Below are 72,089 nucleotides of genomic sequence, written 5' to 3' on the forward strand. Positions count from 1 at the left end.
GGGCAGAGCAGCTGCTCTCATGGGCACCAATAATGCCCTGGCTTAGGGTGTCAAGAGACTTGCACCGAGCAACAACATGTGTCAAATTCTTCTGTCCTGATCTCACCTCTTACTCTTGTCTGACACTTTGAAGGGTCAACCAACGAGTGTGTAAGCAGAACCTGGAAGAAACAGAGCACGAGACAGCCGTTGCTTCCTTTACGGCTTGACCTCTCTGCTGTCGCCCTTCTCAGCCCACTTCCGCAGGTCCAGACCTATCTATGTGGTTCTCGGCTTCAGCAAGATGAAAGAGGCAGAGAGATGTAAACAGCATCTGTCCATCTCTTGAACCCTGCTAGGGCCTAGGCCCAGGTGGCTGCTGTCAAAAGGTTCTCAGAGTCCACTCTTCCCCCCCAACCCTTTTGCAACTTGCTGCTGCCTACACCTGAGGGCAACATGGGTTAAGCGTGAACACACCAGCAGGTTAAGTGAGGAGAGGTAGCAGAGGGGGATGGGGTGTGTGTGTGTGACTCCCTAATTTTCAAAGGATCCCTACCTCAGTGAACATGCCAAACACATATGTCCACTGAGGATCTCCCTGTTGACATGGACTGAGACCCTATAGGTTAGCTCTGAGGTCGAGGGGGGCATGTATAGTGCACCCATGTTTCACAGACATTAGCTACTGCCCTCTCTACCAAGGCAGTGGTAGACTGACAGTGGTGGCAGCAATAAATTTATAGTCAGGGATACATGCACCTTGTACCCTTGTTGGGGGCTACTAGCCACCCTCCTGATCAAGTCTGTGCAGTCTTCTTTGCCTGTGGTCCTGTTGCCTTTGTCTACCTGGGATGTGTGTTTGAGAGCCAGCAGGTTCCCTGGGGGAAAATGGTGAGGTGAGCCAGTGCTTAATTTGTGCTTGTTGTTTCCAGTGCGGAGAACCAGCACTTATTTTTGAGGGCCGGTGCTTATTTTTCTGCCTCAAGCATTTCCTGCAAGCAAAAGACGCATATGGGAAAAAAGGAGGAAGAATAAAACGAAAAAGCGTCACAAAGTGAGAAAGCAGAAAGCTGCAGAGTGAGCTGAAGGGGCAGGGAGTGATTGTAAATGGATTAAAGAGGCCCGAGATGGCTTTAGGATTAGCTGCCTCAGTAGTCAGTGCTCGCACATGTAATTGCAGCAGCCGAGTGTTTAAGAGGAGAGCTTTGGGCACCGGCACCTTTTTATTAACAAATTAAGCACTGAGGTGAGCCATTATGTTTAATGTAAGCTGAGCTGTTCTGCTTGGCCTTCCGGCTCCCCCGTGCTCCTCCCTATTCCTTGGAGAAGCTTGGTGGGCTGGGGTAGACACTTGCTGTTATCTGTGTTTAGCTGCACTAAATCTGATAGGAGGGATGATGGTCAGTGCCTCCTGGTCGGGAGTTATTTAAAATTCCGCTCTGGAGAATAGTTCAGGCTGATACCAAGAGCCTGTCTTGAAGCTCAGTAACTCATTCTACACATGTCTTTAACACGCAGTGAGCATGACACAGATAGGCCTCATGATTGGAGGGGCACCCAGGATTCAAAAGTAGCGACCCTCTGATTGGATCATCCTATCAATCAGTGGTGATAAAAGTCTGGCCTCAGTGGTTGTTCAAGACTGGTCTTTGGTTCTAACAAGCATCTACAGTAACCAGCTGTGGGCCAGCAGTGTAAAGCCAAGGAAGCTTGCTCACCGCATCTGAACTTGAGAGTTTTCTCTGTTATGGGTGGATTCTGCTGTGAAGGAATTTGCCAGCTGTGAAAGAGCAAATGGATCAATCGGCAACCTCAATGCAAATGCAGAGGACCAGCTGTTTGTGGGGCTTCTCGAGCCAAGCAACATCGGCTTGGAAGACAAGGAAATTGCAAACACCTGCTCAAGATAAGGAAGCTTGGAGCACATCAAAAGAGTGAGACGGGGAAGCTTGATTCTACCAAGCCTTTGAAGTTAAGGTCACTACTGCCCAGACCCCTCCCCTGTACTGTTGGAGCCTAGGATACTTACAGTCAGAATCTGGAGCTGGGGAAGACTGTCCTGTGGTACAGGCCAGATACCTTTCTCTTTGTGATACATAGGAGTACCAGGGTGTACTGGCACTCTGGCCAGCTAATACCCTCCTACAGCTAGCCAGTGGCTACTGATCTACTGGGACTCCAGTAAACTGTGCTCAGATATCAGGCACCTGTGATCAGATCCCTTACGCCACCAGAGCGGTATCCGTGCTAAGCGCGAGAGGGCACTTCTGTTTTGGAACATTTGACTACACATCATATGCTGAAACTACAACATTGCCATACAAGGATTGGTATCACGGCTCTAGCGAATGAGATCAACTCTGTGCAACATAGTCTGTAGTATGCAATTTTGATTGTGTGTCTACATGCTAAATGTGTTTGCATAGTGCTGTTTTGGGTCTGAACTCCGGCCCAGGGGGTTGTAGAGATGTCTAGTTTTCACTTTGTATCCTAGTTTTATGTGTAGTATATTTCTCTTATGTGTATTAAAGTTTTCTTTAAAAAAAAAGTAAAGCACTCACTGGACATTGATCTTATTAGCTTGTAGTACGGTGTACCCTGTATTCTGAATGTCTAAACCCACCTCACCTCCTTGAGTAAGCCTTGGACGGCTCTGTCTCACTAACCTGAGAGAGGCAAGTGCTGGAGAGGAGTACTTGGTTATCCAGTTTCAGGTCCACTAGTACTGAGACCCCAGGACACCAGTGGGGGACATTCCAGTTGATGCGATTAGAGCAGGGTAGCCCCTGAGTGCCCTGGTGGCAGAAAACTGGGTTTAACACATGGTCTTCTGAATATTGATTTTCATGACTTCTAAAAAGTCACGGCCAAAATATCTAAACTTGGCCTACTCCACCACTCTACCATCTTCCACAATCTACATTCCTGTCTCTTGCAAAGCCATATGGCATCAAAATTTTATAAATTACTTACATCCACAAAAACACCCCAACATCCTCAGTTGAAAGAGAAATGGGCCTTGTATTTCGCTGCTAAAAACCTCACCCTGCCTAATGAGACCGCCTGGTCACAAATAGGCTCAAACCTCTTGAAACACAAGTTGATCCCTTCCCTAACTCAAACCAAGTTCTTTGCTGCACACCCCCTATATTGGACCCCTTCAAAACTATTCCACCTCAGACTGGCGGGCTCAAACTCCAGCTGGTCATGCGACTCCTCCCCAGGCGACGAAGACCACATGTTCTTCTCCTGTCCTCATCTACACTCTTACCGGAGGGACATTGCCTAACAACTACAGAAAATCTTTAATACCCCCATACCAATGTCCTTCCCACTGATCATACGGGATCGCATTACGCTAACCCACCACTAAAGTGTTCCGTATCGGACACCCACCGATTAGATCTGCTGCTCACCATTGCTATTAAAGTGATCCTACTCGACTGGAAATCTACTAACAATGTCTCATTTCATACTTGGTGGGCATGGATAACCTACTTAAGAAGCACAATTTTAAACCAGTCGAACTACAAAAGGCTCCCTACAATTTCCTGTCATATATGGGATTCGCTCAATCACTTCTGATCTGGGTCCCCTGGTTAGCGGGAAAACCCCAGACTAGGACTTTTTTCATCATCTCTTTATCTTCCCCTCTGTATTTTGTCTTCACTTATCTGCAACCAAACTGTTGTGTGTCTTTACTCTCAATTATTGAACCACATGACTCACCTCCCACACTCCCTTCCCCTGCACCCCCAAAGATATTAGCTCAATTGACCTGCGACATATAAGCCATTCAACCTGCAATGTAGTCACCAACAGTCATATAATAATAGTGCTTAAGACAGATGATTTTGAGGAAGCACAGGCCTCCAGCGCTCTTGTCAGTGCTGAGAGAGCCCGCTTCCACCAATCCTGGTGCTGCTTTCATGCTGATTACCAGCATGAGAGCAGCGTAGGGATTGGTTAGTAGCATTTCCTGGTCTCGCGTGTTGGAGCTTCCAGGAGCACGTGGAACGCACCTGAAGGTAAGCGCCTTTTTAAAAAAAAAAAACATTTTTAATTTTGTGTCCCCCTCGCCCTCTGCCGTAAACATAAGCCAGCCAACACTGGGGGCCACTATTGAGACCTCTGGCACTGAGGCTGAAGACAGTGCAGATTTCTAACACTGCCTGTCAGTGGTTTGGCCTCTCTGCACAGAGCAATGGTCATGTATTCCAGTTGTAACTGACATTTTGCATAAATATGTGTGAAAGGGGTACAAAGTTGTCAAAATATTTGCAAGGAAAAAGTAAAAGAAAAGAAAATGCTTGCTTGAGTGCAGCATATGTTTTGGGGTGGTGAAGTGAGTGAGGTGTGGGGAAGTGCATTTGGGGGAGAGCGAAAAGAGGGTGTTGAAGAGGAAAGAGATGAGGTTGAAGATATAAAGATGGACAAGTTGCGGACAGAAATGAGCATGCATGTCTAACCTTCCACAGGCCTCAATAATATTTCATTTACAGTTTCAAAATTGAAATATTTTCAATATTAATTATTTACAACAAATCATTGTTGCTACTCATTTATGTTAAGCAACTAACACCCATTGACAAAGCCAATAGTGGCAGATTTTAGGTGTATGTCAGTCGTTGTGGTATATATCTGGAAGCAATAACTGTTCAGAGAGACACCAAAATACTGGTCGGGTGGCACACTCTGGGAATCATAGAAATAAATGTTACATGTTCAGTTTTTGAGACCCACAAATACAATATCTTGGTAGCCTTGGTTGGTTAATCGCACAACCAAAATTCTCAAACTGCAGATCAAGTGTCAGTAATAAACTGTAGTCAATGATAATGGTGCTCTCATGATATCGCAAACCAGCTACCACTGGGATGTGTCTTGATCATGACCCAAAAGGTTTACAATCCTGCAATAAAGAACAAATGATACTGAAGCACATGTGTCATATAGTCCAAAATATAGAAAGTCGTGGAGATTCAATTCATGGTCTCCAGACCTTTTATTCCATAAAAGCGTTTCAATTTTTTTTTCACATGGACTTTGATTGTATCTTTGTGTGCAACAACTGGCAGCCGATATGTGTTTTGCCACAAGGTGACGTTTTTCAAGGCTGCAAGAATCAAAATGCAAACATTCTTCCTAGAACCCTTTTGTTGGTCATCAAAAGTAAAAACAGAAGGAAAGAAGCCGACCGAAAAAAGTAGTAAGAAGGGGAAACCAAAAAATGCACCTAGTTATAGCAGAAAAGTTCCAGTACACCATTAGAAGAAGTTGTGAAGAAATTATAAACCACAAATGTGGTTGTCTAGTATACATGCACACAAAATCCAAAAACAAATGTCAGGGTGCTCGTGAATCGCAAATACAGTTGTCCCAGTGTCCTTGTTTTGGTGTCTTGTTTCACAATCCTTAAGCATAAGACCGACCAGAATAATCACAAATGTTGTCAATTTATTCTTGGAATATGATGTCCATTACAGCAGCAGCCAACAGCAAACACGTGTTTCATCCTGTGAGAAGATTTGCTCTCATGGACTTCATCAGGGCTTTCACAAAATAACCAAGAAGAACAGTTTAATATTAGTGTTTTCTTTTTCCTTCTCTTGAAATTTCAAGCATAGATTAATTCACAGGAAAGTAATCCGATAAATCTCATTTGTGTCCCTAACGGTGATTGAACACAATATCTTTGTGTAAAGTAACAGAGAGGACAAGAGTCCCAGTGTCTCGTGGCGTCAGTATGTATAAATATTAAAGAGGTGCACACAAAATCCACTTAGCCCCTAAGACTCATATATTTTCAAAGATCCATAGTGGACTAACACTGCATAACCCGTGAAAATGTAAGACCAAAATTGAATCAAAAATGTATATGTTTATGATATTAATACTTCATCACAAGTCAAAATTGATAAAGTTGGAAGAATGCATGCAATATTTCAAATAACACAAAGAACTGGATGTCCAATGACGAGTGGTATAGATAGCCTATTGAGTAAAGGAGACAAAAGTAAGCAAAATAAGTTATAGTGCAAAATAAGTGATGAGGAAAAGTGAAAAGGCTTACTAGTAAGTAGTGCTAGAGGCTATAGTCCAGTGTCCCCAAAGGGTATGAGAATGATGGTGGTCCGCAACAAACCCAAATAGCCAATTGGGGCCAATCATGTGTGGGCCAAGCAGTAAACCAAAATTTGGGGTTGTGATAAGTCTTCAACTAAAATACAAAAACAGTATACTCAGAACAAAGAAAAACACAAACATTCTGGGTGTACATGAAAGGCGTAAATGTATTGGTCCGTAATCCCTCAATTACTTCAACCAAACCCAGCGTAGTACTGACCTGTGTCATGGTCTCCGACTGAGTATTTAAAACTCACATGCAGTGTTTTTGGGTCGCTAAAGAAGCGTGAAGAGCAAAAATATCAGATGGAATAAGAATATGTTGTATATTCCCAAGATTGATTATACACAAAAAAAGTTTACAAATCAGATGAAAAAGGAATGATGGAAAAAAAGGGCAGGATATATGTAAGCACAAAAATGGGGGCATCAAATAAAGGATGGAAGTAACAAATTAAAATTATGAAAATTGCCGCTATCTTGCAAGTAGAAAAGATGATGTTTAAAGGGAAAAGACTTATATATGAATCAAGTGCTGAGGAGTCCATACATCATGCTGATCCTAGTACTGTACTGAAATTAGTACAACTAGCACAGTGATGTAGTTTGTCTTCTGATGGAAAAGAAACAAACAAATACACATTTGTGCCAAGGTGTCAGAAATGTCTTGACATAAATTGTATACATTTCCAAAGAGACGCTAGTAGTGATAAGTGAAATAACAGTTACAAATAAATTGTTCTTGTACTTCACATCATACAGGAGTACCAAATACAAAATCTAGTAATAAGTATTATTACAAAGTAAAAACATTGTAACAATCTATTTGTACGGCCAGCAAATCACACAGTTACTATCCATAATGTAATATATACACTGAAACAAAATACAATGATAATGCATAGTCCAGAGTGTAAGAAAAACGTGTAATACCCTGTCCTGGTTAAGACCTTTGTCTTCGGTGCTGAGCCTAATAATCCAATGTGTTTCTAATCGGTTTAGAGCTAAGATTCCATTGATAACTCTTAGGTTAGGTTTCAGAGATCCAACAGCATGAAATTTCAGATTCAACGTTTCCGTCATAGCATGCAAGGTAATTATCATTTTTGTACTTCCTACTGATGTTGTACTGGAAATTGGTTGTTTAATCCTGTGCATACTGGCACATATTAGAGTGTTCATATTAACAGAAGCCTTTGGATGGCTCAGGCAACATATGACCAGTAGAGCTCAACTGGGGGTCAGAAAGCTGTGTCACTAAAGGTGACGTAGAGGTTTGACTCCACTGTGTCTCACCACTGGTTTCTGAGGTACACTACGTGAGAGAATACTGTCCACCTTCAGTAAATGGCAAGATTTATGTAAAAGTTCAACAAAAAAAATGACTGAGACAGCTAAATGGTGTGGTAAATGAAATTCTATTTGAATTGGTGGACCTTCTTTTTTAATAAGAAGGATGTGTTGTTCTGCCCTCATAATCTTTTGTCTGGCATTGGCTATTATTTCATTTGGGTAGCCGCGTGCTAGAAATACTCACATCCAGTGTCATCAATTCTGTGAAGAACAATTGATCATCACTACAGTTATGTCTAAGATGTGTCATTTCTCCAAAGGGTATCACTTTATCTGGGATGTGTACTAGTGGCATGTAGACTATAATTACATGCCATAGGTTTTCTAAATAGTTTGGATGCAACAGGGTTTCCCCTCCACATATAAAACCACATCAAGAACCTCTATGTGTGATTTACTGTACTGATGAGTGAAGGAAATATTATGAGTTTTTCAGTTAAGATAATATATACATTTCAGTAAAGCATCTGTGCCACCTGTCCAGATCAGAAATATTTCATCAATTAATCTGCCTCAGTAATGTATATATTTAGTCATTTCTGGAAGGCAGAATATCCAGATGTGAAATCTCTAAACCAACACATGAATAAATTGGCAAAAGATAGAGAAAATGTTAAACCTATTGCGACTCCCTGTTGCATGTTGGTGTGGTCCATCAATGTTGCATCACTAGAGGATAAAAAATGTTTCATGCTAGTGGTCCCTTTTCCTTAGGAATATATATAGTGGACATACATCAAATGTGACCAAAGAATATTCCTCCAAACAATTAATGTCCACCAATGTATTCAAGGAGGGGATGATGGTAAATTCCGTACATGTAGTTGTAAATAAATGTTTATATATTCCGAAAAATGCTCTGTTAGAGAACTGATGCCCAAGATAATACATTTCCACTGTGGAAATCACTCTTGTTTATGGATTTTTGGAAGAATACGGAACGCCATCAGTCAGTATTCAGCTCCGGGGCAAAAAGGGGGCATTTCCCTCATAAGGAGGTAAAGTGTAAAATGGGAAATCTAAGGACGAGGATGGTTCTAAACAAACCAATAAGACACCAAACAGAGTGACAAAGTTTCTGGATAAAATCAATAGTATACCCTAACCCACCTAATTGGTTCTCTGTGTCATGGGTTTTTATCCCTTTTTCGTTGTACATTCCCCTAAAATTCTATTGGACATCTGTTATACCCCACTATCTTTATCCAATGGGAAAACAAATTATGTCATTAATCTTTCACCCCATATTATTTTACAGACATTTCATTGGTCCTCATGATTGACGTCTTCAGAGGTGGCACGTCCGGTATGATTTCATCCTTCTGTAATTCTTTGCACATCTTTTGGTCAGTAACTCCATTGTCTTCACCGGTTTGAACGACCTTGCACATTACATTAATCTACACTGTTGCATTTTGTCTAATATTTTTCTACAAGCGATATGCATTTTCATGAGAACGGATCTACTATGGTTACATTCAGCTTCTAGTTTGAAGAAAAACAAGAGGTCATGTCCTTTTGCGAGTCAGCACACTGCACGTTAGGAAAAATACATTCAATATGAGAGCCAAGCAGCTAAGCTTCGGCTCATGCTAACTTAAGGCCTACAGAATTACTTTAACATAACTTTAATAGCATAATCATTAATAAGTAGCGCAAATAATTCATTAATTTGAATACTCATAAGCATTAGTCATTTTTAATAATCCACGTATACATTGGTGGCCACTCCCCGTGGTCACATTTCAAGTGCACTTTTAAACAACATACATCAATACAATTATTTGAGCGGCATTATCACATTAATTCATAAACATTTAATGTTAATATAGATTATATAAGCTACGCTCTCTCAGGGGCAATAGGAGAGGAAGTAAACATGTACCTGAATTCTAAATCAGAGATTAAATTTAGATACCATCAGTAAGCTAGTTTCTGCTCTATTTTAATTAGTATAGGCTATCTCATCTAAGACCTGGCGATCAATTTCCTCAATATAGTCACTCTTATTCATGATAACTATATTACCGCCTTTGTTTGCTTCCTTGATGACAATAGTAGAGTCTAGTGTTAGTAGTTTAAGTGCCTTTCTCTCCTGCACAATAAGGGCCCAATTACAACCCTAGTGAATGTGACGGATATCCCGTCCGCCATATTACAAGTTCCATTATATCCTATGGAACCTGTAAGGTGGCGGGCGGGATATCCGTCACGTTTGGGACGGAGTAATCCCCTCCACCAAGGTCGTAATCAGGCCGTAAGATTCTGCTGTGTTGATTTTTTTCCCCAGGCAAGTCATGCCTTCTAACTCATACAATCCCTTTGTTACCAATTTGTAAAACACATGAATCGTATATGTCAGACGGAAGAGTAGGTGCAAATATTGATTGTGGTTTCAGACCACTGTCCAAGTTAAGATTGTAAACAATGTTTAAATCTTACAAAATGTGAATTAAAGATGGTGTTGGTGACTGAGTTTCATCAAGAGACAGTAAGAGTTGTAAATCTTGTTTGTCCTTAATGGTTCCATTACAAACTGATGACCCTACTGCTGTAAATGAGTGGTCTGTAACTGATTTTTCATTGAAACGTTTCTCATTTTGAGATTACAAAGAAATTTCTACAGATTAATGTTAGTTGTGGACGGAACTTGCGGAGTTACACTCCATGGAATTCAGCAGTGTTATAGAAAAACTCTTTGAGATTCTACGGAATTCCTCCAATGGGTGGAAATATGAAGGTCACACTGCAATCTAGCACTGGTAGCACGAGCAGCACTGAAAATCAGCACGAATGCTACTATGCGTTGCGTAAGAGCGCTTTCTGACGTTGAACGCCGGTGACTGCCTGCCTTATGAATTTGTTCTAGGGAATGCCAAATCTCGCTTGCATGCTTGCATATTCTGGAGCCTCACAGGAGACAAATTCCACCATGTGGCGATTGGTGGAATTTGGCCAGAACTCTGCATTGAAGAGTGACGCTGAGCGGCCAAAATTCTGCCAATTCCGGGTGCAGAATGAAATCTTTCGCCCACCCCTAGCCCATATGTAACCAAGTAAAATCTGGCATTATAGTAAGACAAAAACCAAGACCAACCAAGTACATTTATTTGTTGTTGGCTTAGAACATGATCAGGTAGGGCCACAATTAAAATATCATTAGTTGTGTGGTTTGCTGAGTCAGATACAGCTGAGGTTGTGGAGACTGGATTTAATTCTTCTGGTTTCTGTAGAATACTCTACCTTTTTTTAATCACACTTTAATTCTTGATTGCAATCAGCAGCTGTGGGTCCTTCTCGAAGCTTGGTTATAGCCAGTGCTTAGTTTGTAAATAAAAACGTGCCGGTGCCCAAAGCCCTCCTCTTAAACACGCGGCTGCTGCAATTAAATGTGCGAACACTGAATACTGAGGCAGCGTAATCATGAAGGCATCTTGGGCCTCTTCAATCCATTTACAGCCACTTCGGCTCACTCTTGCAACTTTCTGCTTTCTCCCATTGTGATGATTTTTTGTTATTCTCTTCCTCGGTCTTTTCCATATGTGTCTTTTGCTTGCAGTAAATGCTTGAGGCAGAAAAATAAGTGCCAACCCACAAAAATAATTACCAGTACCTCGCACCCAAAAACAACAAGAACATATTAAGCACTGGGTATAGCATTTTCTTCCAAAGTTGATGCCACATGCAGTGCAAGACACTGGTCAAGCACACACTTTAAAGGGCCTGAAGCTGTTGTTACAATTTGACAGTACAGTAGCTGTTGAACTTATTAATAGAGTAAAATAAGGGGCAGTTTTTTTAATGTGTTTAAAAAATTTGAGATTTCACGCTCACAACTGCTTTATAAACCTTCCTGCTTTCTCACTACATTTCTTTATTAAATTTCGCCACAAAATGCACTACTTGCCAATCTTTTTTTAATTTTTTCTTGAAGGGATAGACCCCCCCACCCCAAATCCTACATTTGTCCATTGAGCTTGTTCACTTTGCTCACCTACATAAAAGCCAAACCCAACTTTTACGCCTCAACACTTTCAGATGTCACCAGCCGCCACTGGTCTACCCTTCAACCACCTGGATCTGTTGTTTTTCTTCCGTCCATAGCTGCCAGAACTCCAGAGTGATCTCTGTTGAGGTTTTATATTCGGCAATGATGAGGCTCATCAACCTATAACTCGTCAGATTGCACATCTTCTTTTATACTGTCAGACCAGTACCTCATTGTGTCATGAATCCCATATTTCCAGGGAGCCTGCATGTGTTTGGAAAACTACTTTTAGAATGGGCAGCCACCACTACGGACAGGCCTTTTATATTGCTTCAGGTAACACGTAAAGTACTCTGCTACTCTGGGTCTGGTTCTCTCTATATGAAACAGAAAATAAATAATTATTCTTCCTCCTGAGGCCTTGTGTTGCTGACCTGTTTACATTTACTGAGACCCGGGCAGCGATTTGCTGTCCAACCTCCTTTTCACCTCCTTTCCTCAGAGCTCTTCAACTCCTGAGTGGTGCTCTCTCTCTTCCTCGACTCACTCTCTATGTGCACTCTCATTTTTCAAGGAGGTTGATTCTTGTTCTTTATTTCATCACTGAAGTTTGTAAGAAATGATTGGCCCATGGCACACTGGCAAATTTGGCTTCAATGCTTGTTCCAAGGATCATGATTCCATATGTGACCAGGATGTAGTATTCCTCTCTTCTCCTGTTTCCTTGAGTTGTATCCAGACTTGATTTAGGGTTTCCCCTTTCTGTATCTAATTTTGAGCATGAAAACCATTTCTGTTAATTGAAGGATTGATTTTGCATGTGGTGGAACTGTTCTTTCCTTGTCACTCTTTGTTAATCTGCATTTCAGCTTCGGTCTTCCCTCTTTGCCCTCGATTTTAGGGCCCTTCTCTTGATGTCCATGAGGTGACTTCTGCCACTGTATTTTCATGTTTTTTTCACTCAGGGGAACCTCACTGAAAATTGTGCCCCATCTGGAGTGTACCAGTAACTTAGGGCCTGAAGTCAAAAGGTTTTCTGGAGGTTGCACATCCTACAATTTGTTACATTCAGAGGTTGTATGTCTGCAAAACAAAGCATGAAATGCACAAATCATAATTTGCGAGTTGGAAATACACCTTTGTGACTCCTTGTGAACTGGAAGATAAAGAGGGTGTGAAAGGAGCATTACTCTCCTTCCTGGCCCAGTGGACTGTATAAATGGTTTGCTATCACAAATGCAGTCCCAAACCTTTAGTAAAATGCAATATTTCAAAGCTGGTATAGTCACAAAGTGGAAATGCCCACTATGCGAATGCCAGGTGCGGGCACAAGGTGGGTGATGTCCCCCCGCAGCATGCCATTTTGATGCACCCTCTGATCCAATAAGGGATAGGGCCTGGATTCAGATCACATTGGTATACTGAGGTCTTGAACGCAGGGACAGAGAGCTACTATCCCTCGGATTCAAAACCACAATCTTATTAATATTTAATGAGGCAGGATTCTACAAATCCTACCAAATTCTCCTTTTGGGGCACACCTATTTTACATCAGTCATAATGCAAAATGAAGGTGGGATCTCATAACAGTCAGCGCCCGTTCTGGCCATTTGTACATTGTCAGAAGTTCTCCTCGATTGCATCATTTTGGAGACCAGTCGCTGGACGCTCTTCAGTTCGCTCGGATCCTTTTTGACATGTAGCACGTAGGGCCGGACATAAAGCTTGAGGTCTGAAAGCTGAAAGTGAACATGACACTAACTGTGAGTTCCAGAACTGGACGTCATGTCAAACATTTATCAGCTTCAGAAGTGGAGGCACAAGATCTTGACACAATACTCTAAATCAGAGGTTCTTAACCTCTGGTCCGGGACCCCAGGAGTCTGTGAAGTCTACTCAGCGGGTCTGCGACTGCATGAAAAATTAAATAATTCACAGAATGATAAAGTGCATATAAAGAAGAAAAATTGAAAATGTTTAAACAATCTGTGAGAGTGAAGAAATGTGAAATTGGAGACTAAAAATCTATTTGATATCCTCTGATCTCTGAGGCTGTGTAAGTGCATCAAACAGAATATAGAACATAATCATAGAGAAAACACAAAAGGGTAGTAAGGGTGAAAGGCGCCGCACATCTGAGCAGTAAAACAATAGTATTAAGACAGGTATCAAAGTAAAAGCAGGGTCTGGTGCAACCTGGCCCAGTGCCTTACTACCCGGTAGGCACAAAGACGGGTATCAAAGTACCCAAAGACAAACTTAAACAAGATGGCCACAGCACACAGAATATATAGTCCAATAGTGTGACAGGGATAAATATCCCTGATAGTATATTGTTGAAGTGAAAAGTAGACTGGAGTCCCAGGTCTTGTTTTGCAGATGTTGTCTTTATTTGTGGATGCTAGAGATCATTGTGTCATCAACGAGATACAGCCAACACGTGTTTCGTCACACAAGTGACTTCATCAAGGCTGCAAAACAGTAATGAGATAAAAAAAAGAAAAAAAGGGAAAATTCTATTGTTTTTGGCAAACATAAGTGTATGAAATTGAGCGTGGGCTCATAGGTGAACATACGGAAGAGACTCCAACCAGTTGGATACAAAACCCAGTGATCTGTATGTGATCTCAGTGGACCTTAAAGGTGAGTAGGTGAATGTTGGAAAAACACAGCAAATAAAGGTTCGTGATAGGGACCCTAAGTGCAGAGCATGAGAAAGAAAGTAAATCACTGTAGCTGAGTGTTATGTAAACTAGAACAAAAGTTACGGGAGGTATACCCCCAGAGTCTAGGGTGGACAAGTGCAGCAGTATCCTGGAGTGGTATCTACGTGCCTACAAGGTGGAAAGTAACAGGTAGACAGGAGGAGATGGGCTGAGAGAGAGATCCGACAGACGGATGAGTAAGGGCACAAGAGTAAATCAAGTGAGTGGACCGAAAAAAGGGGTAGCAGGAACTAAGTACGAAGATCATACCTGGGCCGTCCGGCCAGAATGGTACGTGACAAAGGTAGGTAACGAGGGAGCCCCGTGAACAGTTAGCTGGGCTCCAGAAGGTCAATTGGACCTAGTAGGAGAGACAACAAAGACTGTGAAAAAATAAAGAAACAGTACACAGTGAAGAATGAAGGTAGAAACATAGAGTGAAAAAAGGGGGAGGAAGGAAGAAGTCTAGATGAACGGTGTGTAGATAGAGAAGGAGGAAATCTATAAGAAGAATATGTCATACAATACATACCTTCTAGAAGTGGACCTGTTGGTAGTGTGCCTGGGTAAGGTAATGAACACGTAAGAAAGGGCAGTAGTGGTAGGCCCTGATAAGCCTGTGGTCAAAAACCTATGATAATGTTGGAGAAAAGGGGAAAGGGAACGAAAAATGAGCCAATATGTCCTGAAAGAGGAAAACAGGAACACTTATGTTTGCCAAAAACAATAGAATTTTCCCTTTTTTTATCTCATTACTGTTTTGCAGCCTTGATGAAGTCCCTTGTGTGACGAAACACGTGTTGGCTGTATCTCGTTGATGACACAATGATCTCTAGCATCCACAAATAAAGACAACATCTGCAAAACAAGACCTGGGACTCCAGTCTACTTTTCACTTCAACAATATACTATCAGGGATATTTATCCCTGTCACACTATTGGACTATATATTCTGTGTGCTGTGGCCATCTTGTTTAAGTCAAACAGAATATAGTTTGGACGATGAGTCAACTGAATTGAATTTAGAAAAGCACCTGTATCCCCATTAAAAACATAATTGTGATTTTTTTACAATTGTTTGTAAATTAAATCAAATATTTCATAATGTGTATATTGTTTTGTGGTTCAAAACATCAAATTTGTTTTGGTTGGGGTCCTCGGCTTCCAGTATTAACTCAGTGGGGGTCCACTGATTGGAATATTTATTCAATGTAGGTCCCCAAATTCCAGTAATGGTTAAGTGGGGGTCCGCAGACTTTTAAGAACCATTGATCTTAATATTGGAATATTGTCTGACAAAGTAAAGTGCATGGAACATGTACATTCTACGTTTTTTAACACACCTCACAAATGAAGGCTCTTTGCCCTATGACTTAAAATCCTTTTCAACTGTTTTAAGTCTTTTGGGGGATATGATAGAAGAATATTTGCACAGGCTGATAGGCTAATGGTCATTTTTACATCGGCTGGTCGGTGCTGATTTCATTTTTGGCTAATTCCGGTGCACAATTCGAGAGCAGCGGTGCAAAGCTATGTAATCTAACTCCAAGTCAGAGCAAGACCTAGGCTTCTTCTGCAAGCGACCTGAAACACTCAAGAAAGAGAACTAATGGCGACCAATCGGGGCCACTGACATACGTGAGAATGCCAAATGCCATGTCGTTTAAAAAGTCGATGGCTTTGTCTCTCCTCCACTCTCATGAATATAAATGCGTAAAGGCGCGCGAGATCCCGGGTGCCTGGCGCGTGGCAGCTGAGCCCCTAAGTGCGCGCGCAGACTGACAAGCGCTGCCCTGGCGCCGCCGCGCGCTTCGATCAACCCTGCGTGACTCCGCGGGGCGATGCCTTCCAGGCCACTTACCAGCTCCAAAAAAAGTGAGCCCGCATTTTCTCTAAAAGCCTCTTTTTTTTCGCCCCGGCGCGGAAGAGATCATTTACATGCCAACAGCACTTTTTAATGTGACATATTTAGCGCATGTATTATTTAGCGCGCAGGCTGGGAGAATTTTAAAATCTATAAAACGGCACCCCCGCTGAGCAAAAAGGTAGCTGTTCTGTGAATTTCCCCGGCTGCGCCATTATTTGAATAATAGACTTCCGCGCGGAGTCTTTTTTGTGTGCAAAATTAAAGGTATGACATTTGCTTCGGTGGAGCCCCGTAAATTGCACTTCAGATCTTGAAAGGCCACGCTGGTGCAGGCCTCGGCTCCCCCTAAGCAATCTGCCTGATTCCTAAAGAGCGGTTTTATGTTTCATTTATTGAGTGAGACATCAAACAGTTATCTGGGGAGCTTTAATGAGCGCGCGTGAGCCCCACGCGCTGCACTTACAAATGGCACGCGCACGAGGGATGGCTCGGAACTGACTCCCGGGCGGTGGAGAGGCACCGGGCTAACCGAGTTAAAGGGGTGCATCTGTGCACACGTGGAGGGTGGGGAGGGAGTATGCCACTGCTTCCATTATGTCCTGCATGTGGCTGCTAAGTGGCCCTTTGCTAGGCGCGACTCCTTCAGCCGTTCACGGATTTTTAGCCCCCCCTTCGTTGCATTCTGGGAATTGTAGTTTTTACTTTTTTTTTTAATTGTAGCTAAGGCATCAAAGATCCCAGCATGCAAAGCGCTGCGGGCTACGAGGCAAGGAGTGGAGGAAGGTGTTTCACTTAAGAATGGCCAATGAATACGTGTTTACTTCAGTGCTTTAAATGAGCAGGTCCTGTCCGGTATTCAGTACCGCACTTCTTTAATTTGAAAAGGAGAGTACATGCACTTATAATATTCCTGCAGTACATTTAATGTGAGTGTACCGGCACTTCTCAGGAGCAAACAGGCACTCTAAATAGTGAGTGCCTGCACTTCTATATTTCCATTTAAAGCACTGAATTTCTTTGAGTAAACACATGGCTTTCCTTGTAAACTGTTCTCATTTATTCATTAGTTGTATGCGTAAATGAGGTCCTGCAGGGCAGTATTTTAGTCCTTACTAAGTTGGAGTAACTCCAGTAGCAAGTTCTGGTTTTTGAGTCTCTCATGCACAACTCCACCTCTCCCTGGAAGGTGCGTCATCAGTCAAGTTACAGGTAAATCCTTTCACACATAACAGAATCCCCTTCCCTCTAAAGGCTGTGACGTCAGCAGCTTGGAACACAGGACAGGAACATGAACCTACACCCGGCAGCTTCCGGGCACTAACCATGGCCACACGAAGAAAACAAGATTTGTCAAAAATAATGAATAATCTGTATTTTCCTTAATTGTTTCACAACAAGATTAAATCTGGGATGTGAGACAATCACAAATACTGCAGCTAGCAGTGGGCCTGATTTACAAAGGTTAATTTACACTTTTGTGTGAGTTTACGTCTTTTGATGTTCAGAAACTACAAGTTAATAGTAAGTTTACAATGGCGGAGCCTCCACTGTTGAGGCGTAGACATCTGCACATAAAACAACAGACCTGTCCTAGATATGCAATATATGAGGTCATAAGCAGGTAATGGCAGGGCAAGTTATAGTTGGCTCAGTAAGCTATAACTGGTCATTTTTTAAAAAAAAATTTAAACATTCGTTTTTATATTTTTGCAACACCTAACTATAACGTCTCTTTAACCTTTCTTTTTTTAAATGAAATTCTATATCTTTTTTAACATAATCTAAAATGTTACTACCTTACCTAACTTTAACATTACTTAAACCGCTGATTTTTTCAGGGAATTTCTACAGTTCTTTTTAACATAAAGTATGATCTTATTACCATAATTAAATACAACGTCAGTTTAACTTTTGTATTTTTCAATGAATTTCTGAGGTTTTCTGATCATATTCATCCAACTCTCCTACTGAGCACATCTTTTGGGCGTTTGGTGCTGGGGGTTGGCCACAGTGCACCTAAGACATGCGGGTTGGCAACCCTGCACTGAGCACAGCCTTAAACTGTATGTGCTGGGGTGCTGGGTGCACAGCGGTACACGCCCTGCCACCCACAGCCTTGAGCCGTGCACTTTGGGGTATTTGGCACAGACCAGGCACTGATCCCAACCCTCTGCAAGCATCCAAGTCCATACGTAGAACAGAGTGGATGCTTCTTTGTCCGTTTTTTTTGGGGGGGGGGGGGTTCCACTCTTTTTTTTTTTTTTTTTTGCAGTTTTCAACTGCTGCTTTTGTTTTTTTATATCATTTAAGAAATTTTTAGTATTTTCTTGAAGTTTTTAACTACTGTTTTTGAAACTAGTTTTGATATGCCTTTTATGTTTATACCTTTTTTTGTCCTCTTTTATTTTTTTACACAAGTCTTTGTGCTCCGTTTGCAGGTGCTATACCATAGCTCTTGAATATATACTTCTGTTTACTTCACCACTGTCCACAACTTTACGGCAGGGTCCTCAATACATCCTGAAATACTGCATGTTGTCATAATTTTCCTACTGGTCTTTTTGCAGCACTTCCTCTAGAGTAGTTGGATGTCTTTCTACCTCCTGTTTCTTTGGTACCGCTGTACTCGCTCTGCTGCTACCACACTACAGTTGTTCTTCTTGAATACGGGCTAGTCTTCCCTCTCTGGAGCACCTTCTGGCATAAAGTGCACATCACTTCTTGCACACTCATTTATTGTCAGATGAAAAATTAAACAAGCATTTGCAATGCAACCGGTCTCACGTTTGACTGAGCTTGAGCAATTTGCATTGTAAACTCCTAACCGGACTTTTCTTGCCACATAAATTGAAAATGAAAATAAAACAGTTTCACATAACTAACTGGACTTTTCTTGCTATATAACCTAAAAAGTAAAAGTTTCACATAAGCGAGCTGGCGGCCGCCATCAGTGCAAAGCAGACACACAAAGGGAAATAAAAGATCACTCGTAATGAAACCTATCGGCAAAAGTGCTATTATCCATGTAACCTGCAAAAGTGCAATTATCTATGTAACCTGCAAGAGTGCAATTATATATGTAACAGGGTCGATGTCATTCAAAGCGCTCGACTTCTGCCCTGCGAGATCGCGCTGCAAAAAAAGAGAAAAAGTACTGCAGAAACTGGATGGAAAACATGGAGCCTCGTATTTTTTCAGTACTTGGTCGCTGCGCTGGAGGAGGGCTAAACACCGGAAAAGGCATGACGTATGCATACCTTTCATTATTAAAAGCAAGCAGATTTTAAAAGGCAAGCCCACAAACCAATGAAAGAAACTGACGTGACGTGGGTGTGGTTTGAAGCCCAAAGAAAGATTACAACACGAGATAGAGTGCTTTGCGCTCGCCCGTAAAGACTGTGACTCGTTCTTTGGTCTTGCTTCATGTGGTGATGCAGACATGCAAGGGGAGATAATGACATCAACATCTGCTATAGTGAACCTTGCATAGGTTTGGTGGATGGTGCAATTGGTGTTTGCTGGTCTTCAGCTGTGTCCGAGGCCATGATGGCTTCAGATTGTACTTAATACAAAGTGTCTCTAAACGCCAATACACTAATGATGATTAGCAAAGTCACTTGCAATTGCTTTTAAAGTTTGTTCACTTTTTAGTAGTGTCTCCAGAGTGGCCAATCAAATGGCTGCTTTCATTATTATTTTTTCTTACCTCTCATGAGGTCATCCACGCACACAAATCCCTCCACAACACCGGCCCGACCTACCTCAACGAAAGAGTGAACTTCCACACTCCCACCCGCAACCTCCGATCAGCCGACATCACACTAGCTACAGTCCCCCGCATCCAACAAACCACCACAGGAGGCAGGGCCTCCTCTTACCTCGCCCCCACAACCTGGAACTCCCTCCCCACCAACCTCCGCAAAACCAAAGACCTCCTACTCTTCAGAAAAAACCTCAAGACATGGTTGTTCGAACAGTAACCCCCCCTCACCCCTCCCCACAAGCGCCTTGAGACCCTCACGGGTGAGTAGCGCGCTCTATACATTTTTTGTGATTGATTGATTGATTGATTGATGAGGTACCACAATACTCCTGCTGGAACAATACAACCAACAAGAGGGTAACGTGGAAATCCCTTTTGGTTTAACTTCCAGTTCTGGTTTGGGAGGAGTACTGCAGGACCCAGAATGTAAAAGCGATGTTCTGTTTACTATGAAGGGGTACATTTATTCAAACTTGACCTAGAGGTTTCCTCACAGGCCCAAATAAAAAAGGAGTCTTGAAGGTTTTAGTGAAACTTCTGTGTTTTTAAGTCACCGGAAAAAGGTACTGTGGTGCCTCTAACTCAGGTTGAAACACCATCCCGTTGGCTAATGTCATTAGTTTGATGCATTCCCAAGAAGTTACCACCCTTTTTCTGCTATTAAGAAGTGGCACAGGAGAAGATTCACACCCTCAGCAGTGTCTCCTGGCTTTTTTTTCCCCACACAGTTTTAGGATTAAAAATGAACGATAGCATCACCAGGAGAGCTTAGTGAAGGTCAGTCGTAGAACGATGAGGAGCATGAGAATGAGCCAAGGACCACACACAAGTCCCTTGTCTGGGATTCTTTGACTATTCCTGAGGAACAGAAGAGTTCTGCACGATCATGAGGTGCAAGATCTGTTGTTGCGATTTCTCTAGAGGTACTTGAAGTACTTGTTTGGAACGCATGGCAGGTGGAAACACATGCAGTCTCACTACCGCAGGTAGCTAATCATTGCACAATGAAAGCAGGATGTACAAGAGGGAACGTCAACATCCTCAGCTCCTCTACCCACAAGTTCAGGCTGGGGACAGTGCTCCTCCTAATGCTGCTGCTTCGAGTCATGACTTCAACCCCCTGTATCAGTGCATTGCGTTATATTATATGGACTGCAGCAGTTTTGTGTCTGCAAAAGAGGAGAGTACTAAGGTGGGGACAGATTGTTAACTGGCCATGAAAAGTTTGCAAGCTTTGATTCCTTTTTTCTCCCTTTTTAGTTCAATCCCCCAAAAATCAAATTCCTTTTGTAGCCACCTTTTCTGGGTACAAAATGTAAACACATATATTGTGGGTCATGTCTGTCTATTAATGTTAGTGTATTCTTCTAGTCTGCCATAGCAGCCTATTGATAACCATAAAAGGCCAGTCTACTATTATAGGTCCAACCTAAAGGTGAACACCGAAAACAACACACTCAGACTGCAATGGCCACAATAGTCTGTTACAGCAGACCATAAGTTTTAGATTTACAGAAACATTACGAAATGCAAGTTACTGCTCTTTACGGAAGAGTGCAAAACAACACTATGGGGGTCATTTTGACCCCGGCGGGCGGCGGTCGCCGCCCGCCTGGAGGGAACCGCCATATGGCCGCTCCGCGGTCGAAAGACCGCGGAGGCCATTCTGGCTTTCCCGCTGGGCTGGCGGGCGACCGCCAGAAGGCCGCCCGCCAGCCCAGCGGGAAACCCCTCCCCACAAGGAAGCCGGCTCCGAATGGAGCCGGCGGAGTGGGCATGTGCGACGGGTGCAGTTTGCACCCGTCGCGTATTTCAGTGTCTGCTAGGCAGACACTGAAATACACAGTAGGGCCCTCTTACGGGGGCCCCTGCCGTCCGCGGCACCCCCTACCGCCATCCTGTTCCTGGCGGCCGAACCGCCAGGAACAGGATGGCGGTAGGGGGTGTCAGAATCCCCCATGGCATGGGGGATTCCAAGGGCAGCGGTAAACCGGCGGGAGACCGCCGGTTTACCCTTTCTGGCCGCGGCAGAACCGCCGCGGTCAGAATGCCCTTTGGAGCACCGCCGGTCTGTCGGCGGTGCTCCCGTGGCCGGTGACCCTGGCGGTCACCGGCCACCAGGGTCTGAATCAGGCCCTATATCTACTATGATGTGGCACTGTTCTGCTCTATTCACTTTAGGCAGCCAACGCAGACACCCTTGAATCATAACGTAAAGTGTCTTTATTTTATAAAGCATAGTTTGTGTGATTGAAGTTGTTCCATTCAGTACAAAAAGCATCCTTTAAGCTTTCCCACTTTGTATGTGTGCTGAGCAATGCAACATACATGCAAAATGGAAAAAAACAAGAAGAAATTAAGTAATTTCTCTTTGTTAACCTAGTTTGGCAACCTGTGGGTGTGTGGAGGGAGTGGGCTGACTGTGAGGGGCTGTGCAAAGACCATGAGAATAGGACCTTGCCCATCTGTGTATGGCTGGCTGTCCACAGGAGGTTGGCTATCTTTCAAGGGTTTAGACAGGGCTATAGTTATACACACTGAGAGTTTGGCCACCCAGTGGTGCTTGGATGTTTGAAGTGAATGGGTTGTTGGTGACGGGATGTGGACAGAGTGAAGACCGTGCGCAGAAGTGGCTCAATTACCTGTGTGTGGACGGTTGCTCATGGAAGGTTGGCTGTCTGGGAAGGGTGGAGCAAAGGGTAAAGGCTGTACACATTGTAGGTTTGGCTACATAAGAGGAGCTGGGTTTGCTGGAGGGAGTTCGCTGTCCATTAGGGGTTGTGCAACAGTGCCTTGCTCACTTGTGCGCAGTAAGTTGCCCATGGGCGGGGGAAGTTCGCTGTCTGCATAGCATTTGGGATAGAAGTAAGTAATTGAAACTTGGGATTTGGCCATCCTAAGGGATGACAGAATGTCCTTATATACCCTTATAAACAACTGCAGCAGGATATACCAGCCATAAAAGATCCTGAGCCCAATGCACAGGGGTGGCCAACCACACTGCAGCACAAGTTCTTTGGCCATGTGTGGCACAGGGATGGCTGTAGGGCCTGGCCTTTGGCCAGGTTGTGCACCCAACCCCAAACAGAAGGCTGAATCCCCACCACACAGGGCCTTTGTCCTGTGCCAAACCCTCTGTGTGTCTAGGCCTTGCAAGCAAGCCCTCGCAGATCCCCAGCCCCCAACTCACCCCCAGCCTATGTCTTTCATATTTTATTTTTTTGTATTGCTTTATTCACACCATCGTAAAACGTCAAATCCCTAGTATTACAAGGCCATACAAGCTTCAGTTTGCTGTGGGAGGCCAGCGGTATCTGATGGGGGTGTGGATAGTAGAGCTGAGATACTGTGTTTTTTCTCCTGCAAAATTACATAGGAATTCTGGAAAGCAATACAGGAGAAATGGATGAAGAAGATTACACCAAATTAGGTAGAAAGCTAGATCTTTATTCAGAAAGCGTGCATTTTCGTGTCTTAGTGTAAATCCATTCAGCCGTTTTTGAGAAATTAAGGCAAAAGAATAGATATCTGGAAAGTTGGTCCCACAGGAGTACTGTGATACTCTTGTTCTACCACAAATTTTTTAAAAAAATTAAAACATTCTGATTGGCTGAGAGGGCTGTTTTTCCCATCGGTCCAGCGAGACTGAGTAATCCTATATATTACCTAGTGGCTGGTGCCAGTGGCTAGGTAGTTCTGCCTTTCCATAGACCGATGGGCCATTACGAGTTTGGCAGTCTTTTGGCAGACCGCCGTGTTGGTAGCTGCCAAAAGACTGCCATGTTAGCGGTAATCCAACTGCCATTTTAAGAGTTACACTGTGAAGTCTGCCAAAAAACAGCCAAAATTCCGGAACTGCCATGACAGTGGAGGACAGAAAAGAGGTGGTCCCACCACTAGCACCGCCAAGCCAACAAAAATCCTCCCATCATATTACGATCCACAAATCACAACAGCGGTTCTTCCATGGCGGAAAACCATTGGTGGCACAAATCACAATGGTCTGAACTCACATCAGACAGAACACCACATTGGATAGTTTGAATACCCCACACCTGACACACATCCACACACTCGACACACCTACACACTTCACTATAGAAGACACCCCTACACAACCCACAATCCTTTGCAACCAGAACGCCACACACAGCCACAGATAAGGAACTTCAGATATCAAAAAACCCAACAATAAGCATCTATACAAATTTCACCACGCATACATCCCACACCACACAGCATACACAACACACAATTTACTATCACACACAATACACAACAATGTCATCCACTCTCATCACCGCACATATACTTCATCACTAACACTTCATTCCACCTTATTTTCACTACCTCACCGTCTTTATATCTATATCCCCACAAAAACACCCACATTTCACTGATGATGAGTTGAGGGTCATGGCGGACAAAATTGTCAGGGTTGAGCCATTTTTCGGAGCACAGGTCCAGCAAACATCAATAGCCAGGAAAATGAAGCTGTGGCAAAGAATAACCGACAGGATGAATTATGAAGACAGTTATCTACACACATGGGAGGACATCAGGGAGAAGTGGAACGACCTCAGGGGGAAGGCGCGTTCTATGTCCGCCATGCACCAGCTGCTATTTCATAGCATCAAACAAATCTGTAGGAGCCCTCCTTTACTCACCCAACAAGGTATGTCAAATTATTGTTGCCTGCTGCATGTTCAACAACCTTGCCCGAGAAGTCGAACACCAGTCATACCAGATGAGGGGGAGCCAGCAGATCCTGTGTGTGTGTGTGGGGGGGATTTGCCAAGTGATGAGCATGATGAAGATGAAGCTGGAGACATCAGGGCAGATCTCATCAATCAGTACTTCAACTGACTCAAGGTATGTTATGTGATGTTACAATTGAGATTCCATAGGGTATTGTTGAGGTTATGCCTGACATTTCATCTCTTATTTACCCCCATCCGTGAGATCTTAAGTGCCTCCAATGCCAATGACTCTGATACGCATGCTGATTGTTACTTGGAATTGTGTTCCGAACGGATATGTATACAGTGTCATGGTTTGTAAATGCACAAGCAAAGTCACACTTGTCCTTATGAATTGTCAATTCTCATTTGGAAATCTGAGTGTCACAGGCAGATGGAATTTGCAGGCTGACACAAGAAGTGACATGGATGAAACCAGGGTTTGTTTAGCATGAGATTTGTGGAGTGTGACTTGTATACCCAGACTGTCAAGACAGTGGGATGGAAGTGTGTTTTTCCACCAAGAAGACCAATTTGTTACTGGAGGTGGTCAAATGGTGCCATGTGTGTGTCCAACACCTGTCATAATGTGGTATCCAGATCCTCTACCATCACAATGGTTTCTGTTGTATGTGAACTACCTTGTACTTAGCTGTCAGTGTGTTTCCACTTTGCAGACCAATGTGCATGTCTCTGAGGACTGGCACAGGTGAGTGGCAAGCCTACAGCTACCTGACCATGGTACGTGGAAGGTTCCATTACTGGGGACATCCATACTGATCTCTGTCTGGATCATGGGGTATGGTTATTTGAAAGCTAAGGTATGGGTATGTGATAAGGCTTTAGATGATGATACATTGAACCAATCTGTTTGCCTCCTGGGATGTGGATAGACTAACGTGCCCCTAACTTCAGTACTCTGAAGTCACCAGCAGTACTTCTCTATGTGCTGATCACTATTCTCCAAATAAACAAGTGGTGATGTACAATGCATGTGATTTGTGTCATGCCCATGTTACAATCCCAATGCAAAATATATCCTGGTTATACAGTACACGTGTGATGACCATAACAAAGGTTGTACATTGGAGAGGAACATTTTGCTACAATAGTTGTTATACATGACAATTGTATATGGTTGATACACCACACTTACACAGGACCCGTGGTTAAGTGGTATTTATTTGGGAGTGCACAGCAATATAAGTGATTGAAAACAAAAATAACACAAAGAAAACAGCGAAGGTTCAGTTATGGTGGATGAAATCAACAGGGTAGCTGCTACACCATTTGGAAACACAGGTCCAGTGTCCTTGCACCATTGGAAGATGGAGTTAGGTTTCAAAACAGTCAACAGGGTTTAACTGTGGCACACAAGGGGAACCAATCAGGAGAGGTTCACTTCCTGGCAGTGGATTTGATCTTGGCATCTGCTCTTCCTGGATGTCTGGGTGGACATCCTCATTTGTGGGGGTGGGGGTGCTCTTCAGCTACAGAGGGTGGGGTGTCTGAGGCATTCCCTTCCCCTGGCAGGGCCTGAATTCCACCAGCAGCCAGTGATGTCGAAGGGCCTGTTGATAATTACTAGTTGAAGAGGCCTGATGTTGCGTTCAAAACCCACTCAAGGTAGTGTTCATGTCCCTCAGCTCCCCAGCAATGGAAGCCAGGATGGCATTTTGGGCCTGCCACTGCTGCATGGCTTCCTGGTGGTTGTCCCTCTGCAGCTGTTGGATTTCCCCCATCATGGTCAGTACCTGGCTCATCATGCCTTGAGAATTTTGGTAGCCTCCCAAGACTGAGGAGATGGTCTCCTGGTCAGTTGTGTCCCTTGGAGCCCCATCCTCTGGCCCACACCACCCACCCACGCACCCTAACTCCAGGTGCCTGTGCCCCTGACACAGTGTGCCCACTCCGATTGGATGCAGGACCATCATTGTCTGGGGTGACAAGGGGAGACTCCGGTACCTGTACTGGGGGGCACACAATGGAAGAGACTGTCCTTGGGACACAGGTTTGGGGCCAATGGTTGCCTGTGAAGTAGATGCAACAGGGCTGGGAGGACTCGATGTGGCCAGGGTGAGGCTGACAGTTGTAGACTGATGAGGTGTCCCTGATGGGTCAGCTTTGTCCTGAATGTCCAAACATTCAGGGGTGTTGTCCTGACTGGTGCCTTCATCCAGAGGGGCAGTGGCAGTCTTTGGTGTCCTCTCCACGGCGACAATGGCAACATTACTTGTAGGAAAAGTGGAAAACAAAATTGCTATCAGAGATACAACAAGCGATGTTTATGTTTAAGTACTAGTGATGGTGTGTGATATGCACACACTGCCTTTACATGATCCCTTGAAGCTGCTTCCAAATCTTAGAACAAAGTGAGGCTCAGAAATTATCAATTTTGACTATGTTGGTGTTTAGATGACTGCTGATACCCTCATTTTTTGTCTGACTTATGACATGAGTGAGTACATTTATTGCCTAGTAATGTGTATGGCATCATAGATCCAACTGAAAGCTGAACAATGCACAATAGTGTCAGAGCTGTCACACAGTATAGGAGTTACCACTTGACATTGGCCTCTGTCTGTATGTACTGCAAGTGCATCCAGTTGGGCATTTAGTCACCCCACCTCCACCAAGATAAGCATATGACATTCTTAGGAATCTTTTTTCAAAGGTGAGTTTGGTAGGGGACTCAGCTGTAGCTGTGTTGTAAGGGTACTGGGCCAATGCATTTCTGTCATTGCCATAAACTGTTACATAGTGAAGCATTCAGAATGGGTTACATTGCTTGTTAGTTTCACTTGCAATACATCTTAAATTTAGTGCACTGTTCTGGTTTTCTTTATGGGGGAATAGTGCCTTCTGGGATTTGTAGTGCTGTCAGTTCCCAGTACTTCATATGCCATTCCCAAGGACTGTGGCTCCAGGTGAGTTTAGTAGACATGTGGTATGCCAGAGAGGGGTATTTGGACAGAGGGGTAGTGGGTGGTTTGGTCACCTAGATGGGGAAAGGTGAGCATGCAAAACAAAACATTATGGTGACATGAATGTTGTGGGAACTTACCAGACTCCACTCCCCCAGGTACTCCTGTCAGGCCCTCAGGATGCAGGATGTCCACGACCTTCTCCTCCCAAGGTGTGAAAGTAGGGGGAGGAGGTAGGGGCCCACTGCCAGTCCTGAGGACCGCCTCATTGAAGCAGACTTCCCTTGCATGGTTGGGTACCTTACTTGTGTCAACAACTAAGGATGGTTTGGATAGCCAGAGTCACATGTAAGAAATACCTATAAAAACCCAAACATAAATCTTGGACTTCCACATATGTGATATCAGGAAAAAAAACTTTACAGACACACATGACTTGTATGACTTACCAACCAACCAGGCCCTCTCTGTGTATAGTTGTCATCAGCAGTGGGATATTGCTGTTCCACATGATGAAGCAATCATGGACTGACCCAGGAAACTTTCACATACTTGTGAAATGTACAGGTTAGCCAAACAGACCTGAAGTGGAGGTTTTTCCTGTTCCTAAATACCTGTTCATTGGCATGTTGGGGAACCAAGGCTACATGGGTGCCATGTAGGGCTCTAACCACATGAGAAATGTGTCTCAAAGCATAGAAATCTGCCTTGACATGGGCAACATCCTGAGGTTTGGGGAAATCTGATGTAGCTGCCCACATGTTTGAACAATGTAGACAGTACAGCCTTCAAAATCAGATTAAACATGGCCTTAGAGATCCTTGCAGTTAGGGCCACTGTACTCTGAAAGGACCCAGTGTCCAGGAAGTGTAGCACTGACATGACTTCAATGATGGGTGGCATGGTATTGGGAATGCACATGGCAGGCAACAGATCTGGGTCCATCTGACGACAGAGATCCGTGATTGTATGCCTATCCAGGTGATAGATTTGGATTACATGTCTCTCCTCCCTGGTTTGCAGGTCAGCTTGTGGACGGTACACTGGAGGTTGTCTTGCTCTCCTCATGGCAGGGTAACTATGTGGGACAACAACAGAATTTATGTGAATGACTTAATCCACACATCATGACAATGATCACATAAACATCACACATATTTCAATATCATGTCACATTAAACATTTAAAATTTGGTGCGAAGGATATAGCTAGGCAAAATCTGACTGTGTACATGATTCAGTTCCCCTAAACACTCAGATGTTCTTAACATGGAGAAATATGTCACTGACAGTAAAAGTTACATTAACCTAGTTGAAATGTTAGACATATTTGTTGCACATACTATATTTAGGTTGTCATTCAATGTTGCAAATACATTTTCATGTCCATAACTCAGAATACCTATTTTTCACATACTTCACTAATGACATGCACATTGATACATGTATAGATGAAGCCAGCACTTTTAAACATGATCATATATACTATTTTTAGTAAGTGATGCACCATCCAATACTTCTCCGTACATATATCAGCCTTATATCAGCAACTGCCTGACCAACTGTACTGGACATGAGGAAGTGGCCTAACTTCGCCGCGGGTGGTAGACGGTTACAACCAGGGTGGACATTGACATTGAAACACATTGCTGCCTTGGGCGGACTCGGGCCAGTGACGACATCCGCTGGTGGCGACGGTCCTGCATGTGATGGACGTGACCGCTGTATTCCTCACTTGACTCCTGACACTGCTGCCAGCAAGACCTCCATGAACTGGGCTACTGTGTACTGCCTCTGGGAGCAATCATGAAATTTCCTGCAGGTGATAGGGCCCCTGCCTCCTCTCCAGAAGAGCTGGACACGCTTGTGGAGGAGGTCCTACCCCTGTATGAACAGCTGTATGGTGCACCAAAGGAGCATGTGAGTCCAGTGCAATCCTAGTGTTTGAAAGGTGGAGTGTGTGCTGATGTACATGAAATGTGCAGGACTGAAGGAGTGAGCTATTATGTGTGAGTATATGGACATATGTACGTGTGCATAAACAGGTATTTAGCCCTGATACACAGTAGATAGTGTGTGATGTATGCACCTTGATCTACAACATGTTACAGCATTTACATCACTGGTGGTGTGACAAATAGTTGTTAAGCTATGCCATTTTATGGACATTCTTGTGGCCTGCTCATATGTTTGTAGCCAGCACCTGTTACTGCTCATGCATGTTGAATGGCTGATTCCACTTCACACATGGCCTGACTGCAGATGGTAACTTGAAAAGGAGTTTAAAGTGTGAGGAAGGGTATGTTTGGCTACTTTCACTAACTTAAGTTTTCACCCAACTATTTTTGGGATGGTACATGTGTATATGACTTTCTCCTCTTGTCTGTGTCATCCATGCAGGTCAACACCCATCATAAAAAGGGGATCTGGCATGCCATCGCTAAGAGGGTGCAGACCCTAGGGGTTCACAGCCATGGAGAACCCACTGTAGGAAGAGATGGGAGGGCCTGAGATGCTGGACCCGTAAGACCGCAGAGTCCCAGCTGGGGATGTCCTCCCAAGGAGGGAGGGGGACCCCCCCATAAAGGCCTGCATTTTGGTTGTGGCCTACCCGGAGTTGGATGGGCATTTGAGGGTAGCACAGCAGCCACAAGGGGGAAAGTACTGACTAAACACCTTTACATCCCTCTGACAGGTCAGTGTATGATGTGTAGGAATCGAAGCTGTGACAATGTTGTAAGTGCAAAAGGTAAATGGTCTCTTAAAAACACCTAGATGTACAGTTTTTAACATTGATACACAGGTGTGCACATTCTATTGTGTATAGTGACATATTACTCAACTATGTTACCCCTTTTGTAGAAAAGCATATGATGATGCACATGTGACTGTGTCATATGTGTACCACTATAAAGTTCAGTATACCCTGCTGTGTCTTCCTTGCCTCCTAAGGATCCATACTCCCAATATCCTGATGGTAAGTTGTCCAGGTCTTTGTCCTCTGTCCTGTCCAGTGCTCCTTGATCAAGCCCTATGTGTAACATAGAGTCTGACAGGTTAAAAACAGTCCTACTATTCCTGAGTTGTGAAAAGAATATCAACTTAATGTAAGGCTGTGATCTCAATCTGGCGTTTCACATGCCATCCTGGCAACACTTACTCAGGGCTGTTAGGAGGTGTCCCCATTGGTAAGTGGGGACTTTACATTGGCACCTGTAATGTAAGATGTCCATCCTGATGAAACATGTTGGAAACCATGGTAGTATTACTAAACTCCTAGTGCAACCCATTACAGTGACATTAGAGCTCAGAATATTAGTATCATGTACATGTTCTTTGGATGGTTAGTGGCTACACAGCAATGCCCTTAGCCAATGTGTTGTGGACATGCTAAATCAGCAAGGACATCTGATACCTAGGTACAATATACACTGGTTTTTGCCTACACCATGTGCACATTGTTAAGTTCTGCCATATATCAACATTGTGATGCAACTTAAGCATACTTACTTTTGCTATTGTGTATACGTCTTGAAGGCTTTTGGTATGGAAACCTTAAATTTGCACTGACTTAATTGCGTTGCAGGTGTGGCAGTTTGGATTCCCATGTTGGTGGAATGGTATGTGTAGTAAGTCAGTAGGCTTGCCCCAAGGTGTATGTCTGTATCATGGTTACCTCAGAAGTGGGTTATGTCTATGAAAATTTACCATACAGATGTGAGGTAACGTCTGAAGTGTGGATAGTGATGTTGGCACTTAAATAATGTTCTTTTGATGTTGCCACTCATAATGATAAGTTGAACTGCTTGTGGCCTTCATGCACATGACAGGTGTCCGTTGTATTTAAGGTGTTGGTATGCTACCAGAGGTTGTCTGTGGGTAACTTCTGTGTGCTAAATAGGCCCCCATCAGTGTACATGACTTTCTTTTCAGGTGGAGAATGACTAAGATGAGTAGGTCCACAACCTTTGTATCATCCTTTTCTACTGCACAATTGTTATATGTGTTGGTGATATGGTTTTAGACTCAATCATACTCCAAATATGATTATGCCAAATGGGGTAGGTGCATTTGAGCTATTTTCTATTGTTAATGTTAACACAGTGACATGAAATGTTTTTGGATTGTATGGAACATACTATCTTGTGATTGGCATTTGAAGAGGTTAATTTCCTTTTTCATGACATCAGGTCATGCTATGATTATGTGTAGATTTGGAGTATGTGTCATGTGGAAATCAATGTTACCACTATTTCCCACTGCTTGTTCATGGGTTGGCAGCGATGCTGTGGTTAGCGATCCAAGTTCATGTTGTCAAGTCATCTTGTGATGGAATTGTTAGTGTGATAGCAGTACTGATAGGATGGTATTGCTGTTGTGAGATAGGTGGCTTATGTGGTGTGTGACATTGTGGGCATCTAGGGTTGTGGATTGTATGTTGCTGTGACATGATGTTAGTACAAAACTGGTCATACCGGGGGGTGTAGTACACATAGCTGACATGTGAAGTGTGATTTAAAGAATGTGATGACCCTACCTCGCTCTCTGTTTCTCAGCATCAGCAGGTGAAGGAGATGGGGTACAGCCGAGTGGGGATACTGCTGGCCACGGGACCCCGAGTCATGATACCACCAACACCGAGGGACCCAGTGTCCCAGGGGGTGAGGGGAGTGCCACGGGGAATACAGGATCCACGTCATCATTTTCGGAATCCTGCTCCAGTGGACACTCCCTGGCAGTGGTAGACCCATCTGGGATCACCCTAGCACCATCTCTGTCTGCCAGTCCCCTCACTAACACCGCCCTCCCTGTAGCTCACCACCCAGTAGGCCGTGCCCATTCACCCAACAAGGTGGGTATCTCCTTTGCCACGGGCATCTCTGCCTCAGCCCCTGGTAGCCCTGCTGCCCTCATTGAGTAGGCTATTGTCCTCCTGAGGTCCATCTCTGTGGGTCAGTCGACCATCGTGAATGCGATCAAGGGACTAGCAACTCAAATCCAACAGAGTAATGCGTTGCTGGAGGGAATCCACTGTACGCTGTCTGGCCTACAGAGATCCTTTCAGGCTCTGACCTCCACACTGACAGCAGCCAGTGACCCTTTCTCTCTCGTCCCCCCTCCACCTTCCTCTTCCCAATTATAAACCCCTCTTCCCAGACCCAGCCAAAGCACACAAACAGACAGGCATGCATCCACCTCAACATCCAAGGGTAGCTCAGACAAACATCCGCACCACAAGACACACCACCAGCATACACACAAGCAACATTCATATGCACACTGACCGCGGCGGTGGTGCTGGTGGGGCTTTGGCTGTATTCTGTTGTGAATACCGCCAATCTCATAATTTGGCGGTCTTCTCCGCCAGCCTGTTGACGGTATGATGGCCACCGCCAACATGGCAGTCTTGGAACCGCCAAACTCTTATGAGGCCCATAGTGTTTTTTTGGTTTGCTAATAACTTTGGTCCTTTTTGACAAATCTTCATAAACTTTTTAAAAAAAAGGTTCATCCAACTGAGCTCCTTCCTGGAAAGTTTTGGGGTGATCCATCAAAAGGGTGCTTAGAAAAAAGGGAGATCCCGAAATGCAGAATCCCCATGCATTCTTCATAGGCTTCTTTAGGCAGGGCTACAGAAAGAACTACTGACCGGAATTGCACCAAATTTGTCAGGAAGCTAGATCTTAGTCCACCGGTTGTGCTTTTTGTGATTTAGTGTAAATCCATTTAGTAGTTTTTGAGAAATAAAGGGTCAGAAATATTTGTACATCTGGATGGTTGGGCTCACAAGAGTCTAGAGGGACTGTAACGGGAGCGCAAATTTAAAAATAGAACACCCTGATTGGCCCAGGGAGCTTTATTTCCCTTGGGCCATCTCACTTCCACAGGAGTCAGACGCTTGCAAGAGTGAGCGAGCTCTCTGATTGGCTGAAAGCAACGTGAGACAAATGTTGCTGGCAGCCATTACAAGACTTAGGGACTTAACCCCATATACCGAACTTAGAAAATAAAAATAATACAAGAGGGCAGGGTAGGGATTTTCTGACCCCGCAGGCTCCATAGGGGGACCCAGAGGGACCCCCCCCCCGGGCCAGAGAACAGGGGGGCGTGCATGGCCCCCTCCCTGAGCCTCCAGAGAACATGTCATGTCACTGACAAATTCACCTAACTATAACTTTACTTTAACCTTTGTCCTTTCAGTGAATATATATATATAGATATAGATATAGATATATAGATATATATATATATATATATATATATATACACACACACACATCACATTAACTATGAACAGCTATGTGTTTTTGGTGTGGACAGAATCATGAGAAACATTGGAAGGGGCGATTGTGAGAAACAGTTAAGAATGCTGGAATCATGCTACATTATTGAGATGAACAGTAGGAGTCCAGTGGATTGAACAGTGATGAGGAATTGGCAACGCATGCCGGAGTGTAGTGATAATGTCATATCTGTGAACTATTCTGATTGCCTTTGTTTCTGTGATTTATTGAATAGTTCACATATTCTGTTTTCCTTTGCCATTTATTGGCTAAGTGATTTTCTCATAATTTTGTTCCCTTCAGTGATTATGCACTCCCTCTTTTCTCCTACCTTGACTTTTTCACTCAGTCTTGATATATTTCTACTGGGTTTAAATGTAATGTTGGGTTTCTTTAGATGTTAGGTAATTGCAATTGAACATACAGTACTGGATGCATGTCAGTTTCTAAAGGATGGCGAGTTTGTTGTTCTTGACCACTTGATGGGATGTTGTTTACGAGGCCCATAATTGTGAATATTGCTTTCTGTCTGATTACTTTTACGGGATGGAATTTGTTCAGCAAAAAGGCGAAATTTAGATTGTATACTCATTGTTATACTGTTACATACATTATACATCACATATAATTTGTGATTATCTAATGATCATTGGTTAATAATGAAATGGGCACTTCAAGACTTCAAGAAAAATTATTAATTTATTGATTTCATCAAGATTTTCAATCATGAATATTGAGCGCTCCATTAATAATCATTGATATATTCTGTACTAATTTTAACATCTATATAGATTGTTTGTGTATGCATTTTATTACTTTGCACATTATTTTTAAGTTTTTGCACTCATTTCATACCACTTTTTCTACAAGATATTATGAGTAAATATGTACATATAAAATGAAATGAGTCATTATTTTGACAAACATGTTGATGCTGGTATGTAAAATGAGATGAGTTCTTATTATGATAAATGTGTCAAAGTAGATACATTTTGTGGCAAATTAATTTGTAGATTGTTTAAATGATGAATTCCTAGCTGTTCTCAAGTGATTTGCCAATTCGATGGAGATGTTAAATAAAATCATGTCCAACCCTGAAGTGGTAGCACACAGTGCTGGCAAGGTGGGCAATATTGTGATCTGGCCTCTAAAATATTACATGAAGGAAGCATATCTCCAATTGTCTGACAAAGAGTTCTACAGAGAAGTAGATCATCCACATTATGAAAGGGTGATGAAGGAATTATGTATACTTCTCTTGAATTGGAAGGATGAAGGATTGTTGAGTCCTGGTGAGTATAGTTTCCTCAGGAATGGTTCCCCAAATTTGCCAGTTTTCTACCTTATACCTAAGATCCATAAAATGCCACTAGACCCCCAAGGAGGCCGATGATTGCAGCACAAGAAAGCTTTTTTGAGACTGTGTCACAATATATAGATTATTCCGCAGATCATCTGTCCAGAGTTTGCCGCCCTATCTTAAAGATAGTACTGACTTATTAAAGAGACTTTTTGATGTGCCATGGGAGGAGGGTTTACTTTTGCTCACACTGGATGTGACTTCCCTGTATAAGAGTTTTTGGCATGATGATGGGCTCAGGGCATGGGAATATTTCTTAATAGCAAGACCTTTAAGGTTTTACAAACACAGCAGGATGCTGGTAACGATGATGAAGTGGTGTTTGAAGCACGTTTTCTTCTTTGACAATCATATTTTTGAACAACTGCAAAAGACTGTGATGGGGACCTGCTTTGCCCCATCTATGCAAATTTGCATATGGGCTGGTGTGAGTAGCAAGTCCCTAACAGCCCACCCCTGGATATGTAGCAGCCATATATAGTTTTGTGCCTACGCTACATAGGCAATATTTTTGTAATCCGAAGGGGTGATCAGAACATTGTTGAGGAATTTGTGTTGAGTTTGAACATGAATGATCAGAATTTGAAATTTGCTAGTAATGTAAGTGATCAAGAAATGGAGTTCCTAGACGTAAAGATGCTTGTGATGAACCAGAGACTAGAGAGAGTATTGCACGGGAAGCCCGCAGCAGGGAATAGTATCTTAGATGTGTCTGGTTTTCATCCTACCCCACTGATTAACAGCATACCTTATGGGGAACTACAGAGAACCAAAAGAATATCCAGCACACAAGCTAGCTATGATAAAGATACGAAGATGGTATTAGAGGGATTGAAAGAAAGAGGATATAAAAAAGAAAGACTAGATAAAGATCCATTAAGAGAGGTTACTCTTTAACAAACCATCTAGGATAGATAGGACCACACAATATAGGTTTATCACCACTTCTAATACATCACATCTACGAATGAGAGCTATTTTGAATAAATATTGGCAGCTTCTCATTAATGATCCTGTAATAGACCGTGACATATCACAGAGACCAATGGTGACTTTCCAGAGAGGGATATCTACTAGAGACAGTCTGGTAAGAAGTGATGTGAGACATAAAAAGTAAGAGACTTGGGGCCAGATGTATCAAAGCTTTTTGCATCCGCAAACTGCGAATGCCCGTTTGCGAATGCAAAAAGCCCTTTCAGAATGTATCAAAGGCATTCTGAATGCAATTTTAAGGAATCGCTAAAATAGCGATTCCTTAAAATTGCGACCCTGTTTAGAGAGTCGCAAAAATTGCGACTCTCTAAATAAGAAATCGCAAATGAGGAATCCTTATTTGCGATTTATAAAGCACGTGTATGAAGCAATTCCTTAATGCGAATTGGGCATTAAGGAATCGCTATTACCACCAAGTTGAGCTTGGTGGTAATCATGTGCAAATTTAAAAAAATGCATTTAAAATGCATTTTTAAAATTTACATATAAAGCACACATGCCCTTTTGGCATGTGTGCACCTTACCTGTTGTTAAAAATTGTTTTGGGGTGCAGCAGAGGGGGCCTTAGGCCCCCAGCACCCTGGACTTTGCATTTCCCAAAAACAATTTGGGACATGCAAATATGGGCCGACAGGCCCAAAAATGCGAATGGGGGCCGGTATCGCAATTTGCGATTCAGTAATAGCATTTGCGATTTTTAAGAAATCGCTATTACCGAATCGCAAATATGATACATTGCATTTTGCGAATCAGAAATAGCGATTTCTTAAAAATCGCTATTTCTGATTCGCAAAAGGCTTTTTTCATACATCTGGCCCTTGGCTCATTAAAGGGAGTGGTTTCCAAACGTGTACAAGGTGCAAAGCCTGTAAAAATGTAGAGAATCTTAAACAAGTTTTATTAATGGTAAAGAAGTACACAGGATACAGGGCTCATTTGATTGTAAGAGTGACCATGTGGTGTACATTCTGAGGTGCCCTTGCCCCAAGAGGTATGTGGGAAGCACAACCCTCCAGGTCCATAAGTGAGTGCTACAGCACCTATGTGTTATTACAGATAAAGATATCACTTACCCGTTACCTAGGAACATAAATGAAGTACATGATTGCAGATTAGGGGATCTGAAGAGCTCCGTAATTGATGGAGTAAAAATGAATGTAAGAGGTCGGAACAGAGAAAGGAGCCTAAGAATTTTGGAATCCCGGTATAATGTATCCTTAAACAGCAAAGAACCGGGGTGGGGGGGTGAACTCAGGATAAGAAATGCATGTCCATGTGTGATTGATACTTGCTCAGGAATTCATTTTATTAGATAAATGGTGATCAGACTTATCCATAGAATTAGTTTGAATAGTCAGACATGGGAAAGCAAAAATGTTATGTTGCTTGGTTTTAATACAGAAATTTAATTTTAATTTGTGTTTTTTTCAGACTGAAGCTGAGTAATTGGCCAAGAGGATGTGAAGGAGCTAGGATATCTGGATGTGCCCACTACGGCGAGATTGCGGCTAACTGATTAGGGAGGTGGGACTATAGTTAGTAACAGCCCATTGGGGCGTGATGAATTTCTGTCCTTACATTAGAGCGATACATGCGGAATGGTGTTATTGTAAAGGCCAGCTATACCACATAGCGGTCTGGAAAGTGGCGTAGACTTGGTGCATTTAGTATCCAGTTGCCCTTGTTATGTGCAGGTGCTCCATTACACCCATACAATATTAATATTTCATTGCTTTAAGTGAATGTACACACTGGGATATTTTTGTTGAAATTTAGCTCCTTTCGCTATACCGAAATGTAAATATTTTTTTATTTCTTGATTGCTTTTTTCAGTTCTGAGTTTCTGTAATTGAGATATCACTTTGTAATTGGTTGGAAACAATCCCATGGGTTTTGAAATAGAGAGGAAATATGGCGCCTTGCAGGTTGAGAAAGGCACTGGGTGCCGAAATGCGGTCAGTTGTGTTCGCTTATTAATTGTCACCATAACTGAATGCATTCAGAGTGCTGTCCTGTTTATAAAATTTTGCAGAGGAGAAAGTATATATATATATATATATATATAGGTCTCCCACTGGACCCCCTTCCCTCAAAAGGGCAGCGGCTCGTCAGAGAATGCGTGGGAATGCCCATATTACATTTCACCAACCATGCGCTTTATTTCAAAAAGAACACACCGACATACTCGTATGCTATGAAAGTGCTTCGTGATTTGTTTGGCTTTAGCAGCCACTGAATGCGTTTCAGGGATCCTTCCCCTTGAACACGGATTAAGTCTTACAAATGTAGTGCTTTACAAAACATAGAAAACAATGACAGACATTCAAATTAAGATGCAGAGAACTGGTTAAGTCTTCAGTCTCCATCTTAAAATGTCTTACTTGTAACGGTATACCGGTAAAGATAATCAGAACCAGTGCGCATATATGAGGGGGATTCAAATAATGTATTTTCCAAACAGTGCAGTACAGTGGTGTAGTGGAGCAGAGTAAAGTACTGAGTCATAGAGTAGAGTGGAGTAAAGTGGGGCACGGTGGCGTACAAACAGTTGCCTACAGGGTCATAAATTGGACTAGAGTATCGTAGAGCATCATACAGTATAGTACAGTGTTGTACAGTGAAGTATAGGGGTACAGACAAGAGTAAAGTGTTGGAGAGTGGCATACAGTGTAGTAGAGTGTCGTAGAGTGGAGTTGCATAGAGTAAAGTAGTTTGTGAAACAGTGGAGTTGTGAAGAGTGGATTGTTGTACAGTACTGCAGAGTGAGATAAAATCTTGTACAGTGGAGTACATCTGAGTGGAGTGGTGTATTGTACTGTGGAGTAAAGTATAATAGAGTGTATTAGAGTTTTATACAGTAGAGTAGAGTGGACTGGAGCGTAATGGCATAGTGTTCATAGTAAACAGTTATAAATTGGAGTGGGGTTTCGTACAATATAGTGGAATGCCTTGTCGTAGAGTATAGTTGAATGGAGTGTTGTGAAATTGACTGTACGGGCATAGAGTGGAGTATAGAGTTGAACATTGGAGTATAAGGGGATGGAGTGTAGTAGAGTGTCTTAGAGTGGCATAAAGTGTAATAGACTTTTACAGAGTGGAGTTATATTGAGTGAAGGAGAGTGTCATACAGTGAAGCGGTGTTGAGTGGAGTAGTGTATACTGTAGTGCCGTAGAGTGGATTACCATACGGTGGACTAGCATACAGTGGAATAGCATACAGTGGAATACTGTACAGTGGAGTGTAGTAGAATGGTATGGCATAAAGTGGAATAGCATAGAGTGGAGTAGCCTAGGGCCAGATGTAGCAAACAAAAATTTTGCGACTCGCATTTTGCGAGTTGATGCGACTCGCAAAATGCGAGTCGCAAATTGGAATGCAGGGAAAAAAAACGTGCAGAAATAGCGACTCGCACCCGGACTCGCAACGCAGTGTGCGAGTCCGCCGATTGCGAGGTCGCTTTTTGCGAGTGTGCAAAAAACGAACTCGCAATTAGCGAGTTCATGTCGCAAATTGCGATTAACTTGTAAATTGCTATCAGGTGCAGCAGAACACTCCAGAAACCACTCCAGAACATTCTGGAAACACTTCCTGGCACATGATGATGACATCACAGCCAGGAAGTTTACTAATACACCTGGGAGGAGGGAGGACCACACCCTTTTATAACTGCCAAACTACACAGAGGACAAACAGCAGCTGCCATGGAGGGAACACCAAGGAAGAGGAAGCTGAAATTCTCTGAGAGGGAGCTGGAGGTGCTGACAGAGGAATGCTGTCAGCACTATGATGACTTGTTTGGTAGATCAGCCCTCAATGTTCCTGAAGCCACCAAGAAACAGCTGTGGCAGGACATACAGGACAAGATTAATTCCCTGGGGGTGAGCCATAGGACCATAGACGACATCAAGAAAAGGTGATATGACCTCCGCTCCCGGACCAAGGAGAGGGTGGCTGAAAGGCTCCGGGAGATGAGAGGCACAGGAGGGGGACCATCGTCTGTGCCACCACCCACACCCCTGGAAGAAAGGGTGGAGGAAACCTTGGAGCAGGAGGCAGTGTCTGGATTTGGGGACCTGGACACCTCAGAGCCCAGCACATCAACCAGTGAGTACCATGTGATATGCCTGTACCCCTATCAATGCCATACCCCCACCCACCATGTACACAGGGGCATGCACATAGCTCCATTTCAGGGTAGCAAACACCAGAATGATGCATTATGGGAAATGTAGTCAAGTAGGCAGTTCATAGGCAAATGTTTATTGTGAAGTGTGCAATAGATAGTAGACACTGACAGTCTGTTCCCCATATCCCACAGGTCTCCAACAAGACACCACCACTACTCCAAGCAGCCAGCCCCATGAGGACACCTCAGGACCCGCCAGCACCCCCACCTGCACGGTCAACAGCATCCCTGCAGTAGCCACACCTGCTGCAACAATATCACAAGAGGCTGCCCCAGCAACAGGCAGGGATGAGACAGGTGAAAGCACAGGGCAGCCACCGCTGCGCAGGCGTCGCAGGTCCATCACATCAGGGCTGCAGTCTGCATCCGGGCTACTTCCTCCCAGCACCAGTGAGGCACATCTGCTGCATGGTCAGCGCCTACAAAATCGGATTTTAGGGAGGATTAGTGGTGTGCTGCACCGCTTCGTGCGCAATAACCATGCCAGCATGCAGCACCTGAACACAAGGATGGACATGATTTGCAATAATACTGGGGACCTTGCCCTTGCCATGAGGGAACTGGTGGGAGGACTACTGGCCCAGGCCGAGGGTGGGCGGCGCAGGGACCGTCAGCTCCTGCACAGACTGGACAGGATGGCCACATCCATCAGCAGGCTTGCTATGAACACCACAGGCCTGTCGAGGAGGACAGTTGGGCTGCAGGTGGAAATGGGCGATTTTGCTGGGGATGTGGCTAGGGCCCTGGGACGTCTGACCCACATCATAGACATGATGGAGACACGGAATATGTCGAGGGGCACAGGGGAAACACCCCAGGACAGTGAGGAGGGCTCGACAGTGAGCAGTGTCTCTGTAACTGACAGCAGTGTGCTCAGGAGTAGCAGGCAGAGCACCACGGAAGCACCGGGGAGCAGCCAGGCTGGCAGGAGGGGCAGAAGGTCTTAGAGATCACCCTGGACCATAAGATGTGGCACATGACGTCAATGTGCCACATGCCTGGTTTGCATTTTCATGCCCATGGACAATCAATAATTGTAAATAGTTTCATTAATGCACAAATAAAACCGTTATTTTTTTGCCACTTAACAAATGGGCTTTTTGGTCAATAGGTGAGTATGGTTGGAGTTGACACGTACCGTCCTAAATATTGTGTTGCAATGTGTTCCCGTCTCAGTCTGCCTTGATTAGCGATACTCCTATCCCCATGATGGCAATGTGGTTGTTCTTGCTCTTCATCATCAGGATCTGGGTCTGCAGGGGTGAGAGGTAGCCCACGTCGGGTGGCTATGTTGTGGAGGATGGCGCATGCCGCCACAATTCTGAATGCGGTAATGAGGGTATACTGGAGGGCACCTCCACTGCGGTGGAGGCATCTGAATCTTGCTTTCAGGAGTCCGAAGGTGTGCTCGATGAGGTTCCTGGTCCTCTTATGTGCATTGTTGTATTGCCTCTCTGAATCATTGCTGGGTGTTAAAAACGGAGTCATGATCCAAGGCCTAAGAGCATATGCACTGTCACCTGTTGGGCACAAAAAGTAAACTGTTAGGAAGTCCATATTGTCGTGCACAGTGACCTGTGTGTATGTCTGTAAGTGTCTGTAGCTCTACCTAGGAGGTAACCGTCTCCGAATTCCCCACGTTCCAGGCGTTGATGTATCCCACTATGCCTAAACATGTATGAGTCATGGGTACTGCCTGGAAACTTAGCTACAATGTTGGTGATGACATAATGGGCGTCACAAACAACCTGAATATTGAGTGAGTGGGTACACTTTCTGTTGCGGAAAAGGTGTTCCAGATTTGCAGGGGGGCATATTTGAATGTGTGTCCCATCTACACACCCTATGACATGGGGAAAGTGGGCAATGCGGTAAAAGTCCAGCTTGGTGCTGTTCATTTCTGCCTCATTCCTTGGTAGGTATATGAAGTGAGACATGTGCGTGACTAAGGCATCTAGGAAGGCCCTGAGGAACCTTGACACTGCACTTTGGGATACCCCACCTGCCACAGCAATGACCCCCTGATAGCTCCCTGAGGCCAAGAGGTGCAGTGAGCATAGCACTTGCACATGCGTAGGGATGGCGCAGCCACGCAGAGTCTGGTGTTCTAGCTGTGGTTTGAGTAAATCAATTAATTCTAGGATGGCTGCGCTGCTAAGGCGGTATTTATCGTATATCTCATCCTCAGTTTGCTGAAAAAGAGTCTGCCTGGTTCTGTATATCTTCTCCTGTCTGTGGCCCCTCCTCCTCCTCTGCTGGGCTGCGTAGACTCTCCTCCTCACTGCTATCAGGTATATCTCTGCCATCTTGGTGAACCCAGATGCCTTCTGGGTCTCCTTTTATACTTTGGTAATGGTTACCACCTGCTCTGAGTTAGTGGTAAATGGGACGTGCAAACTGGGCTTTTTGCGACTAGTCGCAATTTGCGAGTTGCAATTACATAAGGTTTGCGACTCGCAAATTGCGACTTGCTATTTGCGGGTCGCAAAATGGGGTCGCAACTGATGCAAGTCGCAAACGGGTCCCATTGCTTTTTGCAAGTCGGAAATGGGGTTTTTGCATCCCATTTCCGATTTTGCACTGTCGCAAATAGCGATTCTGCCCGTTTGCGACTCGCAAAACTTTGTACATCTGGCCCCTAGAGTGGAGTAGGGTATATGGAATTTGAGAAGAGTGGAGCGGCATACACAGAAGTGGCGTAAGGTTGAGTCGAGAAAACGGTTATAAATTGTGAGTGGTGTCTCATACAATAGAGTGGAGTGGTGTGTCATATAGCATTGAAAACTGTCAGAGTGGAGTAGAGGGTTGTACAATAGAGGGTAGAGGCATAGAGTTGAGTACACATTTGGACGGTGAAGTGTACAGGGATAGAGTGGAGTAGAGTATAGTAGAGAGGCATATAGTGTAGTAGAGTTTTGTAGAGTGGAGGAGAGTACACTAGAGTGAGGCAGCGTAAACTGGAGTGGAGTGCAGTTGAATGGCAGAGAGTAGAGTATTGTACACTGGCATGGCATAGAGTATAACAGGGTGTAGTGTACTAGCATATTATGTAGCAGCATACAGTGGAGTAGTGTACAGTGGAGTGCTGAAGACTGGAGTAAGGTAGAGTGTAATGGCATATGGTGGAGTGGTGTACAGTGGAGCGACGTCCATTGGAATAGTGTAGAATGGAGTGGTAAAAAGTGGCATAACATACAGTGAAGTGGCATAGAATTAAATAGCATAGAGTGGAACAGCGTATAGTGGAATAGTGTAGAGTGACGTGGCATAGAGTGGAGTGGTGTACAATGGAGTAGGGTAGAGTGGGATAGCCGACAGTGGAGTGGCATAGAGTCGAGTAGAGTGGTGTCCAATGGACTAGCAGAGAACGAAGTGGCGTAGAGTGGAGTAGCATATAGTGGAGTGGCATACACTGCAGTAGCGTAGAGTGGCATACAGTGAAATAGTGGAGTAGCGTACACTGCAACAAAATACTGTGAAATTGCATAAACTAGAGTGGCGTACACTAAAGTGGGATAGTGCGTAATATTATACAGGGGAGTGGCATACAGTGAAATGGTGTCCAATGGAATAGCGTAGAATTGAGTGGCATAGAGTGGTGTGGCATACACTGGAGTGGCATAGAGTGGAGTAGCGTACAGTGTAGTGGCATACAGTGAAACAGCATACAGTGGAGTGTTGTAGAATGGGGCGGCATACAATGGAATAGCATAGAGTGGAGTGGCATACTGTGCAATGACATAGATTGGAATAGCATATACTGGAGTAGCGTGTAGCTCTGTGGCAAACAGTAGAGTGGCGTACACCAAAGACGCATAGAATTTAGTTTCATACAGTGTAATAGCTTAGGGTGGACAGGCATAAAGTGGAGTTGTGCACAGTGTAATAGCATAGAGTGGAGTGGCGTAGAGTGCAGTGTTGTACAGTGGAGAGGCGTAGAGTGTAATAATGTGTAGCGGAGTAGTGTACAGTGGAGTAGCATATAATGGAGTAGAGTGGTGTATAAGGATAGGCATACAGTGGGCCAGAGTGTAATAGTATACAGCGAGTGGCATATATTGGAGTGAGGTCTAATCGAATAGCGTAGAATGAAGTGGCATGGAGTGGAGTGCCATACACCTGAGTGGCATAGAGTGGAGTAGCGTACAGTAGAGTGGCATACAGTGGAATACAGTAGATTGGAGTGGCGTACAGTGGCATTGCATGCAGTGTTATAGCATAGCGTGAGGTAGAGTGGAATCTCGTACAGTGGAGAGGCGTAGAATGGAATGGCATAGAGTGGAATAGGGTATAGTGAAGTTGCTACAGTGCCATGGCATATGGATGTATGTGAAATGTAGTAGCAATGTAGATTATGGTGTGCAAAGTAATGCAAAACAGTGAATTGTGCTGCATTGCATTTCTCCAGATTTACCAACCAACGCAGGGCCACGCATGGTGGCCTTGTGTTCCTATGTAAATCTAACTTAAGTACTACTTTGCCCATGCAACACCATGAGTGCCGCAAGGGTACCACAATCAAATAATACAGCTAGGCCTTAGTTATATTTTTGGCCATTGTATACAGTGATGACTCTGCAGTATACTGTGGTACATGGTGATGACAAGCCAGTATATAATTGGGTAATGACTGTTTATAGAGAATGAAAAGGCAGCCATATATTTTTTTCTACACTTTGGCTGTGTTTAGTGTTAAGGTCTTAGATATAGGCCTCACCTATTACCACTTTATTTAAGTGTTAATAGGTAGGGAAATGTATTTATATTTTTTAATATATTTTTAATAATAAGTTTATGGTCATGTACTGCAGTACCGCAGAAGTTTCACAAAAAGTTGTGATATTTCCATGATAATACCATGGTAACAGATATCACTAAGTTTAAATGCCTTCTAACTGAAAAAATACTTACCCTTCTTAACTGCAGTATCCAAAAAGCATCATCTCTGCACCTGAGTGTATAATCCTACCAAATTTCATGTAAATCCATTCAGCCCCTTTTGATTTACGTCAAATACAATAGTCTATGGAAAATGCATTGGTGGAAAAACACATTTTGGGACCCTGTCAACACCAGGACAGTGCGCGCTCTATGGACGTCTAGAATGCAGAAACCAAGCACTCTCAGGATAATGTAATTCATACATTATGATGATATGTTATTGTTTAACCTTTTGCATTGCAGAATTCAATCCAAAAGATTCATTCTTAAAGTGCTTGTAAATAATGTACATTTGCAATGGATTGCTGTAGGCTTTCAGAGTGTGTGTCAGGGTGTGGTCCCTTTCTAGGGCTTTCTAGAAGCTTTCCCTGCAGCATGCCTGGGTGTGGTTGTTGGCTGGGCCAAGACTATATAAAAAGGAGCCAGCCCAGCTCCACGTGCTCACTATTCAGAGGTCCCGGGGCAGAGCAGCAGCAACTTCCTGAGCTCCTGTTCCGGAGGCCTACTTTGATCTTCCAGGCCTCTGCCCTCACTCTACAGTGGTGATCCTTAGTCAGGGCGGTAAGACGGAGGTTGGGCTGGGCCCCCGACCCCGTAATCGAGTGCTCTCGAATTCTTGGGTCCTACTCTTACATAATTAACAAATTTCGCTGGTGCGTGTAAATGTGCGCTTGAGCGTTTTGTGGCATATGCATGCCGTTACTTGAATCGGCAAGACGCGCGATTCTTTCTCCGTGTTTGGTTCATGATATTCATTGTGCGCTACCATTTCTTGGTATTTACATGGTGGCTTTCGAATCGGCAAGACGCGCGATTCTTTCATCGTGTTTAATTCATGATATTCATTGTGCGCTACCATTTCTTGGCATTTACATGGTGGCTTTCGAATCGGCAAAACGCGCGATTCTTTCATCGTGTTCAATTCATGATATTCATTGTGCGCTACCATTTCTTGGCATTTACATGGTGGCATTTGAATCGGCAAGACGCGCGATTCTTACCTCGTGCTTAATTCATGTTATTCATTGTGCGCTACCATTCCTTGGCATTTACATGGTGGCATTTGAATCTGCAAGACGCGCGATTCTTTCCTCGTGCTTAATTCATGTTATTCATTGTGCCCTACCATTCCTTGGCATTTACATGGTGGCATTTGAATCGGCAAGACGTGCGATTCTTTCCTCGTGCTTAATTCAGTTATTCATTGTGCGCTACCATTCCTTGGCAGTTACGTGGTGGCATTCGAATCGCCAAGACGCGCGATTCTTTCCTCGTGTTTAATTCATGTTGTTCATTGTGCGCTACCATTCTAAGGCATTTACTTGGTAGTAATTCGAGTTTGACACAAGCCGTGTGATTTAGTTCTGAATCCATGTTGTACTATTCATGGTGCACAATTCTTCTATGGTGTTTATTACCTATGTACAAATCTGCAATGTACGCAATTCATGTTTCTGCATTTTGAGATAACAAAAAAAAAGTCAGAATTTCTAGATGGAATGTTGTATGTTCCTGATATGTATTCTTAACAGAGATTCATATGATGGTTCAGAACGTATTCAGATTATTTCCTGATTTTCATGCAAAAGAAAAGTACTTGAATTTGATAGTTCATTTAACCTCTTTTGATTCCCTCACAGGTATTCAGTCATCTCAAGGCCTAGTCATTTTAAGTTTATTCTTAGGTTGTTCATGTTTTCAGAATAACAATGCTTAGAGTCATAGTCTAGTACTGATTCCATGAGATGTAATTTTGATGTTGTGTGTTTTAACCTTTAGCTTCCTACAGGTCTCCTTCCCAGCTGTTCCCTTCCTAATCCCCTTTTCCCCACTTGGACTCTCTTAGACTCTGTGGCAAATCTAATCAGAGTATTGGAGCTGTCTTGTGGTGGAAGTTTTGGGAACGTGCACAGACCCCGAGGATCTGGTGACTCTGACAGACCCCTTTTATCATTTTCCACCCTTAAGGATTCACCACAAAAATCTTCATCTTCCCTAAATGTAGGAAATGCTACAAGTCTGGAAACTTTTGTGGCGATTCGTCGAACGGATGTAAAGTTATTAAGGAGCTAGTGTCCGAGAAATTCCTATCTTTGGGAATACTAACTATAACTACAGAGTGGCAATCAGATTTAATGTGATTTCTTTCTCTGCATCTATTTTATTTGTTATGTATCTGCTTATTTATTTACATAGTCATGTGACCATAAATGTGTCTTTAGTTGTTTGTGTAGTAATTCTGAAACTTAAGAAATGCAGTCTAGTTTATGTTTTGGGCTTTCTTGCTACTTTTATGAGGATTGTTTTTCAGGTGAAGCCCAAAGTGAATGAAAGCCAGTCATTGTCATTATAAAAATTAAGATGACTATTTTTTCCTAATGACCAATTATCCTGTCTTCAATTTAGTATTTTGATTAGCTCACTGCTAGGTCACTTTTCTGTTTTTGTACACAGGAGTACATGTTTGGCTGTTTGGGAACAGTTTTATTTTGCGAGCCAGAGAGCGTGCAAAGAAAACTTATGTAGGGTAAGAAGTATTCTATTATTATGTATTTGTTTATAGATATCTATTAGCATATGGCCATAAATGGGTCTTTCAGTTGTTCATGTAATAAATCTGAAACTTTACATATATAGTCTAGTTTATTTTTTTGACTTCCTTACTACTTTTAGTAATGTTGTGCTACAAGATATCAATACGTTAAAAACCATCTAACTTAGGAAATACTTATTTTACTTACCTGCAGTACCCAAAAGAATCATCTTCGCAACCTAATATCTAATGCTGCCGAACTTCAGCAAACTCTGACTGGCAGTTTTTGTAATCAATAATGTTATTGCAAACGTTGCAGTGATAATATCAAAGCTGCCATACAAGAAATCATCAATGACCTAATATGTGGAGTAATTAGCTGTGCATGGTGAAGGCGTGGGTTGTAGTCACCTTAGCACGCAAGTTATAGTTACTTGAAAGAACTATAACTATAACTTCTCAATTTCTATGGTTTTGTACTTGTAAACTCAGAACCTAACTATAACGTCCCTGTAACCTTTGTTTTTTTCAGTGAATTTCTATATTTTTTAGCATAAATTAATTTTAATTACTATACGTTAGTCTAACCCACGCCGCGCACATCCTTCAGCTGTGCACGGCAAGGTTGGTTGCTATTGTAGCTAGGCCTTACAGTCAAACCCTTATAACCACTGAACCCTGCACCACGCAAGGCCTCCGGCCGTGCGCAGCACAGGTTGGCCACAGGTCCTGTCTCTGTCAGTGGATGTGTGAATGGGTCCGTGAGTGTCTGAGTCGTTCTGAAAGTGGGTGGGTGAGTCCATGAGTGGGTCTGAGCGGGTGTGTGAGTGGGCACCTGAGCCTCTGAGTGCATGAATTAGTGTATGAATGAGTCTGTTTTTTCTTTCAAATTTTTCAATAATAGCAAATATTTGGAAAATCATGTCAATTTGTGATTTTTTGGAAATTGCCCGTAAACACACCTATATCGCAACCCTGAGGCCAGGGTACCTTCACTCTGACCCCCTTATGTCACCTTCAATTTGAATTTTCACCTCCAGGGACCGTGTCCCATGAAATAAAATGGCAGTCACAACTGTCTAGTCAGGTTGTGGTCAGCCAATTGGAACGCTTCTTTTCGCACGTGTATTCGTGACAAATTTGTGAATTTCATGAATTATTCGCGGCCAGAGATATACAAATGTATTTTCCCTTTAATATCTCAAAAACTACTGAACAGATTCACACCAAAGCATAATCTGTGTACCGACGGCTGGCTTTCTGGCAAATTTGGTGTCATTCCGGCCAGTGGTTTGGCCTGTAGTCATGTCTAAAGAATACTATGGGAATTACTATAGGAAATGGGTGCAATATATTGAGTCCCTTTTTTCTCTGCCCCTGCTGAATGGATCACCCCAAGACTGTGCAAAAAGAATCACCTCAACACTTTTCTGGGAAAATCTGGTGGAGATTCGTTAAACAGTGCCAAAGATATAGGCAAGTCAAAAAACACGTTTTCTATGGAACCTTGGCTTTTATTCATTTACAAGCCTACTGAGAAGCTGCATTACTGGAATTCAACCAGCTGGTTGGTTTCTCTATATAAGTATTTCCTTGGTTGCAGTAGACTATTTAGCCACTGCCTCTGCTGCCCATAAACTTACTTACTTAAGGCACTGTCATTATTGTCCTGAAGAGGCCGGATTTGTTAAGGCCGAAACGCGTCAACTATAACTTGACTGTAATGTCTAAGGAGTGACTGTTGGAATTCCTGAAGCGTTGGATTTAATAATCGGTGGACTGTATCGGACTTTGACTCCAGTGATGGGTTTTCCTCACTGGGGCTAGATGCTTTCCTTGGACTATTGTCACTACCTTTCTTTGTGACTGCTTGCCTTTGGATGGCTTAGCAGCCTATCTTTATGTTCTACGGTGCCCTAATGTAATTGTTGGTGGATTATTTTATGCGTAAGATTTGTATATAATTAGTTTTGTTATATAAGTTTTTTGTTATATTTGTGAATTGGCTTTTTAGGTTTATAGGTAATTTGTTGACACTTTGATTGAATTGGTTTAATTGTAATAAAGAAATTACGTTTCAGTGGAAAATTTGATTTTTTAGCTTAGATATTTGTTTTTATATTTATCCCTGCTGGATATTTTGATTCTTGTACTGTTTTTATAGGGGCACATGTCTAATGCAAAAACTGAGACAGGCCAGCTATAGAAGTAGAACTAACGGCTTTAGTCCTACTTTTATTTCTGGCCTGTCTCGGGTTTTGCTTCTCAAAGTCTGCTCACCTTAGTCTTTTTTTAGCGCATGAGTCGGCCGGAGGGAGGGGAGAATAGACATCGGGCTTCACAGATGGATGCCTTAGGCTGTCCATGCACTTGTGCTTTCAGCTTAAAGATGAGGTGACTGAGCTATACACGCCTTGCACCTTATTCACCCTTGCACTGCATCTGGTATCAAGGGAGCAGGATTACTCTGGTAGAAGGGGCAGAAGGGAGTCCTATATTAAATGTACTAAACACCTGTGTAAGGTAGGATTGAAAGTAACTTCATCCACTTGTCTCATTAAGGAGTTCTTGTACCAAATTTCCTAGAACATAAGAGGTGGTCATGGCTTAGTTGGGGGAGGGGCTTCCAGGTACTCTGCACAGACCACAGTCTTTGAAAGTCTTAATTGATGTTTATTCTTGAATTTGGAGCTCTGTTGCCCAATCAAGAAGGAGCCTTGCAGTAGCCCAGCCTAGGCGGGCACTGATGTGTCCTTCACAGGTGGGTCTTTCTGGGGTCGAAAACAAAGCTCGGTTGAAATATTCACACATTCCCCATGGGCTTGTCTTTATGCTTATCTGGATGTCTTTCAGACACCTTTGATTCTTAAAGATATTTTTAATATTAATGTGCTGAATAAGTCAATTAATTTATGTATTTTTTTTCTTCACTCAAATGTCAGCTGAAGCCAGCAGTAGATTTAACTTGCCAAGCGAGGACAGGGTGACGTGAGTTCTAATCCCCGATTCCCCATCTGGCCAAAACTGTGTGATCGTTGGCAGATTACTTGCTCATGCTGTACTTCAAAAGCCTTACTGGCTAAATAAAATAGGAAACGTAACACCTAGAAGGCCAATGGTAAGCAGTGCATACAAAAGCACTGCTATATCATGCTTGTATGGTTGCACCAACCTATACACGTAGTATAAATTCTACAATCAGTTGAACTGAATGCGGACGTTGGAACATTATTGAAGATACCGTCTGAATATGTGCGGACGTCACAGAAACTGTTCATACAGTAGATAGACTGTGAACGACACTTAACAAACGCAGAAAGGCTGGGGTAAATTTCCAGTGATGCTGGAAACAAAATCGAGGCACCCAAAGGTTCTGCTCCAAGCACTGAAAGTAAATGTGGCCCTGGCACGTGCCCGAAGGCCCCCAGTTTGTTTCTAAAATGCACTGGCTTTTAAATGCAAATAATTTGCAAACGGTCCAGCCCTTTCCGATCCGCATTCGAAAATAAAATGAATTTCACACGTTTTGTGTAATGTTGTCACGCACGCAACAAAGCGTGCAGTGCGCCCAGAAGCTGTCCGACAGAGCTTCAACAGTTGCGGATATTAACACGGGGGTGTCGTTAGAGGAGCCGGGGCAAAGGTTGCTTTTAGCAGAAATAAGCCGAGTTTTTAATTTGTACCTGATAATTTCCTATGCACACGTTCTCTGATTAGCTATCATACGGCACCAACAGTTTGGAGGGGGTGTGAATTACCTGCTGTGTGTGTTTTTACCACCCGTTCATGGATGAAAATGAATTATAATCCGAGCCTCAATTAAAGCTGGGAGAAAGGCGACAGAAAGTTTCTTGTGGGCCCAGGCTTCTGACAAACCACGCGAGCCCTTTGATGTGCCTGGAATTGCAATTCACACTCGCGGGCATCCTGCCCCGGAGCCCGAGGCCCTGCTCTACGGAAGCTCCTCGAAGCTGTTACCCAATTAATCGGCTCTGCCCTGCGCGAGCATCTTCATGAGCGCGAGAGCTGACGTAGGCTCGGTTTGCGAAAATGGACGACGTGGTGGCCAGGTGCAAGTGTGCGATGCTAAGTGTAGCTAAATTTAAAATATTTAGCTCATTATATCACTTGCTTCATTATTTCCAGAAGTTCAGAGAGCGGCCGAGCAACAACATGACGAGACCAAACAGTACCCTAGGGCTTCGGGACAAACATACAGTGACACTCCTTTTTAGTGTAAAAGGTCATTTATTTAGGACAGGATTTAAACACAAACATCAATTAACATTTTAACTGCACATCAAACTTTTAACCAGACCTTAACTTGTACTCCTTTCCCTTCATTCTTTCCTCAAATAGTTCCCTTCAATTCTCCTACCATATACGCTCCCTTATTCCTCCCAATCCTTCCTAGCTTGTAAACCTACCCCCCCCTTCTGATCCTTCAACTCCTTGTTTTTCCCCCTGGAAGGGTGGACAAGCCCGCATCTGGCTCTCCACCCTCCCCCATCTCCTGCCACCACACAACCTACCTCACCTGCCCTAAATGACAACTAAAAACCCAAACCTACCCCCCTATTCTACCTTGAAGCTAATATATGCCATCCCAAAACCCCTTTTCTTCTCAGCTGGGTGGGTGGGTGGTCAAGAAACGCCTACGCCTAACTCCCACCGTTGGCGCGGACAGAGACCGACCCCACCCCTCCACCCCCCTTTTAAACCCTGTCCTAAGCCCTCCCCCACTTACCTGGCTACCAATAGGGCGCCTCCTGCGCCACTTCCTGCGTCCCGAACGGCCCGCGGAGAGACTAGACCGGGTCTCTCTCTCCGCGGGCCCCTCCATCGGGACAAACATACAGTGACACTCCTTTTTAGTGTAAAAGGTCATTTATTTAGGACAGGATTTAAACACAAACATCAATTAACATTTTAACTGCACATCAAACTTTTAACCAGACCTTAACTTGTACTCCTTTCCCTTCATTCTTTCCTCAAATAGTTCCCTTCAATTCTCCTACCGTATACGCTCCCTTATTCCTCCCAATCCTTCCTAGCTTGTAAACCTACCCCCCCCGTTCTGATCCTTCAACTCCTTGTTTTTCCCCCTGGAAGGGTGGACAAGCCCGCATCTGGCTCTCCACCCTCCCCCATCTCCTGCCACCCAGCAAAACCCATGAGGCGTTTTGCTGCCCCCACCCCCCCCAAAGAAGAACTTATATCCCTACCCTATGCACTTCTACATCCCCCTTTAAACTCCTTCTTCCATCATTTCTTAATTTTGTTGTCTAATGCTCAAATTCACCCCCCACACACTTTCTAAGATCATCCTCATCTCTGTTATGTAGAAAGCATTCCCTATCTGGGATAAATGAAACCCCATCGTCACGAAACAAGGCCTTCTCTTGCTCTTTTATGTCCTCATGCCTTAAAACCTTTATCCCCTGTGCCCAACAGAAAACTCTCATGGCTCTATTTACCTTCTTCCGAGCCCGCTCAATGGCTCCGTGGTTAATAGCCCCTCTCCAAGCCCTCCTTGGCACAAATTCCGTCCATACCAAGCATGTTCCACATAGTTTCTGTTTCAAGAGTTCCAAATCTCTCTGCATCATCTGAATCAGAGTGAGCCCCGATAGCTTCACTAAGTCATTCTCGCCCAGATGGATCAACAAAAGGTCCGGGCATCCCCACTGCGGCAAGTTACCTGTGATAAATGGTAGCAGACTGCCCCATCTCATACCACTCTTGCCCCACCAAAGCACTTCATGCTGTCTGCTGGGCAGTCCCAATGATCTGCCGTAAACTTGCTTCTCCGCAAATTTTGCCGCCCAATGAATGAACGAATGGCCGACCAACCACGTCGTCATCTTGTCCGCTTGCGGCCCAGCCACACACCCTGCAAGGAAAAAACACTGTAAAAGCTGTATTGTTGCGCTAGCACACCCCTCCCACCCTCTGCCCTGTTATCTTCAGGGCCTGACATACCTCTCACAGCACCTAGATTTCCATCTCCCTATTGCCTTAATCTTGGCCCAATCCCAACCTAAATGAGCTGCCGCCGTCGCCGCGCCAATCCTAAATGAATGCGTACCATATTCCCCTGAACACCGCCCTATCCGTCCAAGTGCCGTTCTCATCACTTGCAGCAGCTGATAGCTGGTCATCTTCCGCCCTGATGCATGACTGAAAACCCCTGACTCACCTGCCCCGGGGCATCTTGACTTGAAACTGATCCATTCCACTACCGGGCATGCCACTTCCACGCCCCCTTTTTCCAGCCATACCCATTTGCCCTTGCCAAGCTGATCCGTTTTTGACCTTCTGAGCCATATCCCCAGCCTGTCCTTATGCAAGCACACCTCCTTCCTTCTCACTCCAATCTCTTTTCCCACCCCCAACAGTTCCGAAACTCGAAAAGCGCCGAAAAACATCCACACCATGCACAAACGAAACAAACCCCCTTCATACTCGTCCGTGCAACACACCGGTAGCACCTGTAGCAGTTCCAGCAATATTTCGAATGTGATGGGTGCTCTCGCTGGTCTATTCCCGCCGGACCTAAACCTGCCCCAACCTTTCAACATTTTCCCCAACAAATCATTCCTTGCAGGATCAAAACCAAAAAACAGTTTCCCATAAAAAGAAACGCCTGCTAGTTTTCCCCCTATAGTAGCCGGAGATAAACCCTCCTTGATCAGAAAAAGCACAAAACGTAACGCCCTTGCTTCTAAAACCTGCGAACCCTGCGCCCAGAAATTCACTCCACACGGCTCAAAAGATTGAAACTCCAACCATGCCAGCCTGTAACTTCTCCGTGTGGACACCGCTAATGACATCTCCACCAGCCCTGTGATCATCATGCCCCCCACTCCCAAATGTCTGCCGGGACCATGGTCTTGCTCCGTTCCGCTCCAGGTGCCAGTTCGCGAAAACGCTGCCACTGTGAACGAGATAGGGAGTCTGCAATCTCGTTGTGAACCCCAGGAATATGCACCGCTTTAAATATAACATTCAAGGATAAACATTTCAACATAAACTGGCGCAACAAGCGCAAAACTGTAAGATCCCTCGCTCTCTGTCTGTTGACTAGCTCCACCACAGCCATGTTGTCGATTTGAAATATCACCGTCCTGTTGACTAGTTCCTGTCCCCACACCGCCAGTGCCACTAGCAGAGGAAAGAATTCCAGAAATGCGATACTTCTCCCTTGTTGCAGCCAACTTACCGGCCATGTCTCCGCACACCACCTCCCATCCCAGTATAGCCCGAAACCTGTTGCTCCCGCTGCATCTGAAAAAATTTGCACCTGCCACACCGTGTCTTGCTCGCCGAAAGACATTGGCACCCCATTGAAATCCTTCAAAAATGTCTCCCAAATTCTGATGTCCTCCCGCAAGGCTAGCGATACCCGAATTCTATGGTGTGGAAGCACTGCACCAGACATGGCCAGCCCCAAACGCCTACAAAAAGTCCTACCTCCCCTCACTACTCTACACGCAAAATTGAGATATCCTAGGAGCCTTTGCGCCGTCCGTAAATCTATCTTACGTAGTGTCCGCACCTCAGCTAGGAAAGCCAATATTTCCTTCACCTTTGATACAGGTAATCTGGCCACCAACTCCCTTGTATCCAATTCTATGCCCAAAAATGTCAAGGTCTGCAGCGGACCTTCAGTCTTCTCTGGGGCCAAAGGTACTCCTGCCTGCTGGGTCAATTTCTGAAAACTGCCTAAAGCCTGCTCGCACTGCCCTGAGGAGGCTGTTCCCACAAATAGAAAATCGTCCAAATAGTGAGTCACCAAACGATGCCCACTTGATCGTATGAAAACCCATTGTAAAAACGTACTGAAAGTCTCAAAAAGCGCGCAGGATATCGCACAACCCATGGGTAAAACCCTATCCACATATATGGCACCATCAAGCTGCATGCCCAGCAGGTCGAAATCCGCTGGGTGGATAGGAAGCAGTCTGAAAGCTGATTGGATGTCGCATTTTCCCAATTCTGCATTTCGTCCGCACTTCAGTACTAACTTCACTGCATCGTCTACTGACGCATATTCTACCCGTGAATCCTCTTGTGCAATGAAATCGTTAACTGACGTGCCTTCGGGCCATGACAGGTGGTGAATCAGACGAAACTCTCCCTGCGCTTTCTTGGGCACCACTCCTAAAGGAGATATCATCAGCGAGTCGCTTGGCCATTCGAAAAATGGGCCGGCTATTCTACCCAGGCCTACCTCTTTCGCCAATTTGTCGCGCACTATCTGAGGCTGTTCTCTGGCAGACCGCAAGTTGTCTGCCCACCTTCTTTCTCTAGGACCCTGATAACCTACTCTAAAACCTTCCCTAAAACCCCACTCTAATATTCGCGCTTTGTCCGTGTCTGGATATATGCGCAACCAGGGCAGCAAGAAATCCAGTTTAACTGGTGTAGGACCCTTTTGGCGCAGGAGCGCCATGCGATCCCCTGCCTCTTGACGCTCTCCACTGTTCTGCGGGGCTAGAGAGGGTGAAGCATTGTATAACCGGGTGACGGCCCCCACACTTGGAGCAGTCATGCTTAAACCTACACTGCGCTCTGGAGCAAAAACCTTTGTTGAAATTCCAGCATGCCTCAGAAGTTGAACCTGTATGTTTTGTGTTTGCACCCGCCCCCCCCGGGACGGGGCGCGCCTGAAAAGGTTTATATAGAACTGGTAAACCGCTCGCCGTATGCGTGGAAGCCGCCGTCTGAGCCGATGCCATCCATTGCATCCACAGCTCTGAGTCTACATCCCCCCAGGGCTTTTCGGGATTTACACTCACCCGGGCTCTAAACTCCTCATCGTAACTGAGCCATGCAAAACCTCCAAAATGCATTTGAGCCTTTCTGATAATGTCCATGTACTTAAAAAGTGCGATTGCCCTATCCGGGTATTTTTCGCAGTAAATACTGGCGAATATCAAAAAGGCGGACGTCCAATTGTCCATCGTGATGGGGACCCTGGGCCTGCGCGCCAATTCCCATTCCTCCTCCTTGGAGCCCTCCTTGGCCTGTATATCCCTATGCAGCAGTTTGAAAACGTCTACGTATTCGTGTTTCCATATCTTAGTTTTTGTTTTTTCGGATATGTGTGACCCAAGTGGCATAGCTAACCCCATATATGGAAGGCGTTTCTTGAGCCCTCCCCCTTCCTTTTCTGCTGCTGCTTCCGCCCCCGCCGTCTTGCTGCTATCTGTTGTGTCAACTGGCGCAGCGCTTCCTTTTCCTGTGCTATCCCCCGTTCCTTGACCTGGTATAGGAGGTGGTGTGTCTAAAACTGAACCTTCCCCTACGCCAATCGATCTACTCGTACTTGTCTCCTTTGGCGTCCCCCCAGCCTCCCCCCATACTGACCACCATTTCTTACCTCCTGCATTCTCTCCAATGCTCCTCGGAACTCTCCTTGGGTTCCTACCCCGCGGTGCGGCTTGTCGACCTCCCGTAGGCCCATCAGTTATGATCGTCTCCTGTAAAGCATAAAACGAAGAAGAGGTTGCGCCGCCTCTGCGCCCTCGCCCTCCCCCTCTCGGGATGGCGCTCACCGTATCCCGAATCTCACCATCCTCCCATTCATCCCCTTCATCCTCGTAATCCAGTTCCAAGCAATCATCTCCTCCCCAGTAGCCCGAATGTTGGGCGTAGCCTCTAGTTTTGGTCGGAGCCGTTTCTGACTCCTCCGTGCCCGCATGGCGCACACCAATTCCGCGTCTCCCGCGCTCCCCCGGGGTGGAAAAGGCCGCTGCTGACCCTTCCAGTGCTTCGTTCCAACGTGATTGGGCCGTGCTGCGCCCAGTTGGCGTGGCCCTTTTTCTGCCAACCTCCGTCGCTGGCATTGTGTTTCTGCTGTCCCCATGACCGTGTGCGTCACCAGGGTTCCCCGCGCCAACTATCCCCTCGGCCGCACCAGCCTCTTGTCTCTGATTCGTTTCTACCTGCGGAACCCAAACCCAGGTGCCCCCAGCTGCCCCTGGCGGTTGTGCCCGTTTTTCTTCCCTAAATGTATTGGCCCTTACGCCCGCTTCACTGCGCGCGCTCTCCTCTTCTCTTTCCCTGCACAGCTGTGCCCACCTGGCCTCTGTCTCCAAAACAGCCCTGCGCTGTTCTCGGATCCTGGCCTCCAGGTCCCAGGCCTCCGCCTGGTCCCATTGTCCTTGTGAGGGTGGGTCGGGGGCCCCTGTGGGCCCCGCCCCGTCTGTTACCGTGTTTTGTGCACTTCTGGCCTGACGGGTGGCTGTCTTGGCTCTGGCCACCCCCCCTTTTACCTTTCCCGCGTATTTACCTTTTTTCCTTGCTGGGGCCCCTGAGGCCCCCAAGCTGTGGCCCTCATCCTTGTGGAATGACAAATCTAATGGCGCGGCCTCTCCGCTAGGGCCGGGCCGGGGCTGCTCAGAATCTACTCCCCCGCGTCCCTGTTCCCCCTTGTCGGGGGTCAGCCCTGCCTCTCCCTGAGGTGCCGCCCCTAATGGTGCGCCGCCTGCTTCTGCGTCCCCTGGCCGTGGATCTTGTGTGCCTTGCGCCTCCCCACTAAACATCAATGGGCTATGCATGCTGCGGAGCTTTTGGTGGGTACCTACCACGTCGCCGGGGTCCGCTGGATCCCCGTCCGAGTCCTGCGACTCGCATGCCGCAATTGCCGCCGCAACCCGGCTGGACGCGGCCCTCGTCGGACGTGACATTCCCACCCATGCCTGATCTAAAACCCCTGGCCTAAGCAGGTCCGCCCGGCCAGCCTCCCCAAGAACGCGTAGCGCCGCCCTGACCGCCTCTGCATCATGACTGGTTGCCATGGCAGCCTTATCGCAAGAATTCTCCTGTTCTATATTTTATTCTTATTATTATTTATTTATTTTTTTAAAAGGCCCCTTGTCTCTATTAAGTATAAAAGCAAAAGGAAAATTTTTTTTTTGAAGTACCCCTTTCCTCAACCTGAGATTGGTGCTGTGTCCAGTAGTCAATGCCTCACGCTAGATCCCAACCTGAATTGTTCAGGTTACCCTATTATCAATATGTAATTTGTCCTTTATATATCTATCTATATATATATATATATATATATATATATTTTTTTTTTTTTGTGCCTCCCTGGCCTGTTGCCGGCTGCACGTGTCCTGGGCCCCCCCGGCCCCTTCGCCGGCCTACCGAACGGGAGCCCGGTCCCCTGCTGCCGTGAAAACCGCGCTTCCGCGGTTTGCGAGCGTGCCCCACGTGGCCGCTCGCAACTGTTGGCTTCCCGCTACCTGAGCTGCGCGCAGCTCCCCGCGGGGGCTCAATCCGCCGGCGCCGCCTTCCGACAATGGCCGCGGGGTTGCTATTGCCCTGCCTGGCCTACCTTCCCTCCGAATTGCCTCGCGCACCTCCTGCCGTAACTGGACTCTCTGCCTACCGGGAACACCGCCTACGCCAAACTCTCAAGAAACGCCTACGCCTAACTCCCACCGTTGGCGCGGACAGAGACCGACCCCACCCCTCCACCCCCCTTTTAAACCCTGTCCTAAGCCCTCCCCCACTTACCTGGCTACCAATAGGGCGCCTCCTGCGCCACTTCCTGCGTCCCGAACGGCCCGCGGAGAGACTAGACCGGGTCTCTCTCTCCGCGGGCCCCTCCAGTGCGGATATTAATTCCGCCTAAGAAATTGGGAGAAATTTAGAACTTTTTTTGGGCTAGGCGAAACTTTACCTTTCCCAGTGCAGTTGGGAGGAACAGATGATCCTGCATCTTCGAAATTTAAAACTTATTTATGTTATTGTGCAATTGCGTGTCGAACCCCCCTCCCCCACCCAGCAGCAGCCGCTGCAAACCTGTAACAACAAAACGATAAACTATGTTTATTATTGTTTCGTTGCTAAAGTGCACTCCCCTCAGTGAGCATGTGTGTTTAGCCAGCAGTGTCGGGCCTGCCAAAAACACATGCGCACTGTGCTCTCTCCATCCTGGCACTGTGTTGCCGGGCTGGAGAGAGCAGGCACAGGCTCCCGGTCTGCCTGTGAGCGCCCTGCCCGGACACTCTCAGCCAATCCCGACGCTGCTCCGAGCAGCGTCATGATTGGCTGCAGGGCAGGCTGGGAGCCTGTGCCTGCTGAGGGGATGGAGGACCGACGCAGCAGGTACGCTTTTTGGTGTTTTTTTAACTATTTTTATATTATTAATATTACGCCCCTTTTAAGCCCCGCGAGCCATGACTGACAAAAATTCTATTTAGTTTTACTATCAACAAAATCAGTGAAAACGGATGTAGATATCTTACATTACTGAAAAACAACACAAGGAAAAGGTGAACTTGCACGTGTTCCTCGCCCCCAAAATTGATTTTTGAAGCTTTTTTCTGTCACGGTTCCTTATCACAATAGCTTTTGATTTGATTTATCCCTTTAGACATGAATCACAATCTTTTAGTTTGTCCATATAGAAGCCCTTCTAAGGAATATTTCACAGAATAAAGGACGTATATAACGGAAAAACAGGTTAACTGAAGTTCTGCCCCGGGGCAGTACCTCCAGGCGTTTCAATCTCCTTGTTGAGGATTGCGTTAACATGAACTACTTAAAATTTGAAGGTGATTTTTGTCCCTTCAGTCAAAAGGATTATCCATGGGCGCAAATCTTCCCGCCTAACTTTGTGATGCTCAATGTGGACAATAAAGAAACTAAATGGATATTAACTAATAATTCTTACAGATGCAACATTCAACTTTAGAACCGTTACATTGATGAAATCATCATGATTTGAAACAGTAACAATGACACTTTAGAATTCTTTCTGACCTGAATCAGTTACATCAGTGTTCCCCAAACCCCGGGCCGCGGACCGGTGCCGGTCCGCAGATCAATCGGCACCGGGCCGCCCGAGGTCTTCAAATCTTGAAGGCATGTTTAAATACAATTAAATTAAAATTATTAAATCAAAACAAGCGGGCCACGGAAAAATGATCAAACATTTACCGGTACGCGGCGATAAAAAGGTTGGGATTCACTGAGTTACATAAACAGATGCCTTCACTCCATCAGTCAGTACAGGAGCACCTTAATACATCTAGGCCTTGCCATTGATGTCAGTGATGGTGAATTAGTTCTTTGTTTATACAGAAAACTCATTGAATTTAATACATTGTTGAAGTATAAAAGAAAACATCTCACAGGCCTCAAGCATGGGTTATCGCTTGGCCAATTTCTTCATATCATTTTTAAGAAGCGTTGAAAGATAAATCAATAAGTAGAGGTTATCCCCGCAGAGAAGCTAAACGCCCCCTGAAAAGAGCTTGGTCAGGTCTGAAGGAGGAACTGCTCACAAAGCATCCGACTGAAGGTCTCGCCAGCCTCAGGAGATCCTTCTGTATGACAACACTTGAACCAAGATCATGAGAAACCGTGGACACTATTACAAAGAACGGGACTCTTGTAACAACCACGTTTCCTTACCAGACAAGGCCAAATCATAAGCAATTCTAGATCACACAAAAGACTGGCTCCTGCTAAGCTTTCTATCACTGGTTGAGGGTCTCCCAAGAAAACCTTGATACCATAAATGTGGAACCTCTATCATCTGTGATCTGACCAGTCATACAAAGCAATGTCAACATATCTGAATCATGCATAGATTACAATGCTTTTCAAACTCCAACTCTACCAATGTGTTTTGTTGTGTTATTGAAATCTGCAGAGTGCAGTTGTCAACGAACGCACTGCATCAACACGTGAGGTCCAGGGAAAATCATCAACAGCGGGTCTGAGGGAAGAGGTAGGTTTTCAGTGCTTTTCGAAAAGTAGGATGATTATCAGTCGGCAGTGGATACAAGGGAAAGGCGTTCAGGCTAATGTACAAATCAAGAGTTGTCCGTCATTGCAGTCTCATCATACGCTAGACTGCGAGTGCCCCACTCATCACACGTGATGTGACGCATTTCACACAGTAGCAGATGTCCAATGGCAGGTGATTGAAACCATCACGTATGACCATGAGGAGGTCATTTTGCAAACATTTTCAATAGGTGTGACCATTAATGTATGGTGAGGTGTGATTTCATCCTCCATGGACTCACCAAAGTGGATGAATTAAGTCATTTCTTTATGTTGTAGCCCTACATCCCCTCTCTGGATTGTGGGAGCCCATTCAGCCAGGACAGCTAAATTTTTACCTTCCCCCCAAATCATGTACTTTAAAATATAATATTGTTTACAGATCAAGCATGAGATTGTAAGCCAATATTTAGCCACTCTATATGTTTTTCAGAGGCGGCTCCTCCATTCGGGCGGAGGAGCGTCGACCCGCCAACAGCGGCAGCTGCAAACTCTTTACCAAAAAACGATAGTGAACTGAGTTTATTATCGTTTTTTGGTAAAAGGGGCGGGCCACAGGGGTGACGAGCAGTGAGGGGGCATGCACAGCACTCTCCCTCAGAGCGCATGTGTGTTTGGCCGGCCGTCTCGGGTTGCCAAACACACATGCACAGTAGGCCCTGGCTGGGCGCTCCCAGGCGTCAGGATTGGCCGCAGGGCAGGCTGGGAGCCTGTGCCTGCAGCATGGAGCTAAGAGGGACAGAGGAGCGGTGCGGCGGCAATGGAGGAGGTAAGTGTTTTTTTAAAATTATTGTTAATTTAATTTTTATTTATCCCGCCGTGCGCACTGCCCCGGCCCCCCTTCTGCTTGCCTCGACTGGTTTTCATATAAACCAAAACTAATACTTGTGCTAACAATTAGTGTTTATTGTCTTGTCCCCTCTTTATGCACTTAAGTTCTGTATTATCTCCAATGTAAATATTCATTTCATATTTTTTTCTCATTGTAGATAACAGTTTTTCTTGTATATTTTTTCATTCTGCTTCTTTGTTTATTGACAAAGAATATTACTTATTTAAAAAAAATACAGCCTTTCTGCAAATTATGGTGCAACACCTCTAGGGTTTTTCTGCTTTTCATATTTGGTCATTTTAGAGCTTTCAATTTTTTGGAGACCTTTATTTACAACTATACATGTGTACGTGTGCATCGCAACAAACACATGTTAACTCACCTACATCTTAAAATGGTTTCTGTGGCAGTGCCCGTGGCCTCTCATTCATGACCCACTCTCAGAGGACATAGATTTTTTGAGATGCCTCCTCACACATTGCCTTTGTGACCACAGTAAATAAAGCTAGACTCTTTCATTTACCAGCTTTGTAGTTAATAGCTAAAAAACAGAGTAGGCAGCTTTTCTTACCGGTTGTTGTGGTTTCAATTCTGGTTGTACTTTTTTTTATACTGCATTGATTAAAGCCCACAGTAGTCTAATGTGTCCTATCGCTCAGAGAAGAGCTGGTCATCCACTTTTTGTTACCACACTTTTGTTGGTGTAGCGTGGCAAATATCATTTATTCTTTTATATAGTTAATTCCCGGATATGTCATTACGAGTGTAATTATGACACGCCATTCTTTTCAGAAGTCGTTTGAGACCTGTCTTTTGATTTGTAATTAACTTATCCCTTCTGCAGCATTTTTCTTTGTTTTTACATTTTCTTTTTACCTATAAGGGCAGTTTGCAACATTATTTTTTGAATATGTCCTTATCCTGCACGTACGTTTTGCCATGTAAATTTCTTTCCATCTGCAATATAAGTCTTTGCACTATTTAAATCTTCCAATCCCCCCCATATCATTTATCTATCCTACTAATTTTGATTTGCTATTTTTTTTGTTCAACGGCGTACTCATGCTTTTTTCTCCCAGTGCCTGATGATGAGCCTGTAGTGAATGTACCAGGTCGAAACGCCAGCGGCCATTACATGTTTAGAAATTATTTGACTCAGCAAATACTTTTTATCCCATTTTGAATCTGGTTCCCTTTGCTTCTCCTTGATACACATATGGATGTAACTCCCATGTAACCCTACGCACTATGTGATCACCTGCTACCCGAGCACGTTTGTCCCTTACAACTGATTTTTTGATTTGTATAATTTACGGTATAAATTCGTGATATACTTCGTGGTCCTTGAGAGTGGACACACATCTCAAAAGTAGTCAATTTACTGTAACCAGCAGTTCAGTGCGCGGGCATCTTTAATGGTTTTTGAACCACTACAAGTTTATCTAAAGCATCACCTCCTTGGAACGGTTGTATATTCAGTGCTTTAAATGCAAATATAGAAATGCAGGTACTCGCAATTTAGAGTACCTATTTGTTCCTGAGAAGTGCCAGTACTCTCCTATTTAATGTATTGCATTAGTTCTGAAAAGTGCAGGTACTTTCGCTTTCAAATTGAAGAAGTGCAGGTACTCAGTACCGGACAGTACCTGTCCATTTAACGCGCTCTGTACATTATCACATGTAGTACCCCAGCTTGCACGGAGTACTGAGGGCAAGCTCCCTGTTTCTTTTGAAAACAAAGAAAACTCATTCTTTTAGAACTCACTCTATGAGGGGGCATTGGTAGATCTTTTTTCTTATGAGAAATGCATTGTGGCACTGGGCCACAAAGAGTTACAATGTTTGTTTTTTAAAAATCCCTGACCAGATCTTAGATGTCGGTACAGGTGTTCTTACAACAATTCTTCGAAGGTGTCTTTGCTCAGAATATGTAGAAAATCTCCAACTAGCAGGCACCAGTGGCTGTTCCTCATTATGGAACAGCCACCGGTGACACCCCCACTCCAATTCTGTTCACCATAGAAGATCCTCTTTAATATATGTGCATCTCACTGCCCTGTCCAATGTGAGTGCACAGAGGTGTGTTGCTTTGTACTATACAAATGCCCTACATAATACAAACACACACAGATACAAGACAATGCAAACCTTCGGCACCGCCTCAAACTCCAATTGGAACAAAGACGGGGAAAGATCTATCCCACTGGCAGTTCAATGCCACAGTCTTCAAAAATCAAGCATTAGCAAAGCCAATAGATCTCCCCTTTGCGGCCTATTCTATGTGCCAATGGATTTTAGCCACACTGAATAGCATATTAAAGGGATTATTTAAGCAGGACAAGTATGTGCTGTGTAAGGCTGTTCTTGTTGTTAGGGTTCTTTCTTTATTGTACAACTAGGTGCAGTTTTGTGATTAATAAAGCCCTGCTGATCCAGATTGCTACTAACCCAGTCTTGGTGATCAGTTCTCATGGTTAAACAAGTGAAAGCCCTTTGCTCTAGGATACCTGTCACTGCACTTGCTAAAAAGCTTTAGGAGAGGGGTCTCCAACAGTGCTCCTCAAGTGCTGGATGGTTGCCCGATTTTCTGGAAATCCACTCAAAATAAATTTACCAGGCGGTCGATTCAGAACTGTTGCGGTTAAGCCATACTAGACCGGTTTGAAAGTTTCAACAAGTTAGAAATTTACTCCAGTGGATGAAACCTGCAGGAGTAAGTAACTGGCTTTTTTTAACTGGTCCCAATGAATCTATATGGGAATTATTCAATAAGCCACTGGTTACCCTAACACTGCAGCATAAACCCAGCCATTTTGGACAAACATTGGACTCTTCTGTTTTAGAGACACGAATCATATGAATTACAACCCATAAACTCTCAAATGTGAGACAAAGAGGTTTGTGGTGAGTAATTTCGATAAAAAAAAACGAGCAATCGGAAGGAAGCTAAGCGATAGTAATCTTGCTATTTGGGGAAAAATAGATATGTGCATGATTTGGTATTTTCCTGTAACTGTTAACAGCGTGTTGTCTGACATGGCAGGCAATTTATTCAATTTTGACATCAAGATCCGTAATGGGGCATTACCATAAAAAGCGACAATTGCGAAGAATGTAATACGAACAGGGTAAGTGAGCGCCTTTTCATTCCACGACTGCATGTTCTCGTGTTGGTAAAAAGCAAAACAACAGCTTTTTAGGAATTTGAATCAAACACGAACTTTAATGCTTAATGCACTCACTGTTAATGATCTGTCCACTCTGCCAACCCTGAGCACTTGAAAAGGATCGGATATTGCGGTAATCTTTTTCCCAGTGTATTGAATGAGATGGGAAGGGTGCTTCATTTTAGGCTTACTTTTTTTTTAGAAAAAGCCAGAAAGTGCTGTATCTTTAGCCAATATGTACATATCTTCCATCAATTGCTTTGTGTTTAAGACGGGGCTTCCAGTGTTGGATCTTCTGAACTGCTCTCAGCTGGTTGGTTGGTCCCCTTTCTTCCCAGACACATGTTCCTTCCTTCATTCCCTCTGCATGAACTGGGAATCTTGCAATTACCACTGCCTTCTCTGTCTTCTGTTTTTGCTCTCACATTTGGGGAAAGGAAACAAAGAGGGCTGCCTCTGCCCCTACTGTGCCAAGACTTGATGGCACAAATTCCAGGAACAAGGGAGAACAGCTTTTGTTAGAGGTCGTTGAGTGTCCATGCAGCTAAAGTGCATTTTGCTTGTGAACATACTTTAATCATTTCTAATTATGAGATACCACTAGTTTTGTCGTAGAGGACAGTGACTCCCAATATTTAAGTCGCGGAGGGACCTGGACTTCATAAACAATGCAAAAACTCTATTGCATCACTTCCTCTTCTATAATCTTAGCTGAAGTTCTATTTGATAATATTCCAATCTGCCAGAAGGCATTTTCATGAGCATGGGATACGTAGAAGCAAACTTAAACATACACGTGGCCTCATTTTGGTGCAATATGATGAGGTAATTACAGCATGCCTATGATAAACCCTTACTCCCTCTTGGATCATCGACCCCAAAGAACTAGTGGATGGGCAACACACATGTCCTACTTTCATCCTCGTGTTTTCAACGTGTTGTGCCCTTGGGGAGGTGGCAATAAACCACAGTTTGATACCTCTCCAAAGGACCAGAGCTGGAAACAAGCTTCTTCCACAGTGGTATTACTTCAAGCTCAGCAAGGATGTGTCTCTTCTGCTTTGTCCCATTGTTCCTCTTTGGAAATGAACATCTAACAAACTGGAGGCAATAAACCCTCTTCAGTTTGACATGGAGAGAGCCAGACATTTTAAAAAGTTCAGGAAGCATAATGTCATTTTTGGATAAAACTGACGTTCTCAGCCTGTCACAAACTGCCCAGCTGCAGTTTTGTATTATATTCTAGCTGAGAAACCAATCCTTGAAGCGATCTGGGACGTTCGGTATGGCTTACTATACTCGTGCAAGACTGCCACCTGGTCAGCTGTGCATGCATTGGTGCGTGGATTCCCACTTTGATGATTCTTTGCATCTGAAGTCATAATATCAAAATTCCACCAGAGGCCCTCGGGCACCTTTTGTTCCATGCCCTGCAATAATAGGTGCAAATTATTCATCTATTATGGCAACCTCATTCAGTTCCTCAATTCTTATTTGGCTCTTGGCTCACAACAAAGGAAGAACCATGCATCTCCTCGCCATTGGTATATCTGCCATTGAATCTGTCTGTCCTGTCTTTTCTGACTGGTCTGACCACGTATCCATCTTCTTCCATGTCCATATCAAACCCCACAGTTTCTGACCATCCCAAACACCTGGAAAGGTCCTCTGAAAAAAAGTTGATTCCAATTGATTCCTGGATACATGGCAGCAAACAGCCCCCTCAATATATCTGTTGATATCAACTGCTGCTAAACTTCTAAAATGACACCATCTGTAACACCGTCCACCTCATCGCTGGTCCTCAAATAACACATGAACAGAACAAATCCTGCCAACCTTAGCTCTCACAACCTCTCATAGAGAAAAGAAGGAACATCTGGGGCAGCTCCGCATCTCCTGCATGACTGACCAAAGTGAAAGAAATGAGAATGAAGTACACACCTGCCTTTGTCTGTCAAAACCTAGACAACAATATCAGAAATATTGCTATCCAATCCCCACCAGCCTTTCATTCGTCTATTCAATTATATCCACCTCAATTCCAGCCCTGCACCAATATTTACGTCACTCTTTCCTCGGTATCTGAATACAAGCTGATTTTCTTTTTCTAACACAGTCTGTTCTATTAGAGAAAACATTACAGCCAATCTCTTCCAAGGCTTCACAATAAAGTTTAACAACACTGTTCAGAAGCTATTCAAATGTATCCGGGACTGAAGGACTCTAGCATCATACAGCTTGTTCAATCCCCCAAAAGTACTTATTTGACCTCAATCATGTGAATATCATAAAAACCAACTCAGAGGTCCAGCCACCTCTATTTATCAAAACCCATTCTTGAGTTTAATCTCCTACCCATTTCCCAGCCTGTGTCCATTATTGCTGGACTGGTTAATGCGACAGAGTGACGTGTTCCATTTATCTCAGCTTCTGCATTAACAAAACAACACATGCTATCCACCTATCAATATTCACTTCCTTTGGCGGAAGGGGAAGGAGTAGAAATTCAGCTAAACACAGATGATGCTCAACTTTACCTCAAATTGTAATCTCTGAGTGATATTCTGACTCATCACTCCAGCCTTTCCAAACTTCAGTCTTGGATGCCAAAACGACTTTGATGCTCCACCCACAAAAACATTCTGACTGCCCTGCTCTTTCTCAATCAGATCTGTAGCTCCCCTCTTGGTCCATGTCAGTCATTCATTCCACTTATTATGCTCATAGCCAGGTCTGCAATACTCCAGCTTCTTAAGAAGATACAACGTATCTAGTGACTCATACCTCAGTCATGTCTCATCTGCCCCCTCCATGTCCACGTTAAGGTCATTTAAACTGAAATTAAACCACATTTCACGAACTCCAAAAGGGCATCAGTGGTTCGCCATCCTAGGTGGACAAGGGATATTAGGGGGAAAACTCTATCTAGAATCTCCCAAGGTCAGAACCTTTCTGGCAGTGGGAGAAATTATTTGTTGCACAACAGTATTACAAAAACTGGGAGCAAATGTCCCACTAAACTCCAAAGTAAACTCTCAGGAGACATTCATAACTCCAGTCTACAACCTCTTCCTGAAAGGGCAATATTTTTCTCCTACTTTGCCACATCTGATAGCCCCCTTCAGCTTTCCCTTTTAACTAGATATTGCTGACAGTCTGTGTTATCTCTCTTACAATGTTTGTGTTTATGGGTTCCTTGTAGGGTTCCCTACTACACTTTCGAGTGCATGCGCGCTCTATGATGCTGGTACAGCACTGATGCACTACACGGGAGGAGGTGACAATCAGTGATCCAAACTAACTTCCAGTGGCCCCAATGAAGGATGCATTCACAGAGCACTCTGCTAAGGAGGGTGTCTCACCACCTTCCAGCGACAGACTACAGACTTTCTTTCAACCACCCCAGAGTGTGTTTACAAGGGGGCAGAGACCCAAAGTGAGTAGGGGGTAGGGCGTGCACAAGAAGTCCATGTGGATTTGTTTCCTTTGGCACAGTCAGAGGCCATGTTGGATGATGGACTGTCATGGCCAGATGGTGGTGGCACAGAATGTACACCTTCTAAAAGTAGACACCATGATGTGAGAGATGGCCGGGTGTGTGGTCCGGTCTTTAAAGAATAAGTAGTTTGAGGCAGGGCATTTAAGAGAAGCCCCCAGGAGTAGGGCAGTACTAACCCTTAGGCAGAGCAAACTATAGGGGGACTATAGACCTTTCCAAAACACCTTCTAGTGTATGTAAAGAGAGCGGTGTCCCGACTCGTGGCTGCTGAAAGCATTGTGTATTGTGCTGTTTTCAGTCATATTTATTCCTTAAGTGTGTGTGCAGTAGGTAGTCGTCACGACTTGTCTGCGATATGCAGAAAATGGTGCAGGCGTAGACAAGGCTGGCTGCCAACTTACGTACTTCAGTTTTCAGGTGGATGTCCTTGGAAACCTTTAGTTGATGCTCTCACGATGGTCCATCTCAGACGTGAGGAGGTGCCCAGACAAAGTAAATATTGCAATATCTTAAAACATGACCTTGCAAGCCATCTTCCTCTCTTACTTGTAAATGGTGGTACGTCTTGTCCTGGTATTGACTTTTGCATAGCTCACAAACTGCCATTCGTGTGGCATCACAAAGGTTTAGGCACTCCAGGGGTACATTTTTCTCATGGTTTCCATTGCAGACCCGAGTCTGACCCACCATGTGAGGTGCTCTCAGTAGCCTGAGTGAGTTTATTTCAATGTCAGGTGAACGTGTCACCTTCAGTGAGTTGTGGGTGAATGTTCTTCGTGTTTGATGGGTGAGGTCAGAGCGTTGCTCTCAGTCCTCAGTGTTGCATGGCACTCATTCACCAGCAGAGGTATGTGTGCGTAAGACAGTTGTGTGTCCTAATAGCCAAGTGAATGCATATTTCGGCTGAATACATTCGGAGTGCTTTCTTAGGGTAATCTGTTGCACAATAGTGTATGGCGTGTCCACCACGACCATCAACCACCTTTGCGGTGTAAGTGTTCTGTGTTATTTGTGTGTGGTTCTCTGTCTCTACTTTTTTGCTTGAAGTTTTGTATTCCAAAGTCATCTACCCCACTATGAAAACAATGTGCGTCTCCAATTGCTAGAAAGGGGTGGGTTATTTCTGCGGCATGGGTTTCACAGCGCCCTGGGCAGCAGCCCCTGCACTGCGCACCTAAGCGGGGATGGCAGAGATGTCTCTGAGGCATTCACATTAGTACAGTCTCACCGTGACACCCGCCTTCCTCTGCCCTCTGAATAATGTTTGCACTTGGGTTCTTACAGACGAGCCTTTGAGTCAGGCAGGGGGCGGGGGCGCTTCGAGGGCGGACGGGCATATCTCAGTCTTTCGGATCGATGATGATGTGTTTACAGGTGCAGGGCGCAGAGTACACAGTAATAGGCCTTTTGTTGTCTTTGTGTCGATTCAAAGCTCTTTCACTTTGTAACTTGTCAATTGTGTATCTGTTACTGGAAGGCGACAGGGCAGGCTGTTTGGACAGAGCTGAAACAAACAGGCCGCTCAATCAAGGTTGAAGTGGTTATGCTGGCTCTAAAGAGTGCTCCTAAACACAAAGAGCGCCAGAACCCCCGCGACTCCTTTTCAAGCGCTACGCTTCAATACCGTGCTGTTCTTATTAAACGCGCATTCACTTTTCAATTAGTTGACAATGCATGAAGTATGACGTATTGACCGCAGCAGGTCGAGTGTGGGGGCTCAGCAGCAAACATTGACATATGAAACAATGCAGATGTTTAGATTATATGTGCAAAAAGCAAACTGCCAAGAGCAAACAGCGGCAATGAATAGAAATGCAGCCACTATTCATTCTGAGAGCACTTTACAGAAAAAACAGACACAAGTACGTGCGCCGTTTTGAGGTTTTACTCCAGGAGCAACCCTTCCCCTTAGGAGGTGATCCAGAGGCCCAAACATCAGAGGACCCCTTATCCCAGCAGCCAATGAAACTAAAGGAGAGGGAAGCAGAGGGCCTGGTAAACCATCCTTACTGTTTCTAAACTCCAATGCACTGCAAAACAGATCATCCTATTGGGTCCTCACAGGAAAGTTTCCTTCATCCTGAGACCAATTAAAAGCCAGTATGAGGGTGCGTGGCAGGGGGTGTCTTCTGTGACGGAAGTGGTCCATATGGTGCACCCAGAGACTGCTCCAGTGCACAGATCTTCAGAGACTCAGGAAAAGGCCATTTTGCACTCATGGTCTCTAAACAAGACATTCTTAGCCCATTTGTTGCAATACTGCACCCTCTTATGGTGGAGCTGTAAGGCAGCTGCCTATAGAAGCCTTTACGTAGCGCTGGCCATGGCCATGAGTATTTCCATCAACAGGAAGTCTGTCATTTAGGATCACCAAATCCGACACCTAAATTTGCTGTTTTTGTTGTTAAGTAGACCCTGCTAAAAGAGCCTACGCCTGCATAATTAACAGAATTTCAGTAACTGCTTAACTCTTGTTATGCGAAATTCCCCAAAATAATAAAAAAAAAAATAGCACAAATGTGCCATTTACGTTAAAAATTTACTGTAAATGAAACCACGCAAACGACAGAGAATGAGCTGCAGTTGCACACAGTGCTTCTATTTTCTAGTGCGAAATGGACTTGCAAGTCAAAAACGCACGCAAGGACACTTTTCCCACAAAATACGGTGGCAAATGCCAGTTCTATATTTTGCATAACTACGTTTAGCTTCGCATAATTTTGGCAACATTTGCGTAATTATGCGAAAGCACGTTCTAAGAATTTCTCACACTCTTAATGTTAAGCTCCATTAAATCAGGCCTTAGGGTCTGTACGTGGACCTTGGAGACTGTAGTTCTAATGTTTCCATTACTGCGTATGTGATGCTCACGAATCACATAGGGGGTCAGTTAGCGCTTGGAAAATGCAGGACATCTGCCAATAGGCTGCAAGCTCACAGAACGCTGTTTAGACGGGCTTGGCCTGCTACGTCATTGTTGGGTTGTACCTGGGATTATATGTATGCTCGGTATTCTCGTGCCATTTTCGCATGCT

Source organism: Pleurodeles waltl, chromosome 9 (genome assembly GCF_031143425.1).
Source record: "Pleurodeles waltl isolate 20211129_DDA chromosome 9, aPleWal1.hap1.20221129, whole genome shotgun sequence".
Taxonomy (NCBI): Eukaryota; Metazoa; Chordata; class Amphibia; order Caudata; family Salamandridae; genus Pleurodeles; species Pleurodeles waltl.